Raw genomic sequence first — 72,089 nt, forward strand, 5'->3', positions numbered from 1 at the left:
AACCGTGGTCACTATCCAAATAGATGTTCCTCCCAGGATGACCACGATAATTCAAACAGAAACTGCTTCTCCTTTGCCTATGGCTGCTACTGGAAGAGAGTTGATGACTTTGCCTTTATGACTTAGTTCTTTCACCCTAAAAAGGAAGAAGCAAGAAATCTCACCTGATGCCTTTGACTATCAGCAATTGAAACAGTCTAGATCTAAAGTTGCTAAGAAGGCCAAGACTATCTCTAGAGTAACTGTTGATAGTAACAAGATGAAAGTGGTTGAAATTGTGGAACCTATTGCAGATAAGCCACTTGATGAAATGTCAGTTGCTGATTATAAGGTTACAAGGATAGAGTTGGGCAAACAAATGCATGAGGTCATTAAACATGATGCTCAATTTTCTATTGCTTCATTGGTGCAAAGGTGTGATGAGCTTCTAACAAAGAAAGACAATCTAGAAGAGGAAAACTGACAACTTATGGCAGCCATTCATAAAATCACAAAACCTGCTGCTGAAGAGAGTAACTCCATAGGTTCTTCTAGTTCCCAAGAATCGATTCATGGAGTGGAAAGGGCTTCTCAAAAGGTACAAGCCCTGAATTCCTAGGTTGACCAACTTCATGATCTATGTGCACAGGTAATGAAAGACATTTTCCAGATAATGTCTAAGTTGGAGACCATTGAGGAGAAACTAGATCAGACTTCTAACACTTTCAAAAAGAATCTGGAAAGTGTTGAAAAAAGTTTGACAATCCGGCATACCATGCCCCAACAACAGCTGAGTGTTCTACAAGAGAACACCATCATCTCTTCTAGGGTCATGTACTTGGAATTTGAAGAACTCTGGAAAAAAAGACCCTTGTTCTTAAATCCCTCATTGAGGAGATCAGTGATGCAAGGAGATTTCGGGGTGAAGTTTTCCGAGATATTGTCTCACATTGTGAAAGGGCCTCTTGCAACATAGTAAGTCAGGATGGAGAGCTGATTCTAGAAGAAGAAGTTCTTGCTGATTTACAGATGAGGATTCATAATGAATGGAGGATAAAAACAATTCTCGATAGCTTCAATTCAAGCATTGATGAAACACCAAGCCTTTCTACATGAAATCCAATCTATCTTGGATAAAAACAATTATGTGATCCTCCGCTGTCACGACACTATTGTGAAGACTATAGTTGTTGCCAAGAACACCCATGAACCAAATCCCGATGAACTACAAGCGAGCATCTAGAAATTTCAAGGATTTGTGTCTTCACAAAATGCAACTTAAGTGTTTTTCAACACTTAGTTGAATTTTCCCTCTTTTGTAATCCTTAGTTGTAATTTAGTTTTGACAAGTTACATGTAAAAGTATTTTTTGTAAAAAGAAAGTTACACATTACTTGCACTTTTGTAATTACATGTAAGGCAACTACAAGTTGTGTCAGATTAGGACTGTAGTTGGAATAACTCTTAGTTAGTTAATGAAGTCTCAGTTAGTTATTGAATGGGTCTTGGTGGTTGAGAGAATCTCTCAAGTTAGTTAGGATCCTCCCACCTTTTTCTCAAGGCTCCTCTTCTATAAATACTTGAGGGGTCTATTGTAATATTTATCTTTTGGAAAGCAAGCAAAAACTCTGCCAAATTTACAGCAAGAAGTCTTTGAGCTTATGTATGTGAATTGAAGGTTTTGAAGAATAATAAAGAAGGATTACTTAAGTTATGAGTCTTTGAGCTACATGTTTGAGTTTGAATCTTTTTATTTCTTCCATGCAAAGTGTTTCTAAAGGTGCTTAGTCCAATCCGATTTGAAGTCTTTGAGCTACAAGTAGAGAAGATTAATTAAAATAGGAAACTCTCTTGAAGGAGTAGCAAGTCTTTGAGCTTGCGTCTATTCTTGAGGAAAAATTACTGTTTGACAAGAAATAGCAGCAAGTCTTTGAGCTTGCATTAGTTCTTGTCTTTGTGTTGAAAGAATAGATTATTCCAGTCTTTGAGTTGTTATCTTTTATTCGTTGTAAAATTTAGTATAGCAAAGGGTAGATAGGACTTCCAATAGTCAAGTCTTTGAGCTTGATATTGTTGTCCTGTCCCGAAGGAAGTGACGAAAGTCTTTGCGCTTTCAGGAAACTTCACTTCCTTTCTCTTATTTCACTTGAAAGTGGTTATTGCTATTCGTATTCAATCGCTATCCTTTTTTGTGAAGAGAAAAGGATATTGTCTTTCTTGAAAAAAGAAGAAAGATTGATGTCCCTTCCTATTTTATTTTCCAAGTTGTAGTTAGATAGAGGGAGCCTTCCCTTAATTAGGAGAGTTTTTACTCGTGTGCTGTGGTTGAAACCACAATTTTGTATATTTCCCCAAGTGTACAAAATTTTCAACCAACATGTATATATACACACATATATATATACATACACACACACACACACACACATATATACACACATACATACATACATACATACATACATACATACATATATGTATGTATGTATGTATGTATATGTATATATATATGTATGCACATATGTATGTATGCATGTATATGTATATATATGTACGTATGTATGTATGTATGTATGTATATGTATATATATACATATACATACATACATACATACATACATACATACATACATATATGTATGTATGTATGTGTGTGTGTGTATGTGTGTGTATGTGTGTATGTATGTATGTGTGTGTACACACTCAAACACACACACACACACACACACACATATATATATTTATGTATGTATGTATGTATATATATGTGTATATGTGTGCATGTGTGTGTGTGTGTGCGCGCATACATACATACATATGTTGTGCATAGAAGTTTGGTGTTATGCAAGATTGAAGGTACTAGACATCGACTCCACCTAGCTTCACAGGTCTGAGCATATATCTATTCTCAATGGCAAGTTGAAAACGAAGACTGATATGATGTCCTATCACATTCTAGGCCTAGTCGATACCTTGTTATTTTTACTATTTTGGTTAAGTTGTCATGTGATGTTTATTTAATTATAATGTGGGTTGATTTTTATTATGATAATTAATTAATTAATTAATAGTGTCATGAGTTTTAATGTGTAAATAAAAAATAATATTTATTGTGAGTTTAATATTATTGAATGAACTATTTTAGTAAAGCTTTTATATTTAGTCGAGATTTTAATTGATTATTTTTAATTAGAGTTTTATAATTAAAATTGCTAATTAATTATTTGTTATTTCTTGATTGTCAAGAAAGAGTTATTTGTTTTTTTGAGTATTTGTAATTGGTGATTTATTAATTGTTTTTGTAAGAATTATTTATGATTTATTTTTTATTGTTTAATATTTATTATTTATTATTTATTGTTTATTAGTTATTGTTTATTATTATTGGGTATTACTGTGCAAGTGGTTATTTTATTATTTATTTATTCTTTTTAAGTGATTTTTTTTTTTATGGTTTATCATTTATTAATTTATTATCTTATGAATTATTGTTTTATGGAGATTTTAGTTTGAGAATTAATTTAATATTCTTTATTTGTTTATTTTCGCTTATTTTTTTTGGATAAGTGGGAGTTGGATTTAGTGATTGATATTTTAATTATTTTCACTTTTGTTTTCAAAGTGGAACTCAAGTGAGCTTTATGCTTCGCATTGATTTTCTAATTGAGATTGTGCATGAAGGATTTTATTTTTAGGATTTTTGCTTTATGTTTTATTTAGGGCTTTTCGAAGAATTTTTAAAGGGAGTTTTTTGCATTATTATGATGGTGTGTGAAATTTTGGGAGAAGTTTTACATGGTTACCTTGAAGAATTTTTAATGAACTTTGGGAGGAGAATTGCTTTTGGTTTTTGAAGTGATTTTCTGTGCAATTGTTTGTTGTGGATTTCGCATTGGGAGTTTTCTTTGATCATTGTGGATTTCACTGGTGGTTTCTTGGATTGTGGCTGCATCTTCAATTCTTCTCTCAATTTTTAGACTTTTCTTCTAAATTCTAGGTTGGAGGTCTATATTGCTAGGGATCTCAATAGAGGTTGTTTGTAAACAAGTGATAACCTTAATTAATTAATCTAAATGGGTTGGGTAGAAGGTTTATACATTAATAAGATAATGAAATGATTTTGGAATCCCACTCATGGCCTAGAGTGCTAGTACAGGGTCAAGATGAGATTGGGAAGGCCTTGGAGAGGCAAACCAAACTCCCTTGATTCTCTCAAAGGTTGAGACGGTTTTGCATGTGTGCCACCTACCAAGAGATTCCTTGTAAGGATGCTTGGAGATCTAGATGACAACATGTGATGACACTTTCACCTACTTGTGTCTGTGGTCTTAGCCTTTGTTTCATGGAAGTCTCTAGCATTTGTCTTTGTTGTTATTTGAGCCTATGTCTTGTGTGAATAGTCTTTGTCTTATATTTGAGTCTTTTTTGATGATCGATAATCTTTGGTATATGTTATTTGGTTGCTCTCTTGTTATACTTTATTCTATTGTTGAGCCTATGTTTTAGGTTGATAGTCTTTGTTTATGATATTTTGTTGCGAGTCTTTGGGAGATAGCTATCAGTCTAGGCTTAGTGTGTGTGGGATCTTATATCATTCTCTAGGCATGGGGGGTGGTTCCTTTTGGTTCCACATGGTTAGGTGGTTGATGCCTTTCTTCCATTGAGATATTTTCTTGGCGTTGAATGTTCATGAGCGTGATGGATACTTCTACTATTCTTCTGTTCTCATACTATGGATTCTTGGAGCAATTGTATGTCATGGTTTCCTATTTACAGTAGATGATGTATATTTATAACAGAGTATCTATACATAATGTAATGTAATGGTAATTAGGAAAAGTGGAGATTAGTATTGATAGTTTAGGATTATTTGATGAACTGATATTAAATGGACTCCTTGTGTCAGAGACATTTAATGGAATTTATATGATTACTTTTCTATGTTGTTTATTTAGAAAAAGTAATAGTGTTAGTAGAAGAGAAATCAGTCATTGATCATTGCTAGTTGATGTATATTACCTTAATGATGTTGTGGATAAGTAATTATGTTATGATACCCTAGGGAAGAATGCAGTGATTAATTTAATGAAGTTAAGGATGTATATATGTTTAACTGTTTATATAATTATTCCATCGTGTACTTTAGTTTTTCATATGTTCATGTTTAGTTTGTGTATGAAATTTATAATGAGTAATGAGTTAATGAAGTATAATTAGTAGTTGTTATCTTAAAAAAAAAATCTCTATTTTCCTAGATTATGTGTTAGATTCTCTAGGGTTTGGTGTCGGGCATTACAATATGTCTACACATGTTTCATCATATTTCAGAGTTTCTAGAATTAATGATTATCATACATAAAATTTGAAGTGAGAAAAGGGTCACTGTGCTAGTTAATTAACTAGGTTGTTTCGGTTCGATGCAATAGAGGCTTGTAGCATGTGCTCACCAAAGGTAGCATGTGGCTGACTGTTGGGACTAGATAGGGCTACTTTGGAAACTGCGTGGTGTGTTCTATCTTTTGGAGTAGCATGTGGGCTATTGGAACTAGCCTATTATACATTTGGACACATTTGTGTGGCCAACTTGTAGATATTAATTTTTATGTTTTAGGTCAACACATGAATGTAATTGTAAATATAATTCATATATATAGTGTTGTAGGATCTATTCTAGGTTGTAGTTGTTGTTGGAATGTTATGTAATTAGGGCTTCAATGCGAATATTAGAATGAATGTTGCTCATTAGGATTTGTTGTAATATGAGTTTCATTCCAATCACTGTGTGCCATTACCAGATCATATGCAATGTCAGAGTGTTTGAAAGTTGATTAGATCTACACAAGCTAGATTGTCAATTTTGAAGGTCTACAAATCATATCTTTGTAATCTGGTAGGATTGGTGCTTGATCTATTGAGTTGGTTCTTAGACATTTATGTTGGGGATTGGTGTCTCCAGTGGGTTGGTGCTTGCAAACACAATAGGAGATTGACGTCTTTGGTATTTTGTGCATACTTCATATTGTAAGCAATTCATTATTTTTTGTGAGGCTAGATTTGGGCAACAACTATTCTAACTTTGGTTTTTCCCATCTTGTGTTTCCATGTATATTTGGTGTTCATTGTGTAGTTGTGTGCTCTTTTGTGTTGCTTAATTGTTGCATCATTAAGAGAATTTGTTAAAGCTACTTTGATATTTTGAGGTTCATGTTTGGAGAAGTTATTAATGAGAATTAGTGTTTGATTTTGTTGAAATTAGGAGATACTGATTCATCCCCCCTCTTAGTATATTGTGTTCCCTTCATATAATTCCTTTCAAACGCCATTTTAAGGATACCTCCAAGAACACTCTTTTGAGTTTAGTTAATCCCAAAGTGAAGGAGAGGATATCCACTCTTAGGAGTCGACTTTTATTTATGCATGCTTTATTGATGAGACATTGTACCATCTTTTTAATGAGAAATCCTTAGCCTTGAAGATAGTTTAATACTCTAAGATTTTGAAATTGTAATTTTGGGACTCAAAAATTACAATGGTGCATATGGAGAACAATTTTATTCACATCGTGGTTCACAGGCTATAGACAAGTGTATAACAAATTGTGACATTGTATCAATATGAAAGAGGTATTGACATTTAACGCTTTAGAATGTTATAGTTTTGTGGTTTTATAAGAAGCTTCTGCCATGTCCAGAATAGGTGAAAGATTCAAAATATCAAAATCATTCAATGCTACCTTCTTAGAAGGCTAATAGCATTGTACTATATTTTTCCATCACATTTGATAAGGGGATCACATATTCTAAGATTTACTGATTTCAGTCAAAGCTATTTATAGGTCACACTAATTTTAGCTTGATGATTCGTTGAGGAATTGATTATTGTTAAATCATTTATCTTTATATATTTTTTCATACAAGAGGTGTGGATTTTAAGTAATAGTTTGTATTTGTAATCTAATTGATAATTAAATGGTTTAGTTTTAGTTTTGACGAATATAATTTTATAACAAAACTTGTATTTCCTAGAGTAGAAATGTATTTAGTTTTCAATTTATTCATGTAATGACTTTGTAATTATAAGTAAGTGGCATTTGCCTTAGCTTGGCAATGCCAATTTTAATGCTTATTTGTTGAAAGTAAAATTGAATTATTCTATCTCATGTAAATTTATAAGTCAAACAATACAATGATTATCGAGGACTTTGTACTCAATTCCCATGTTAACTTATAATATTTTATTTGTTTGTACAAATGATTGCCGTATCCTATAATCACTTCAAGAAGAATTGAAAGAGATTTAATCACACCACTAATATAAATGTTAGTTTATGCTTTATTGCAAATAGTGGTAAATGAAGCATCTAATATATAGAAACAACTTCCTTTTAGTATTGTAACATTTTAACGTTATCCACCTTCTTTGAGTAGAAAATAGTTCATTAGTTCTATTAATAATAAGCCTCGTTTTAAGGCCACACTAGAAGCTTTTTTACTTCATGCACACATGACATGTTCCATGTAACATATCAATATTATGGAAGTATTTCTCTTGAAATATAGAGTTTCAAACATCTATTATAGATTCAAATTAATATCAAGGGTCTTTGAGTGGCCCCCAATGTCTACAAGATAAATTTGATGATGTCTTTATGATGAGATATACCTAATACAAAGTTGCTAATGCAAAGAATAATTTTAATAATCATGCATTGAATTATTTTATTTGTTCAAATAGCTAGAAACTTGACCAATTGAACGTGTACATCCACAGGAATAAGATATTTTATTTTGCTTGAATTATTTGTGGCTAAATAAGAAATGTTGATGGAAGAAGACCCTAATGTGATACAAGTATGCCATATATTTTGAGGAGGATGAAATCACACAAATGTGTTTTGAGAATACTTACAAACAAGAAGAATTCAAATCACTAGAAAAGATGATGAAACAAATGGCTTTTTTTTTCTTCATTTGGAGTGTTGTTCAACTTGCATTAAATGTTATAAATAGAGGTCAAAACACTCAAATTGCTCAACCAATACCTAATGAATAAATAGAAAATTTTATGATAAAAATTGACTTTTTTCCTCAACATCTAGATTTGTTGTCTAAAGTCCTAGATCATTCTTTATATGATAAAGGTTGTTGCTTCAAGTTTTGTGAATTCTTGCTTACAGTTATATTATTTTGTTCATATGATATCACTTTTGATGTGGATAGTAGGTTATACTAATAGTTTCAGAGATGATCATATATGCATGATGACTCTACGATGATGCGACATGATGTTATATTATGATGTCTTGATTATATTGTGAGGATATATTGTTTAGATGATATATGAGGATGTTGCTAACCATGACTTTTGCATGACCCCAATTGTGGAAGATTAATTATGCTTTCAATTATAATGAATTATATGTATATGTATGCAGAGGTGTTTGTATGTTTTGGTGGATGTAGGTACAGGGCATTGAATCCACCTTGCTCCATAGGTATAAGTGTGCCGATATCCTCGACGATGGTTACAAAAGATAGCACAATGGCCAAATATGTTACTTAGCCATAACCATCATTCCTAATTTAGATGATTATCCCTAATTCATATGGTTATACCTTTGATTACCATTATGGTAATGTTTGGTAACCTTTATGTGTCATTGTGAATGACTAGTAAAGATTGTATGTACATAGTCAATTAATTGTTAATTATCACTATCATAATGCATTTTAATGATATATTATGGCTATAATGGTGATTTAATAGTTATATTTGAATGATACCTTATATGTATTTGATTTAATGAGATTTACATGATTTTACCTTTGGGGTCTTTTGGGAGTTTAATTGGTTTTATAATTTAAATTTGAATTTAATATTTTTATATTGCCACTCTAAAAAGTTGAATATAATTTGTAATTACAATTTTATTTTCAACACAGTTTATATTTCCTACACTTTGCTCTAAAACCCTACATGGCCATTTTGGATTGTTGAGATTGGAGGATTGGTTGAGTAGAATGTTGTGGGTAGGAGCTCAAAAGATTTGTGTGGGTGAAATCCCTATGCTATCCAAATTTTGTGGCTTCTTTCGATGTGGTTGGTCTTCATCTTAATTTTAAAGAATTATTTCATTTGAAGGTATGGATTTGAATTCCTCGTTTGTTTCTTTATTTGAATGTTTAAATCTTGTTTGGATAGTCCATGGGATGATTTAGAATACTCCCATTATTTCAAATTGATCCTTTATTGAGTTATATGTTTTTATTGTTTACATTTGAAAAACTATGATTGATATGGGGAAACTACTCAATTTTTTATGGATGGATGAAATGTGAGTTTTACAAAAAATTTGGAGTGTTGTGTAGTCATAGGTTAATGGGTTTTCCCAAATTTTTGTTTTATAATGTTTAAAAATTTAAGTTGTTTTGAGGTCCATCAATGGTGGATGGCCTCCATGACTAGTGTAGATGTATAAAAATGACCATATTCCTAAATGAATATTTTATATTCATTTCTCTATTTGATTAAATCCAATTTAATTAAATTATCCACATTCTTCTATTTAATTAAGTAAATTACTCAATTTATTTAAATTAAATTCACTATACCCATTTAATGAATAAATCATTTTATTCAATTAAACCCCCCCTATCCACTTTTAATTAAATTCACATTTAATTAAATAGTTATCCTAAATTGAATAAATCTAATTTATTTAATTTCCCCAAATTGCAACCAAATTGAATTAAATTACTTTATTTCAATTAAATCCTATTATCCCTCCATCCACTTGCAAAATCCCAAACCCCTTTCTAATCCCTTCTAGAATCTTCTAATCACTTCTAATTAACCTAACCCTTCCTCTAAACTTTGTCACATCCCTAAGCAAAGGGAAGTCACTTCTCAAAACCTCAAAGTCTTTGATAACCATTAAAGGCTTTCAACCTTCAACCACTTAATTCCTCAAAGTCTTTGATAACCATTGAAGGCTTCCAACCTTCAACCACTTAATCCCCCAAAGTCTCCAATAACCATTAATGGTTAACTCAAACCCTCCTACATGGTTAAAGAATTTGTTTTGACTCAACCTTCACCCAACCCAAGGGTCTCATCAGGCCTTTAATGCTTTGACCATGATTATCTCTTAATCATTTGCACAAAGGTTTATCCTTGGATTAACTCTTAATCCATTAGGTAAGCCTAATTTAGACTTGACCCTTACCCTCTAGATAACCATGAGGTCTTCTCAGGCATTTAATGTCTCCAACCCCTTCTCTCAACCCAACCCTATGTTGACACTTGTCACCATTTCATTGGTGTCAATTGCAAACATGGATCCCCAACTTTCAAACTCAACCCTTGATCAACTCTTTCAATCCTGACCATCCATTGCCCTATTCTTGCTATAAATAGAGCTCTCATTCCTCCATTTTCAACAATCATCCTTCAAATTTGTAGCATCACACTTATTCTCAAATACATTCAATGTTTCATATCATTTTTATGCTCATCATTTTAGCCTCTTTTAAATTAGGAATTAGTCTAAATATGCATGTTTAGAATACTTTCTTTATCATTTAGCTCAATCATAGACTAAATATATCATGTTATGATAGTATTTATACTAACCTTGTCATCTTATAACCTAGTTCATTGCATTTCTAAGATCATGCATAGCTTAGGATGCATTTCATTTTAAAATCTATCAAAGCATCCCTCGTTCTTGCATTTGCCATCCCTGAACCATTTTGCTCAGTGATCTGAGAGCAAAAACATTGGTTTGAGGGACATTGTGAGATAGAGAACCATGGGACCAACCTTGGGAAGCTGAGTAATACTATGTTACTCCATAGTTTGCACCAAGAAGTCCTGTGTGTGTGTGTGGACAAGTCTTTTGAAACATTTTTCACATATTAAGTTTTATCAACCCACTTTTCCCGCATACAACTAGTTTTTAGCCAAACTGGGCATTTGATAAAAGTGATAATTTGATGTTGAAAATGTGATATTATATATGTAATTTTTGAATTGGGATCGATTTGGATCCAATTTCATGCCATTGAGGCCATTTAAGCATTGGAGAATATATGTTTTGAAATGCATTGTTTATGGATTGTTCCTCATTCATGGAAATGCGATGACCTTGGGTGTCCATATTTAGAGTCAATAAGGGGTGTGGCTCTCAATGGGCACTAGGGACCAAAGTGGCCACTAAGGTAACTCATTAGAGAGCTGAGTTAATAAGTGAATATATATAACTAAAAAACAATGGGGTAAACAAGCTAATAAGTTAATTCTCGATGCACATTTGGTCTTAGGTTTTTAATATATGTAAGATCTCATTTGTGAGATGAGATATGGTATGGTATTGTAACATGGTATGTGCGAATATTGAAGATCATATGAGTAGACCATAGAGAAGGTTCAAGGAAGGTTTTTATCAGAGCTTAACCGATACTGAATCCAACATTGGAGATGCTATTTTGAGCAGTACATTATTCTAGGATTTAACCATCCTACTGTAGTCATTGCGACTCCCATTTGAGTAGTGTTCTCTAGGCAGTTGGCCTTTCTGTATGTGCAGACCCCATTGCCAAACACATATTATCTGCAGTAGTATCATCTAATTGTGGGTAAGGTTTCCCACCGTGGTTTTTCCCCTTACAGGGTTTCCACATCAAAATCTTTGTGTTATGTGTTGTGGATGTTGTTTCTCTTTCTTTTTTATGCATTAAGTTTCACCAGTATTGATATTAACTGCTAATTTGTTAACCGAGATTAAGCTTGGTTTACCGGTATTAAGTATCAAGTTTTATTAAGTTATAATTGGGTTGACATTCATTGACAACTAATTCACCCTCCCCCTCTCAGTTGCCCCTCCAGTTCCTAACAATTGGTATCAGAGCCAAGTCCTCTTTTTGTAGAAGCCTAACAGCTTGAGGAGATCCTATGACAACTAACATTTTCAGGAAGGACAATCCTAAACTTGATGGAACTAACTATGGTATATGGAAGATCAAAATGGAGACACATCTGAATTGCATTGGAAGAGACATATGGGAAGTTACAAAGAATGGCTATGTTGGTCCTACTCCGAATCAACCTAATCCACCAACATTGGGTAAAGATCAAGAAAATTATTACAAAGCAAGAGAAGCACTTTTGAGCACATTATCAGATCAGCAAATCATGGGATTATCAGACCGATCTACTACTAAAGCTATTTGGGATAAATTGGAGACATTGAATGAAGGAGATACCACTATCAAAATTGCAAAACTGGAATGTTACTGGGTCAGGTATGAAAATTTGAAAATGGAAGAAGATGAAAGAATTTCTGCTTTTATGGAAAGAGTTAATGAAATTGTTTTAGGAATACAATGTTGTGGAGGATCCTTAAGTGAAGATGAAATTGTTTCTAAAATTTTAAGAGATTTGCCACCAGCATACAAAATGAAAGTAACTGCTATTAATGAGTTGAGAACAATGCCTAATACATTAGTATCTAGAGATACCTTGGTTGGAAAACTTTCAGCATTTGAGCTTGAGGAATTTCGTCCTATTGCTACAATTAAGACAAATTTAGCATTTAGAGCATCATCATCATCATCTGATAAATCTGATTGGAAAGCACTTTATGAAAAAGAATTTGAAGATATCAGGAGGGAATGTGAAGAACTAGAAGAACTTGAAGCACTATTTGCAAGGAAAATGCCTAAAGGTCTAGTTGGAAGTAAGTATGAAGGTAAAGCACCGTTTAAATGTTTTAATTGCAATAAAGTTGGTCATATAGCATATAGATGTCTTGACAAACATGCAAGATTGAGAGAGGAAGTTAAAAGAACATATAAGCCTAACCCTGAATATCAGAGATACATATTTAAGAAGAACATAGATAAATCTTGTTACTATGCTGATGAAGGAGTTATAGATGATTCTGATGAAGAATCGACAAATAATGGATGGGATTTTGTTGCAATAAAATAAGATCAACCGACACCTACTGTCCCACCAGTAGAGCAGGCCCTGGCAGCTAAAATTGAAGAAAAATATGAATGCATCATTGATAGTGGATGTTCACATCATATGACTAGTGATAAAAGTAAATTCTCATCTTTTCAGGAATATAATGGAGGTCTAGTAAGATTTGGAAATGATAAAGCTTGTTTAATCAAAGGAAAAGGCACTATATCTTTGAATGGTAAGCACAATAGTGACAATGTTTATTATGTTGAAGGTTTGAAGCATAATCTTTTGAGTGTTGGTCAATTAGTTGAAAAGGGATTTCAGTTACAATTCAAGAATGGTAAATGCAAAATCATGAACATAATTGGATTGGAGATTGCAACTAGTAATCAGACTAAAGGTAATATCTTTCATTTGAATATCAATGATAAGACAAGTTTGATTGCACATATTGATGAAAGTTGGTTATGGCATAAGAGATTTTGTCATGTGAATTTTGATTGCATTGTAAAGATCAGTTCAACTAAGGCAGTAAGGAATTTACCTAAGATTGTGAAACCTCATATTCCGGTATGTAAGGAATGTCAAATGGGAAAGCAAGTTAGAACAACCTTTAAGAGTATTTATGAGAAATCCAATAATATTCTTAATTTAATTCATACTGACTTGTGTGGTCCGACAAGAACAAGAAGTCTACACGGAGATAGATACTTTATGCTAATTATTGATAATTATTCTAGAATGTGTTGGGTTAATTTTCTCAGGGAGAAATCAGAAGCTTTTGGAAAATTCAAGTTGTTGTTCTCAAATTTTGATTCCCCTTAAAATCCCTTATAATAAAACAATAAACTCTGTCTACAAAAGAGAAATCAAGGAGAAGGAAACTTCAGAGCAACATATGACAAGGTTTGATGAACCTTCTACACTTCGAACTTATCCAAAGTTCAGGTGGGTATACCTTATGTGAATTGACTTCACACTTTTAAAAGATAGATCCACAGTAAACCAGTCTGAAAACCAATGAATCATATCACCTCAAAACTAACTGAAACAAAGAAAGAAATCTTATGCTCATGTTCAGTATCGACCTACAAGATATGTAAAAGTTAACCACAATAGATACCAGTGTCTTATCCAAGCCACAAAGTCATCTAAGTTCAAACAATAATCTCACAATTAAACATCTCCATTCATCCCATCACTTCGGCTTCTATAAAACCCCACATATGCCTGACATACATAAGAATTTACCCTCATCACAACTAGATAGCATTCATCAAATTCAAAGTCTCCCACAAGGAATTTACAGATAGAAATGATTCTTGCATATTTAATTCCCCTCTTGAAGAGAAAAGCTAAGAAACACATCTATTTAAGATTGCCTTACAATCCATATTCAAATGAATAACCCTAGATTACTCAAATTGAAAACAACAAATATTTGCAAGCACACTTGAAGACAACATGGATTCTAGGCTTAAAGTTGATGGTTTGTGTATTGATATTAATTCAGAAAATATTATAAAACACTTGAATGTTCTCTATAAGACTTAGAAAAAAGCTTAGATAAATTTCTGTAGCATTTCTTTACAATTTTTTGCGATCATTTTTTAGAAGTCCTGGTATCCATTTATAATAGCATGGATGCATACAAGCTTCAGACCTTTCAAAAGAAAGTTTGTTACAAATAAGAGTCTTTTCCAAGAAGTGGTTACAAGTCCTTTTCAACATCTGCAGCTTCCTCTGCTTGTTGTTCTATTGTAACCTCTTCTAACTACTCTACATCCATCACCGTGTACTTTTTTGTCCACTCCTGGTATACATCGTCAGCAGGCCATGAGAAGTTAATCACTTTTCCCTTCGTCTTGGATAATCTTTTCCAAGAGTTCCTCATTTTGTTGACCTCTGAATTTAGAAAACCATAGTGTGATTTGATTTTCTCTATCTCCTCAATTGTTTTGACAAATAGGGAAGTATCATCTGTATTAATGATTCCTTTTATTCTTAATGATAGGTTGGCTTCTAATTCATTAAGCCATATTTGTTTGTCCTTCAATTGAGTTGGACTGGCAAAACCCCTTGGGAGTAATTCAAATACTTGATCAATGTACTCTTTCTTGTACAAGTTGATCTTTCTATCTGCATTATCTACTCCTTCTGCTAACTTTGCTAGATCCTTTGTTATGTCACAAGTGGATTTGATATTGGGGTCAGCCCTTGCCTCATCATAAGATACACAAATAAGTTCTAGATCCTTCTCTCTGGGTTTCCACTTGTCAAAAATAGGCATTAGAACAACCTTGTCTCCATTGAGCTCATTCTACATGTCCAAAATTTTTCTCATGTTGTTGTACATTAATGAGGACCCTATGGTGTCAGCAAAATTCAAAATTGTAGCCCTCACTCTCTCTTCATATTTCTTTGCAAATAGGTCTTGGGCCTGTTTTAGCTTATCCAACTCATGGGGAGTGATCTCAACCAATTGGGAACTAGAAGGTGCTGGAGATGGTGGGAATTCAATGATGGGGCTAGTAGGTGGAGGCCGTGCAGGAGAAGAAGCGATCATCAATTTTGAGGACTCACCTTGATGGTACTATCCTGCCAACTGGCTTTTCAACTTGGCAATGATGCTATCTTTACCCATTACCTCCTCCTTGGCATTGTTGTAGGCTTTTAAAACTGTCTCCAACTTAGCTTGGAGATCTGCCTTTTCCTTTGCTTCTTTCTCTGCCATTGCGACACTGAACTTTGCAGTCTCTAGGACTGTGCTAGCAGCCTCCACCACCCTAGTGCTTTGTACTCTTTTCACTATCATACCTCCAAGGTAGCTTGACCCTAGGGTGTCCTTTTTCTTTCTATTTTCATCTCTTTTCAGAGACCACATGACCAGGGTAGCGTTATCCTTGCTGAAGGTGACTCCTTCCATAGGCTTGGTCTCCTTCCTTACTGCCTCTAAAACCAAGGCATTTGCTATATCCCATTCAGGGAGAATGAGTACACCAGCCTTTGCTACCATGTCTCTTCCTTTCTCAGGAGTGATGGTCTTGAACTCGGTGACTATTTATTTCTTTATTTCTTCCTCCACCACAACTGGATCCTTGTGGGGCTGCTCACTCTTCCTTTTCTCACATCTAGCATTAAACTGATCAATATTCTGCTTCCACACAAATTGCATGAAAGCTCCTGATGTGACAAAGTTGCTATTAGCCAATAAATCCTCACTGGCTTATTTAATATCAGGATCCAACTCCTGGCCTTTGAACTCATTGGTGGTTATGTTCATCTCAGCATTAAGGGACTCTTCTGACATTCCCTCTTCTACTTCATCATAGGTGTAAGCTATCTCCCCAAGACTGCCTAATTGTAACAGTTGCTCAGCTGCTACCTGTTCATCTCCTATATGAATAGGGGATTAAGATGGGGAATACAAGGGCTCATCAGATTGTACTTCCTTTCCCACCCTTTACTTCTTTGGGGAGTCCTAAATGTCAATGACATATTGTATTTTCCTATTCCCTCTTGAAGTAGAAGGCTCCCTTGTTGTTGGCACTAGCACACTGTATTGGGACTTTTTATGTAGCGCATAATCACCTAGAGGGATTGCTTTGGTAGATGTAGACCTAGTTAAAACTAATATTGCCTTCTCAGGGTTATTTTTAATCACTACCTCCCTCTTCTCTTTCAATGTCTGCATTACATCTTCAAAACAAAGAATTAAGAATTTTGCCTTTTCTTCAAAGGGGTGGAAACTGGACAAAGGGTCATAGCTGATGTCAAATAGGTACACAAAATTAGGGCCTTCATGTAGGCCACCCACTTTTCTTTCCTTAGCTCTTGCTCATCCAAATAGAACTCATTCCTGATGAGGTCTTTAGAGAATTGGAATTGCTGAGGTCTACCTCTGCATACTTCCCTCTTTCTAAACATGTCGTTGAAGAAATCTTCAGGGTCGGCACACCTTGATACTGCAGTTGATAAATGGTAGGGTTGAAGGAAATATTCAAAGCACTTCCAACCCCCTTTAGTTATTACAAATCGATGTGCTATAGTTATTGTAGGGAAAATGGTCCCTTTACCTCTACCTGTTAGCTCTGCCTCTTGCACACTTCCAATCTGTCTGAGGAATTCTACAATTCCTATTTTTAGTGGGACCTAACATGGCAACAAAAATGGAGTGCCTCTGAAACCATACACTCTAAAAACTGTGGAAATGGGGTATAAGTACAAATCACCCCAATTGTGGACAATTTTGATATCTTCAGCAAACTCCTTTGGCCTAAGGAACTCCAAAAGAGCTTTAGGGACTCTTGGATTCTCTGAGCATAAAAGAGTCCTGATCTTAGATGCAAAACACTTATCAAACCTCAAGTAGCTAGCATCTTCTCTGTCCCATGACAACACTGTGCTCCATAACTGAACTGGCATCTTCTCTTCATCCTTTTCTTTCACTAGATCCATTCCATTTGCAAAGTAATCACCACCCTTGAATAGAAACAAATGCATGAGGAGGGAGTACCATCCAAAACGCCTATCCAATTTTCCATTCTTTATCCCTATCAAGCCTTCATGGATGGCATCAATAATATAGGGGGCATAATCAAATGTCACTGCCAGAGAAGGATTTAAAATTTGAGCAATCATTAACATGTAATGAGTTGGCATGTTTGCTTCAGCATCCTCTCCAAAAATCTGGCAGAGTGACTAGTATAATCCCATAGCTCTAAGAGTGAACACATTTAAGGAGAAAGGCTCCATGGTATTAGGTCCTACAACAGTTAATCCACCTATTTTAACAAAGAATTCTTTAAGAGGCCCATTCCTAAGATGATTCCTCTGTGCATTGTAAACCTAAGTCAATGATTTAAAATTGATGGGTTCCAAGTAATTGGACACTTCACTGAGCCCAAATACATTTTTGAACTCCTCATCATTTATTTCAATGAGGGTTTTTCCATTTATGTCCCTAACACTCTTTGTAATGGGGTCATAGTTGTGTACAATCTGAGTTAGGAGATCCACATCCATGAACACTCCAGGGACCACCAATTTGCCTATATCCAACTACCAAATACTGTTCATTGGGGCTGGGGAGTGTCTCATACTGAATCCGACCTTGAATAAACCCAACCCAGACAACTTTGTCTGCGGGTCTCTCAGCCAATTACCTTTGTCGTACAATCCTTCTCCTATTCTTAGGCGAGGAGCTTTTGGCACCATCTCTTTAACCTTAGCTGCCAAGTTAGTCGACATGGTTAACTATTCCAGGAAATCATCACAGATTGCCCTCTCATGGTAATAGAATTTCCTTGAGAACTCCCTTTTAGGTGCCATCTCAATAATACTATGCAGGTAACTTAATTACTAACCACAACAATTCTATAATAGAGAAAAACCCCTATTCAAACAAACTGTCAAGTAATTGTTAAGCAAAAATACAAGAAAACCTGTTCTTGGCTTGAAGAAATATGCTCTGCACCCGCCATTTTGCAAAAGCTCTTCAAAATGATGCCTACATTCAATTGATGTGAGACCATATATGGTAATCGAGCTCTTAACTATGACATTGATATCTCATGCTTTGGCTGTCCCTTCAAAATTGAATTCATAGAAGAATTCAAAATTTTGGCTCCAATGGGTCATAAAATGTGTGTGTATTTTCTTTCTCTCTTTCGCCATTTCGCAGAGAATAACACCCTTGCATGTTCATCTAGTGAAGTCACGTCAACTGCTAGATCAAATAAAACTTGCACTACCTTTACCCTTTTACCTTTCCTCATCCGACAACGGGCTAGAAATCCTTTTGCTATTTCACAGACGGTAGCCAACATGCACTTTAACCTAGCGAAGCCACGCTAGCCATCCGATCGGATGGAACTTGATCAGTCTTTATCTCCACTTGACCTCGCTAAATTAGTGCCAGGCCCTACCTCCTTTTCGCCACTTTGTAGGCTTTAACCCTCGAACACTTTTCTTTCACGAAGTCGTGCGAACCATTAGATCGATCTCAAATCACCTAGTCTTTAACTCTAACCAAGACTGTCAACCTCACTAATTAACCGTGCTTCATCTTGACATCTAGTGGTTTTTGCCATTTCGCAGAGGTTAAGCCACGGGAATCTTTGGGGTACAAAACAACAAAAACCATTGGATCAACCTCGAGATGGATACCTTTTAATAACCTTCGAACCTTTTAAGTGGGCCCTTTATTTAGAAATCACTTACCCTACTTGTTCTCCGATTAATAAATGCTACATGGTAGTCGTCCATTAGCTCAGGAAGCTCCTTCGGGTTCAGTTCTGAGTTAGCCACGTGTCTTACTTCACTATTTCCACATAATTGTTGATTACGGCTAGGCGGGCCCTCAACTACCCTTAAGAACCACGCAACATTTGACACATCACTATCAAACCCTACAAAATGCACTAGCTATCATGCCTTCGTGTGATTTCTACCCGTCTTTTGCCATTTCATGAACATTAATCTTCATTCAGCTTGCGGCCACGAAACCATGAGAACTGTTGGATCAAAACAGAGTTGATCAGCTTTTAACTTCGTGCCTTTCTTGTCCTTCAGGCCCACCAGCCTTTTCGCCATTTTGTAGGCTTTAATTCACTAGCATCTTACCTTCGTGAATCCACGCGAGCCATCAGATCTCAAGAACCTGCTCATTGTTTATTCCTTTTATGACAACCTTGCTCGGGCCTACTGTGAACCGCCAATTGAGCACCTTGTCACTGATCTGTCATCACAAGCTGGACCTATCATCTTCACTGCCACCTTTAGTGGGACCCACCACCTTTTCACTACTTTGCGATTAATAAACCATGAGCATCTCTCGGCCATGAATCAACGCAGGCTGTTGATCTCTTTCAAACCTGATCGCCTTTTAGCCTAGGGAGAAGTCCTCACCGCTGGGTCCCGCCAAACCTTTTCGATACTTCGCGATAGGTAACTTGCATGCTTATTTCAACTACAAATCAATGCGAGCCGTTGGATTCAAAACAAGATGGAGTCTCATTAAGCTGGCTGCCAGTGCACCCAATCAAGCCCGCTTATGCCTTTCACTATTTCGCAGAGGCTAACACACTAGCAACTCCACCCAATGAAACAACAAAAGTCGTAGATTTATCTGAGAGTTGCGCGATACTTACGGGGCCCAACAAAGATTAGGAAAAGGCATATGAGATAGGCATAAAATTTTAGAAGTATTTAACGACCGCCTAGGCAAATAACAATGGGGCGACACTTGTACGACTAAGGGACCCATCACTTAAGTGAATAAAGTAATGCAGAATTAGAAACCAAAGGGTTTTTATCAGACATTAAAGCGATTAAAAACTAAACCCTAAACCCCTTTGGACTTGAAACAGTTTTGAAGCAACAAGGGCATACTTGACTCAAAAACTTCATAAACTTAGCCAATTATGGGAAAAGAATACTCATTTTTTAAATAGTGATAACACAAGTTATACAAGGAAATGGTAGAGAATGAAACCGATAAGAAAATCAAATGTTTGAGATCTGATCAAGGAGAAGAATTTACATCTAAGGAATTTAATACATTCTGTGAAGTGAATGGAATCAAAAGACAACTATCAGCACCCCAGACACCTCAACAAAATAGAATTGTGGAAAGGAAGAACATAACTATTTTGGAAGCAGCTAGAAGCATGATATTGGAAGCAAATCTACCTCATGTGTACCAGAGAGAAGTAGAGAATACAACGGTTTACACTTTCAACAGAGTTCACATCAAAGGTGAAACTGGTAAGACCCGTTATGAACTATGGTTTGGTAATACTCCTACTCTTAAATACTTCAGAATATTTGGAAGCAAATTCTATATTAGGAGAGATGAGTATGTTGGTAAATTTGATCCTAGAAGTGATGAAGGAATATTTCTTGGTTATTCATCTAAGAGAAATGCATATAGATGTTTTAATAAAAGATTACAGAAGATCATTGAAACTACTAATGTGAAGATAGATGAACACTTTAGAGGAAATTCAAGGTCTATAGATTCTGAACCAACAGTTGAGATGATCATAAATGAACCAATACAAAATGCACCGGTATAGAATGTGGATCCAGTCACACCAACATCATTAGAGAATTCCACAGTGACTGAAGAATAGCAGCATTTGAATAAACCTAGGTATATAAGACTGAATCACTCAGAAAATAAGATAATTGGGAATAAGTATCAAGGTGTTATGCCTAGAGGAAGACTGGAAAATGAAGAGGTATGCTTAATTTCTCAATTTGAACTAGCATCTGTCATTGAAGCATGTCAAGATGAACATTGGATAAAAGCAATGGAAGACGAATTAGAACAAATTGAAAAGAACAATACATGGACATTAGTTCCCCGGCCTAAAGACAAAAATGCAATTGGAACTAAATGGGTATTCAAAAATAAACTTAATGAAGACGGTAAGGTAATTAGGAACAAAGCAATATTAGTGTGTAAAGGATATTCATAGAAAGAGGGAATTGATTATAATGAAACCTTTGCACTGGTAGCTAGAATTGAGGCAGTTAGATTATTTCTTACATTTCAGCTCACAAGAACTTTAAAGTATATCAGATGGATGTAAAATGTGCATTTCTAAATGGTGATCTTGAAGAGGAATTTTTGAACAACCTAATGGATTTTCATTGACAAATGTTAAAGATATGGTTTGCAGATTAAGGAAATCTATGTATGGATCGAAGCAAGCTCTGAGAGCTTGGTATGCTAGATTGGACAAATATATTTTAAAGCTTGGTTACACTAAAGGTAATGCTAACAACAACTTATATTTCAAAGTGACTAATGATTACATCTTGGTTATTGAATTTTTTGTTGTTGATATCAATTTTGGAGGAGAAGATGGATTGTGTAAAGACTTTGCTAACAAGATTCAAGAAGAATTTGAAATGTCTATGATTGGGGAGATAAAATTCTTCTTAGGATTGCAGATTTCACAAACTGATAGAGGTATATTCATATGTCAAACAAAATAATTGAAGGAACTACTGAAGAAATTTGGTATGGAAAACTCCAAACCGGTAAGTACTCCTATGACTACAACTGATAAATTGACATTGAAGGATGATTCAGCTCCTATTAATCTGACAAGATACAAATATATGATTGGAGGTTTACTATATTTGACACAAACAAGACCTAATATAATGAATGCAGTATGTATTGTTTCAAGATTTTAGAGTAATCCTAAATAAAATCATGAATCAGTAGTAAAAAGGATTTTCCAGTATCTATAAGGCACAACAAATCTTGGTTTATGGTATTCTAAAGATAAATTTTTTGATTTATGTGCATACACCAATGTAAATTGGGCAGGAGATGTAGATGACATAAAGAGTACCACTGGCGGAGCATTCTTTCTTGGTAGCAGATTGATTTCATGGATAAGCAAGAAGAAGAGTTGTACATCATTATCAACAACAAAATCAGAATATGTTGCAGCAGCAACTAATTGTACTCAAGTATTATGGATTAAGCAAATTTTGAAGGACATAAAGGTAAAATGAAAAGAACCTATAATCATTTATTGTGATAACTCAGCAGCAATTGATATATCAAAGAATCTTGTATTTCACTCTAAGACTAAACATGTTTCTATCAAATATAATTTTCCGAAAGAGAATGTTGAAGCAAAATAAGTAAGATTGGTTTATGTGAATACTAAAGAGCAGATTGCAGATATCTTTACTAAGTCTTTGCCTAAGGAACCTTTGAATATCTCAAAGAGAATATTTAGGTAATACCCCCATCGATAGAGACTTAGACAATTAAATATTGGCATCAAACTGACGGAAACTAGTAGAGAAATCTTTTTTCCGGCTTTAATGGAGTAGAGCTACTTCTTAGGGAGAGTAGTTGGTTGTATGTTCTGGTATTTTTTAATTGCTTTGGAATTTGATGTCAAAGGGGGAGAGAGAGCTATGGAAAAACATTCTTGGGAGAGAGATCTATGAGACATTATTCATTGGGGGAAAGATATATACTCTTTGTATTTTGATTTTGATTTCTGGTATTGACCTAGTCTGGAGATTGTTGGTTTTTGTTTTTTTTGGCATTCTATTTTGGCACTTAGATGTTTTTCCATCTAGTGTTGCCATCAATGCCAAAGGGGGAGATTGTTGGTATTATGGATGTGTTGCATTAGTTTTGTCATTGATGTCAACACTTATCCTTATGGAGATCTACATTGTTGATCTGGCACTATGGTTATATTGGTTTACTGTTGAACTGACACATTGTGTTCACCGGCAAGATCAATGACTTATGCACAGTCACCAATATATTGTTCACTGGTAGGTTATATGGTTCACCGACACTGATGATGACTTGTTATCATCTAGAGATCACTTGATTATGTCAAAGACATGGTTTGGATACTTTGTTTTGGTGTTTTGGTTATTGGTATAATCGGGTTGACATATTTACTGTTACCGACAAATTGGTCTAGGTTATGGACCGGTATGCGTTATCTATTCTAGATCAGCACGACACGTTATGGAGATTTTTTATTGATTGGATATTGTTGTAAATATCTTGAGCTGACATGATGCATCACATCAATATTGATTTAATTGTAATATTCTTAGTGAGCTGACCTACACATTTGGTCTTAGGTTTTGTATATATGTAAGATCTCATTTATGAGATGAGATATGGTATGGTATCGTAACATGGAATGTGCGAATATTGAAGATCATATGAGCAGACCATAGAGAAGGTTCAAGGAAGGTTTTTATCAGAGCTTAACTGGTACTGAATCCAGCATTGGAGATGCTATTTTGAGCAGTACATTATTCTAGGATTTAACCATCCTACTGTAGTCATTGCGACTCCCATTTGACCAGTGTGCTCTAGGCGGTTGGCCTTTTTGCATGTACAGATCCCATTTGTTTACACATACTATCTGCAGTAGTATCATCTGATTGTGGGTAAGTTTTCCCACCATGGTTTTTCCCCTTATAGGGTTTCCACATCAAAATCTATGTGTTATGTGTTGTGGATGTTGTTTCTCTTTCTGTTTTATGCATTAAGTTTCATCGGTATTGATATTAACTGCTAATTTGTTAACCAACATTAAGCTTGGGTTATCGGTATTAGGTATCAAGTTTTATTAAGTTATAATTGGGTTGAAATTCATTGACAACTGATTCAACCCCCCTCTGGTTCCTAACAATTGTGTGCCTTGAGTTCTTGTAAGGGCTAAGGGTGTACTAGCAGGGCCTCACAATAGATTGATTTGGCATGATCGAGTTTCCTTGTCTTCACCAAAGGACTAATCAATTTTGCATGAGCTATTCCTTCAAATTATACAATGACACTGCCTCTTCTTAGTCTCTAATATCCAACCTCATCTAGACTTGAGTAGTGTACTTATGGCAGATTCATAAATTGGTATCATTCCTATCCTTGATACTGCATTGCATCCTTGTATGCTTGATTTGTCATGTATGCTTAGTGTATGGTGTGAGTGTAAGCCATTGTTAGGAAAAATACTACACCTTACACTCCCCAATAAAATGGGGAAGTAGAAAGAATGAACCATATATTAATGAAAAGAGCTAGGAGCATATTAAGTAGTGCTGAGATTGATAAATATTTTTAGGTAGATGTTGTTGGTGTCACTTGTTAGTTAGTTAATATATCTCCTTGTAAAGCTCTTTTTGATAAAAACACCTTATGAGATGTGGTTGGGTAAAAAACTTTTAGTTTTACATTTACGGGTCTTTGGTTGTGAGGCTTTTGTTCATGTGCTTCAAGAGAAGTGATCTAGATTGGATCCAAAAGCTTAGAAATAAATGTTAGTAGGATATGGTGAGAATGTAAAAGGTTATAAGATTTAGAATCCTCTGACTCATAAAATGATCTTTTCTAGAGATGTCATTTTTAGGGAACTTAGAGTTGACTCAGGTGAAGAACAAAACAAAGGAAAAGTAAAAAACAATGCATTTTGAAACTAAGAAAGAATATGCACTTGTGAAAGGACATACAGATGGATAAGAAGAAGATAAAGAAGGAGATAATTCAAGTGAAAGTTTTGAAGATTCATTTGTGGTAGAACTTGAAAATAATGAAGAAGAACATGGGGAAGAACCTCTTTCTCCACCTTTAATAAGGTCCACAAGACAACATAATCCAGTTGACAAGTATAACCCACAAGATTTTCATTGTAAGTTTAGTTTATTAAATATTGACAATGGACCTAGATATTACAAGGAATCACTCTCTTCCAAGGAAAGTGAGTCTTGGATGCGTGCCATGTAGGAGGAGATGATAACTTTGGATGATTGTAACACCTGACATCTTGTTATTTTTTCTCAAGAAAGAAATCCCATTGGATGCAAGTTGGTATTTAAGAAGAAATTTGGAGCAGACAGTTGGTTAGAGAGGTACAAGGCTAGACTAGTGGCCAAGGGCTACACCTAGAGAGAGGGAGTTGATTTCGATCAAATATTCTCTCCTATTGCTAAGATAACTTCTATTAGATTCCTATTATCTATTGTTGTTGCTTATGATTTTGAGATAGATAAAATATATGTTAAAAATACTTTATTGCTTTAGAATCTTGAAGAAGAGATTTATATGCCACAACCTAATTGTTTTGTTGAGAATGGAAAAGAAGACTTGATTTGCAAGTTAAAATGGTCATTATATGGTTTGAAACAATCACCTAGGATGTGGTACCAAAAATTTGATGCTTTTTCATTAAATTTGAGTCATGTTAGAAGCAAAGAGGATCACTATGTTTATATTACAGTTATTGATAATTAGTTATTAATTATTATCTTGTATGTTGATGACACGTTCTTTATTGGTAACACCAAGGCAATAATTAGAGAGCTCAAAACTTATCTTTCTTGTACATTTGATATGAAGGATTTGGTGGCTCCTCGATATATTCTTGGGATGGAAATCAATAGTGATTGGGTTGATAGAAATATTTGGTTTAGTCAGAGCAAGTATTCTGACACTATTTTGTAGAGATTTAAAACACAAGGCTGTAAACTAGTAAGTATTCTATTTCTAGTTGGTACTAAGTTGAGTTTAGACATGTATCCTAATTTAGATGATGATATTAGAAAGATGTCTAATGTTCTGATTAATAAGAAAAATAGGTTTTCAAGACCTGAAACCTTTAACATAGGAGATTAAGAAATATCATCATAGAGTATCCAGACCATAAAAAACTGCTTACAAAATGACTGGCAATAAAGCCAGTAAACAGAAAGGACAACAAAAACTAGGAAAACACTGCACAGTTAAAGAGTCTTCAGGAGGTCCTCCACCTTAATCACCAACTGGTCATAGGTGGTCGCAACAACTTTGAGTTCATCCAGGTCCTTATTAGGCTTCTTCTCCTTCTTTTTACCTCTGGTTCTTGTTCTGGGTCCTTGAACATCTCCTGTACCTTCAGTGTTAGGGTCAATTTCTAGGGTGTCCTTCTCCTCATCCAATTTGCTGGTGAGAGTTTTGGTATTACCAGTAGAGACCTTCAGAATGTTTAAGCTTTTCTTTGTGATACTTTTGAGACATTCCTTAATTTTGGTGACTTTATTGACAGTTCCCAACATAGTTTGATCCATAGCATTAGCCTTCTCTTTCCTCTCCAACAGGTCTTTCTCGATTTGCTTGAATCTGGGGTTGAAGGAGTCTCTTATATTTTTAGCTTTAGCAACAGTATTTGTCAAATCCTCCATATAATCTGCCATAGTCTTCCCTTCACCAGTGTTGATAGTTTCCAGAATCTGGATCCTGTGGCTGAGCTTCTTGTTGTCATCCACAACTTTCTTTTAACTGGTGATTAACCATTCCATGGTGTCCATAAAACCTTTCAAACCCTTAGGAGGAGGGTTTGAGGGGGGATCAATCTTACCAAAGTTGTCATGTTCCTTATTTGGGGTGTCACCAACAGTTTAGCCCTATGAACTTCTCCAGTGGTCACCTCCTCCAAGTTCTGGTCAACTTCTGAAATCTTTTTCTTTTTTTGTTCCTCCAGCTCCTTCACATTCTCACCCTTTCTCTTTTGTTTATTTCTGGTCTGAGTATGTACTTTAGTTTTCTTTTTCAGAGAACCCTGGGGTTTCTCCTTCTCTGAATATTCAAAGACCTCCTTCTCCGAGGAGGAGCTTATCTGGAGAATTTTGCCTTTAGATTTCTTGCCCTTTGAGGAGGAAGGCCTAGTTTTCAAATGTTTCCTCTTCTTACCTACTTGAACTTCTGAGTCATCCATACTCTCCTCAGACTCACTCATTGGATCACTGTCAGAACCCTCATCCAAAGAAAAAATAGAGTCTGATCCATCCCCCTCAGACTCAAAAATAGAGGGTTGCAGGCAAGCTATTTGGTTAGACTTGAGGTGGTCATAAATAAGAACCATTAAGCCTTGATGCACGGAAGTGTCACCTGTAGGGTTCTCTTTATAGGCCTTAATGGTGGCATTCATAGAACATAACAAAAAATATGGAATGTTAACCTTCTCGTCATGCCTAAAATGATTCATCAAAACAAAATGGTAGTCGTATACTTTAGTGAATCTGCCATCCAAAGTAATATAGTGCATTATAACAAAAAGAACCTCCCTCCATGCTTTAACAAAAGCCCTAGGGGGATAGTAAGTTTTACTTAGCTTCACCATGCATTTTTTCTCCTTTTTAGTTTCAGGATATCTTTCAATGGCCTTCTTTCTCACTTTTCTGTCTCTGTAGTAGTTGCTTCCTTCCCTTCGGAGACCCGTGGCCTGGGCAATAAGGTCTTCATCTATGACAACAGACTGGTCTCCCATCTTCAAAGTGCCCTTTCTCCAGTTTTTACAAAAGAAATTAGTGATTGTGGCATCCCGTCCATGGAGCCTCTCCATAAATTTTGAAAACCTGCCCTTCTGCAGAATGTTCCAGACCGCCTTCTTTTGCTTCCACTCCTTACAACTTCTAGGTTCGTAGCGGCGCCTATTTCCTCCCATATTTTCTCTATTCAAAGCTAAATGTTGAAACTTGTAGAGAGCTTTAGATAGAGAGTTTCTTGAAGCTACCAAATTTACCTAGAAAGTGTGGGAAGTGATTGATTGAGTGTTATAATAAATGGTGCTAACAATATTATAATTGCTCGAAGCACTCCTTTTAATCCGTTTCATTATTGTTTTGTACATTAATGATCTTTGGGGTGCTATTGTATCGGTCCTTAAAGATGTCTAATGTTCCTTATGCTTGTGTCATTGGTAATTAATGTATGTAATGGTTTGTACTAGACCGGATATCACCCAAGTAGTGGGAGTTCTAAGTAGGTTTATGTATATCCTAGGTATATAGCATTGGACTTTTTTTAAAAGGGTACCAAGATAATTTCAAGGTACTTCTGATTATAATTAATTTTATCATGGTATTGATAATGTGGATAAGTCATCAGACATACAAGGTTTTGTTGATGCAGATTGGGTAGGTGACTTGGATAGTCGAACATCCACTAGTGCCTATGTTACTTTGTTTGGAGATGCAATGAGTTGGATGAGTAAAAGACAACCTACTGTTGCATTGTCCACCACTGAAGTAGTGTATGTGACTTCTACACATGCCTTCATGGATGCAACTTGGTTACAAAGACTTGGAAATCATATTTGTTTTATTTGTAGGACAATGAGGATTGGATGTGACTGTTAGGGTGCCATATGTTTGGCCAAAAAGCCTATGTATCATGCTTGTACTAAACTTGTTTATGTTTAGTGTCACTTTGTGTGAGAGATGGTTGAGAGTGAAGGTGACTTGATTGAAAATTTTGACTATGGGAACTTGGTCTTGGCAAGATTGTAGTGCCAAACGTGTTTGTTGATGTAGACTTCATGAAGATCCTTGTGCAGAGATATAATGTGGAAAGAAAATCAATAATAATTGCAACTTGACAAGAGATGATTAGCAAGATTGTCATTGCAGATTGCTTTGGTTTGAGGAGAGAAAAATTGGCAAATCTTGACTTGAAAGAAATGGAAGAGAATTACAAGGTCCATGAAAAACTATATAGATCTAAGTCAATTCCAAAGTTTAGATGGAAGGGTTTGGATAGGAGGTCAATTCTGATTTCACAATTTGAAGAGGAGCCTTTCTTTGTTGACAAACTTGAAGATTACTTTGTGAAGACATACCACAGTCTGCACCATGTGCTAGGTGAAGATGTGAAAGACATGATGTCTATTGATATGATGTGTGTAGCTACACAGATTTAAGATATGATGAAGAAGAATGAGTTTTACTTTTCATAGTATCTAGAGGTGAAGATACATGAGAGCTTTGTTAAAGCCAAAACAAACTTTGGAAAATTTGATTTCAGGTGGTACTCTCTCATTTTCCATATGATTTTATGGAGTGGAAAGAAGTTGTGGGATAGTGGTCTACAACTCAAGATGTAAAATTGACCAAGTAAGAGACTTGCCAATCCACATTAAGTTATTTGCATTGGATAATATTTTTGGGCTGACTAATTAACATGATTTACTATTTATCTACATTTTTCATTTGATGCCAAATTTAGAGGATGTGTTGGTGTGTGTGATTAATTGGAATTGACTTAGTAAGACATATTGTGATGTATATGGGTCCTCTTTATCTCATGGAGTCCACAACATTTGGTGCAATTTCTCATGGTGGCTAACTTTGTGCAATTTATGTTTATTCAATTTATGGTCAACCTAGTTGAGAGTTTTGGTAAACAGGGCGATATAAATAGATGTCCATATGTGTGAATTATGTGCATTGATTGAGTATGATGTAGAAGTATATGTGTGTAAGGAAAAGTGTGAATACCAGTTTGTGGTGTGTTTATGATTAGGAGATCTTACTCAGTTCAATTCATCTTTTTTTGGTGTCTCCTCGAAGACAATGAGTCCTTTTGACAACTTGTGTCGATTTGTATCTTGCCTTGGAAACATGTACATCAATACTGAAAGTCCATTGTATCTTTCCCTAAGGTTGTGCACCTTAGCTTGCAAGTCCAAACCAAGAGTACTGAATTTCCTTGGCCTTGTTTCTAAGACATTGTATTCAATTATTCATATTGTGAGTTTGATCCTTATTGTGGTTTTTCCTATATTAGGTTTTTCTTATAAAAATTTAGTGTTCATGTGTTTCGTGTTTATTGTTTCATATTTCATTGTGCTTGGTTGATTAAAGATAATTAATAAGTGTTTATGATTGAATAAGATTTAAGGATTTGCTCAACGCTGATTTACCACCCCTCAGTCTTGTGGTATGTTCAAAAATTGGTTTTAGAGCTAGGTTGCTATAAGAAAAGTTTAATTTATTTGGAAAGGTCTAGGATGGTGTAGGGAGTAGTTTTAATAATATTTTTTAGTTCTAGGAGGTTGATATTTTTTATGATGTTAATGAAAGATCATAGTTAGATGAATAATACTTTTTTTGAAAATAGTTCAACTCTAGAGACACTCATTAGGTTGGAAACATATATGTAGGAAACAATTATTTTCTTATATTAGAGATATATACCCAAAAGGTTATAAGATATTAGGTTGAAAGCATGGAGAATGATACATAAGAATATAATGATGAATTCACAATGAACACAACACTTTTCTTATGTTGTTGTGGTAGTTGAGATTATTTAAATATGGAGGCCCTCTTCCACCCTTATCTTGTAATATCCCCTCTCTAAATCCATGCTCTATAATGGAGAAGGGGCATTGCCCCTTAATTCTATGTAGCTTAGGAAGGAGTCAGTACAAAGAATTTTTGGAATAGTGCATTTTGAGTCCTCGAGTCTCATTTTGGGTTCTCACAACCCACTTATGGACTTTTAACCACTAAGTGGTTCTCACAACCACTTAGACAATTGATGAAGTTTTTAAAAAAATTCTTCAACAACTTGTGTCGAGATTTTTGATTTTGTCACAACCATGTCTAGATACAACAAGGTTTTGAAAACCTTGTTGGGCTTTGACTATTTTTTCTACCTTGACAAATTCTTTAAAACCTAATTATATTTTGAGACTAATTATGATATTTTAACATATTTTTTAACATCTAAATCCTAATCAAAACTTAAGAACTTTTTATTTGAACTTCACAATAACGATTACTCTGAAGGAAAATGTACTATCCCTTCCCATATTTGTTAATGAAATAATAGTTTGGAACACAAACACCAATATTTACCAAATAACTTAAATGCATTCCTCATTAAACTATATCAAACAATCATAATTATTCTCAAACAACACAAATAAATTACACAAATGATTCAAACTCCAATAGTAACTTATATTGATTATGGTTTGATCTCTACAACAAATGAATTGTTATGAAAATTATTACAACAAGTGACATTAACAAACAATAGTCACATTGGCTTATTGAAATTTCCTACAAATATTTGAAGCTCCAATACACTCCCTAAGTTAGAATGTCATAAATAACCAAAGGGTTTTAATCCTTTGATTCCAATAATCAATGGGGTTTTGTCCACTTATCATAGTCTCTTATGGGGTTTTGACCACAAAATATAGTTTGAACACATAGTGCCCTTAAAATATGATGACATAACTTGATACGTACAATTAAAATTTTGTCCTAGTTTTATAAGCTTCCCACACAAAAGATCAATCTAGATGGTCTAGACACAAATTTTTGCTAAGCCCCAAAATTTAATTCTACACACTACATCATAGAACATCTTTATAGGCCTTGCAAATTTTTCCATTGGAGGGCATAATTTTTCCTTCCTTCCAACTTGGCATGTGTTGGGATGCAACTCTAAACCCTAACCCTTATAGGTCATTAGCATGTGTTGAGCTACAACCTCGACCCCTTAACATTGGTGGCTCCTTGGAATGTGTCAAGCAATATCTTTGAACCTTGATACCCAATAGATTCACAACATGTGTCAAGAAGAAGTCTTGACCATTGATGTTTGAGGTCTTCCATTCCTTGGAATGAGTCAAGTGGTAATCCCAACCCTTAATCTCCAATGTATCCTTAAGCAAGAATCTTTCATGTGATTTTCAAAAAATGAGACATGACAAATACTCTCTCCCCAAAATTGCTTGTCATCAAGAAATACAAATTGGGATGCTTAAGTATCTCTATGCTATTGAGCTGAATCATGATGTAATATTCATAGAGCCCTTATAATGTACCCATTATGTCATAACCCTCTTTTTGGACCTTGATATGACTTTCTATTATTATTATTATTACTACTACTACTACTACTACTACTACTACTACTACTACTACTACTACTACTACTACTACTACTACTGCTACTACTACTACTACTACTACTACTACTACTACTTTTATTAATATTAATATTAATTTTATGAGCAATGTTAGTTGGAGATAAAAATTGAATAAGGATGTAATTAGTTTAAAAAGAAGAATTAAATAATGGAGACACACTCCTGAGGTCATAATTTACTTGGAAATTATTTATTTCCTCAATATTCTAATTGAGCACATGGTGTAGGAGAAATATGAAGATTCTAGAAACGAATTTCAAATTTGAATTTTGCATGGTCAAATGTAACCCCCACTATGACAACAATCATTTTGTATGAAATTAATTTAGAAGTTAGGTATTTTCTCAATATGTTAATTTAGCACATGTTGTAGGAGGAAATGAGAAGGTTGTAGAAGAGAATCTCAGATTCAAATTTTTGCATGTAACCCCCACTATGATTCATTTTTGCATGGAATTAATTTTGGAAAAGAATCTCTAAACCAATTAATTTCCTTGGTAGTGGGAAAATGACTCTATTCTATATATTGAACACTAGATTTTTGAAAAAGGGGATTTCATTGTTTTGTGATAATATTATCCTTGAATTTCTTATGAAAATTAGTTTCAAATTCATGTTAGTTGTAGGAGGAATTTTGTAGAAATATTGCAGGATTTTTGCTTCGAGGTTTTGGGAAGATCTTCACCAAGCTACAAAGCAAAGCTCAAAGGAAGATAGTTGGGCAACAAGAGTCGATTCAACAACAACAAATTCACTCATTCAACATATCCAGGTTCCCTCCTTTCTTACTGCATGATTTCTTTTCAAATAAGAGTGGGAATTCATATTAGCATGCATGTCACTTTTTGATTTTATTTTTTTAATTTCAAAAGGGAGGGATATTTCTTTTATATGCATGTTGTATAGATTTATTATATATGCATGTTGTATAGATTTCTTTTATATGCATGTTGTATAGATTTATTTTATATGCATGTTGTATTGTTTTCTTTTATATGCATGTTGTATAGATTCCTTTAAATACACGTTGTATAGATTTCTTTTATATGCATGTTGTATAGATTCCTTTAAATACATGTTGTATAGATTTATTTTATATTTATGTTGTATAGATTTCTTTTATATGCTTAAATTTGTTAATAATTTACTAGATTTCATTTCAAAATATACATACAAATGAGAATACTAGTCAAATTCATTTCTTTTAGAAAACCCTCCTCTTTTGTTAACCACTTTCTTTTCTAATTCTTTAAGAAAAAAAGAAAAAATGTATAAATATATGTAATGATACCAATTTTAATAATTTTTTTAGGGAAATAGAAAGGAAAACAAATATATAAGCATTTAAATATACTCAACCAATTTGTTTAAGTAATATTTAATTTATAATTTTTTTTTTTAAAGGCAAATAAAAAATATATATATATATATATATATATATATATATGTTGGCATTATGGATGAATTGATTATGTGTTGCATTGATGTTTTGTCATTGATGTCAACACTAGCTGTTATGATTGGTTACCGACAGATAGGTTTTGGTTACCGATAGAATATCTAGTGTTATCGGTAGAAGAGACTATCTGTTGGACACTTTCGACATGTTTGGATCAGTGAAGTATGTTTGATTCCATATGTTATATGCTCCATGAGCATGTTTTGGTCAGTTGGTATTGGCTTGGCAATCGAATGCTATCATACACTCTGGTAAACCCTTACCGACACTGGTTTAAGGCTTTACCGATAGAGCTTTCATTGAGGAATCATGAAAGGAAGCATAATTGGTTTTGGTGTAGCTTCTTCACAGATTTCAGGATGCTAAAGATGTTCTTTGATCGTGCTTCAACTGCTTGAAGACATTGCCTTGGCGTGGTGGACTTAGAATAGGTCCGGTACCTATCTAGGTTATGGACTAGTATCATGATAATGTGTACTCTACACATTACCGAGATGTTTCGAGAGGATTTATGGATTTTCTATTGTTGTTTTGGTCTTAAGTCGACATGGAATATCATTGTAATAAGGAATTATGTACTGATCTCTTTTAGGTGGCCGACCTAATTGGTTTAGGCCTTAGGGTTTGTATAAATAAGAGGTAGAAAATATTTGTAGTGTATCATGGTTATTGAAAAGGTCATGGTTAAGGAATGTAATGTGTGAATATTGTAATATCATTCAGGCAGAGGATTTGGTCAATCATTGGTGATCAAATTGCATTCAGAAGAGGATTTAGTCCTCTGACATTGAGCTTAACCGAGACTGTAATCAGGCATGGTAGATGTTGTCTCTGGTAGTTCAATCTATTGGATTGTTATCCATTTATATTGAGATGGTTGTATCCTCTTTGTAGTTAGTGAGACTCTTTTGTAATGAGCAGTACGCTCTAAGCAGTGTGCCTTCTTGCAAGTGTAGGCCCCTCATTGTAACTTATACTTTCTGTAGAAGTATCATCTGACTGTGGGTAGCCTTTCCACCATGGTTTTTTCCTTTCCAGGTTTTCCACGTACAAATCATGGTGTTATGTGGTATGGTTGCTTTGCATATGATTCTGGTTAACTGTTAAATTGTATTGTTTACTAGAATTTGTTCCCACCAACATCTATATGTGCTTTACCAGTACTTGAATTGTTTAAGGTTGTATTGTGGATTAAAAGTTATAATCTGTTAACAACTGATTCATCCCCCCCTCTTAGTTGTGCAGTGATCGTAGGGGACTAGAGGGTTTGCACCCTCGCTCCTACAAACCTGTAGGTGTAGGCCTGCTGAGGTGTGGGGCCCGTGGATCTTCCCCCCCCACTTTTAATATATATATATCTTTAAAAAAATTAATGTTATTCTAAATTTATATTTTTAATTAAAGTTTATTTAAAGTGTATTTTATTTAAAGTTTATTGAAAATTAATTTTATTTGTTGGCAATTAATTTGTTTTTGGTTAGATATTAATTATATTGCTGACAATTTTTTATATTTTTTAATTATTAGCCTACATTGTTAAAGGAATAATCATTTTCATTAACAAATTGATTAATGCATTCAAATTAAAAGATCTTGATAAGGGAGATGCAATAGCTTGATTTGTTTAAAATAGTGATTGGTTTAAATTAGTGATTTCCTTAGTGATTAGAGAAGAATAATTAGAATTTATAAAAAATAATTTATTTATATTTTGGGGTTTATTAATTAAAAATTGTTTTATTAAAATTTAAAAATATAGTTTATATTTAAAGAAATAATTTCTATTTAGGCTTTTTCAAAATAGTTAAATGATTTATATTTCAAGTTGTTTATGTTAGACAGTTCAGATAACCAGAAGACAACTGAGAGGGGGGGAGGGGGTGAATCAGTTGTCACAGATTACAGGAACATTCAACAATTAAAACTTTAATACCAGAACCCAAAACAATAATACCAAAATAACAGTTAATCCAATTAAGCATAAACAGTGATCACTGGATAAAAGCCATCCACACAACACCGAGAATTGTACGTGGAAAAATTGATAAAGGGAAAAACCACGATGGGAAGCCTGCCCACAGTCAGATAATACTTCTGCAGTAAGTATGTGAATTACAATGAAGGGGCCTGGACTTGCAGGAAGGCCAGCAACCTAGAGAACACTACTCATCACAAAAGGAGCCTCATTGACTACATATAAATCTAGACTACAATACAAAGAAGTGTTGAACTGCAAAAGATAGCATCTCCTATGCCAGAGTATAGTTACGATTAAGATCAATACCGGAGGACTAAATCCTCTTACATAAACCCAATTCAATCTCCAATGATCAACCAACTCCTCTGCCTAAATGATATTACATTATTCGCACATTACATTCCTTGACCATGACCTTTTACATTAACCATGATGATCTACAATGAGATCTTACATCTATATATACAAACCCTTGACCATAAACAATGAGGTCAGCCACCAGACAATAAACTAATTAAATAATTAAAAACCATGTCGGCCTTAGACCAAACAAGTAATATCAACACATAAGACATCTCGAAAATACATTGATAGGTCCTATCCACACGTTACATTAAAGTCGGTCCATAACCTAGATCAACCAAGACCAAGTATAGGTCCACATGCTTCAAAAATAATCTCCAACTGCCAAGTCTCGAACATCATCACCAACAACATCCTGAAACTCCATCAGAAGCTGCACCAACACCACTTATGTAATTCATCAAAGATCTCCATCAAAAGCTCTACTGGTGAAACCCTCGCTGGAACCATAAACCAATCTTCTAAGCAAGCAGGATAGCATCCAATCACCAGATCAAAACCAACTAACCAAATATGAGTATTAGTATCATGAACAAGCCAATTCCATCACCAGACTATATCGAAGCCTGCTAGATCATATCGGATCCAAGTTAACCAGAACCACTTAACCTACTGAGACCAGAAGGGTGCCAATAAAGCATACAAACAACTAGTGTTGACATCAATGAAAAAATATCAATGCAACACATAATCAATTCCACCAAATGTCCAACAATCTCCCCCTCTGGCATTGATGACAACACTACATGTGAAAAAAATATAAGTACCAAGAAATGCCAAACAAGTCTCCCCTTATGGAAGACAACCAACAATCACCTACATATAGCTCTAAATATCAATATCTCTCCCCCTTTGACTTTTAATTTTTCATATCAATATCACTCCCCCTTTCTTTTTCTTTTTCACTTTCTTTATCTTTTTCACATCACTATCTCTCCCCCTTTGACATCAATGCCAAAAATCTAATAGAAATATCAAAGTCTCTGAATCTCAAAGCTAACTACTCCCCCTGAGCAGTAGCATCCCACATCAGTGCCTAAATGAATAGTATATCAGATAATGTATGTCAGACTGATGCAAAACCACATCAATCAAGTCTCTATTGGAGTAATAGAAACCCCCAATTTGTCTCTCAGGTACTCAAATGATTCCTTGGATAAAGGTTTAGTAAAAATATTTGTAATCTATTCTTTAGTGCTCACATAAACTAGTATAACTTCATTTGCTTCCACCTTCTCCTTCAAAAAGTTATACTTGATAGATATGTGCTTTGTCTTAGAATATCTATCATAGTATCTATCACAGTATAACTTTTTGATCTTCAGAATGATTCAATCTCACATACCTATGAGTCTTCTGACTCTCTGTTCCTCTTCCCTATTTTTCAGTTACTGTAGAATTCTCTAATGTTATCAAAGTAACTGGTTCAACTCTCTATTCCGATAAAGGTGCTACCAGTTCAGATATAATATTTTCCACTGCCGGTTCCTTCTCATAAACTCTGATTTGACTTTTGTTCAGCTCATCTACTTTGATATTAGCACTCTCCACAACTCTCTGCAATCTATTGTTATAACATCTATATGATTTTCTTTCATTAGAATATCCAAGAAATATGCCTTCATCACATCTAGGATCAAATTTCCCAATAGTATCATCTCTCCTGATATAACATTTACTACCAAAAATTCTGAAATACTTAATTGTAGGTGTATTGCCAAACCATAATTCATAAGGTGTCTTATTGGTTTATCCTTTGATATGTACTCTGTTGAATGTATAAACCGCTATACTCACTGCTTCTCTCCAGTATATATAAGGTAAATTAGCTTCCATGACCATTGTTCTAGCAACATCCAAGATAGTTCTATTTTTCCTCTCCACAAATCCATTCTGCTGAGGTGTCTGGGGAGCAGAAAATTGTCTTTTTATACCATGTTTATCAAAAAAGTTATTAAACTCACCGTATGTGAATTCTCCACCATGATATGATCTCAAACATTTAATCTTCAATCATGTCTTAGTTTCCATTTTAGCCTTAAAGATTTTAAACTTTTCAAATGCTTTAGATTTTTCTCTAAAAAAAGTAACCCACATCATTCTAGAATAATCATCAATGATTATCATGAAATATCTATCACCATGAAATTTTTTAATTCTATTAGGGCCACACAAATTAGTATGAAGAAGATCAAGAACATCATTTGATTTATCTTGTATACTCCTAAAAGAGGTTTTGACTTGTTTACCCATTTGACATTCTTTACATATTGGATTATAGGGCTTCATAATATTAGGTATATCCCTAACAACCTTAGTTGACCTGATCTTCACAATGCAATCAAAATTCACATGACACAACCTTTTATGCCATAGCTAACTCTCATCAATCTGTGTAATCAAACATGTCTTCTCACCGGAGTTCAAATGAAATATATTACCTTTTGTCTGCATACCGGTTGCAATCTCCAAGCCAAATCTATTAATGATTTTGGATTTTCCATCCTTGAACTGTAATTGAAATCCCTTATCTACCAATTGTCCTACACTCAAAAGATTATTCTTCAAATCTTAAACATAATAAACATTGTCTGTATTGTTCTTACCATCCAATGATATAGTTTCTTTTCCTTTGATCATACATGCCTTGTCATCTCCAAATCTAACTAGTCCACCATCAAATTCTTGTAAAGACAAAAACTTCCCTTTATCTCCAATCATATGATGTGAACAACCACTGTCAATTACCCATTCATCCTTGTCTTCAATTTTAGCAGCAAGTGCCTTCTCTTCAGGTACATTCTCTTCCAGTGCCAGATCATCTTCCTTGATAGCCAGGAATACCCATTCCTTCCCATTGTCGGATCCACTAGTAGAGTATTCTATCGGTTCATCATCTGAATCAGTAATGCCTTCCTTATCTGCTATGTAGCATGATTTGTCTTTGTTTTACTTGAATCTATATTTGTTCTGATATCCAGGGTTAGGCTTAAATGATCTTTTAACTCTTTCTTCAAATCTTGAATTTCTTTCAGGACATCTAGATGCAAAATGACCAATCTTATTGCATGCAAAACATTTATAAGGTGCTTTTCCTTCATACTTACTTCCTATCGGTCCTTTTGGTACTCTTCTAGAAAATAGTGCTTCAAGTTGTTCAAACTCATCATCTTCTCTCTTCATATCTTCTAATTCTTTTGCATATAAAGCTTTCTAGTCTTGCTTACCGGTTGCAAATGTAGATGCATGAAAAATAGGTTCAGTCTTCACAGCTCTAGAAGGTTCAAATTCCTCAAGCTCAAAAGCAGATAGTTGACAGATGTATTGGCCATTGTTCTCAACTTATTAATAGCAGTAGCCTTCATTTTATAAGCTGGTGGTAGGGCTCTCAAGACTTTAGAAACAATTTTATCTTCGTTCAAAGTTCCACCACAACATTGAATTCCCATAACAGTCTCATTTACCCTTTCCATGAATGTAGTAATCTTTCCATCTTCTTCCATCTTTAGGTTTTAATGTCTCACCCAGTAACCATCAAGTTTAGTGCTCTTCACTATAGGGTCACCTTCATTAAGAGTCTCCAATTTATCCCATATAGCCTTTCCAGATGATTTGTTTGTTAATCCCATTATTTGCTGATCAAAAAGTGCACACAAGAGGGCTTCTCTTGCTCTACAATCATTCTCAAGATCCTAATCCAAGTTTACCAAAGGAGGATTGCTAGATCCTAGATTATAGGGTGTGACACCATTCTGTGTGATCTCCCAAATCTCCTTGCCAAGACATCTCAGATGAGTTTCCATCTGAATCTTCCATACTGTGTAATTTGTTCCATTAAGCGTTGGAATATCCCTTCGACAGATAGCTCCAGAAGAATTGGATGAACTTGAACTGTTAGTCACCATAGGATCTTTCTCAAGTGGTTAAGCTTTCTACAGAGAGGACCAAAGCTCTGATACCAATTGTTAGATAGTTCAAATAATTGGAAGACAACTGAGAGGGGGGGGGGGGTGAATTAGTTGTCACAGATTACAAGAACATTCAACTATTAAAACTTTAATATCAGAATAGCAGTTAATTCAATTAAGCATAAAAAGTAATCACAAAATAAAAGCCATCTAATGAACACCAAGAATTGTTCGTGGAAAACCTGGTAAAGGGAAAAACCACAGTGGGAAGCCTACCCATAGTCAGATAATACTTCTGCAGTTCAGAATTACAATGAAGGGGCCTACACTTTCAGGAAGGCCAACAACCTAGAGCACTCTTCTCATCACAAAAGGAGCCTCACTAACTACATATAAATCTAGACTACAATCCAGAGAAGTGTTGAACTACAAAAGATAGCATCTCCTATGCCAGAGTACAGTTCTGGTTAAGCTCAATATCAGAGGACTAAATCCTCTTACATAAACCCAATTCGATCTCCAATGATCGACCAACTCCTTTTCCTGAATGATATTACATTATTTTCACATTACATTCCTTGACCATGACCTTTTACATTAACCATGATGATCTACAATGAGATCTTATATCTATATGTACAAACCCTCAACCATAAACAATCAGGTCGACCACCAGACAATAAACCAATTACATAATTACAAACCATGTCAGCCTTAGACCAAACAAGTAATATCAACACATAAGACATCCCAAAAATACATCAATAGGTCCTATCAACACGTTACATTAAATCCGGTCCATAACCTAGATCAACTAGGACCAAGTATAGGTCCACACACTTCAACAATGATCTCCAAAAACCAATTCTCAAACATGATCACCAACAACATCCTGAAACTCCATCAGAAGCTGCACCAACACCACGTATGCAATTCATCAAAGATCTCCATCAAAAGCTCTACCGGTAAAACCCTCGCCGAAACCAGAAACCAATCTTCTAAGCAAGCAGGATAGCATCCAATCATCAAACCAAAACCAACTGACCAAATATGAGTATTAGTATCATTAACAAGCCAATTCCATCACTAGACTATATCAGAGCCTACCGGATCATACCGGATCCAAGTTAACCAGAAACCACTTAACCTACCAAGACCAAAAGGGTGTCGGTAAAGCATCCAAATAGCTAGTGTTGACATCAACGATAAAATATTAATGCAACACATAATCAATTCCACCAAATGGCCAATAGTTTATGTAATTAAAATCTACATTTATAAATAAATTTTAACAGTTGAAATTAATTACATTATTGAAATTTATTTATATTTTCAGGTTATTAAAATTTAATAAAAAGGCGATTTATTCTTAGTGAATAATAACTTTTTTTATTTAAATATGAATCAAACTCATGTTAATGGCCCTCTTATTGGAGTCTTAATATGGTAATTTGGACTTTCCCTTCAAAAAATTATCTTGTTTATAAAAATGTTATCATCTCTTAATGATGGGAAAAGAGACTTTTTGGGCTTTAAATGAATAAACATTGCAAGAGATAAATGGTCAACTAACACATAAGAAAGTCAAATGGATAATCAAACATTTAGGGATCAATCATCTTGAATTTATCTTGGAATGTTAACATCATAATTAAACTCTATTATAAAATAAATTAGTGGGGAAAGGTATTGCATCCATGATGCACCTTTGGAAGCTTTTGCAAGTAAAAAATAAATGAAAATTATTCCAAGTATTGGTTCCTTTTCATCTAGTATCACTAGTTAAGCTCAAATAAATTCTAGTAGTAAGACATTCAATACTTTTCAAATATATAAGTTCTTTATTTATTGTATAAGTTCTTTATTTATTGTATATCCAAATACCCTTTTTATATACTTCAATTAGTGCAAAGTAATTAAGAATAAAAGGTTTTGCCTCCTAAGTAGATGCGGTTGGATACATAGTTACCCTTTTATGTATTTTTGGTGATATGAACCAATGATTAGTTAAATATTCTTCAATTCAAAAGTTGAATATTTGATTGTTTTATTTTTTTATTTTTTCAAGATATATAGTAGTCAATTCTATTAATAGTTAAAAACATTTACCTTCTAGCTATAGAGAAACATAAGACTAGTAAAAGAGAGAAGTTACATTTAAAATGCAAGTTAATTAACATAGATAAATTTATCTAACATCCAAATTTTAGAGGCAAATTTCATAGTTGAATATTCATGCAATCTAAAGGGTAATCTATTTGTATTAATTAGGATGTAAAGAAATTTTATTTTATTTTTTGTAAATGGAATGAGACAAAGGCTGAAATCTTTTACGCAAGGTTATTGAACTTGACTTACCTTGAATTTAGTGCTTATCTTTTGTTTGTAAATGTTTAATGAAACTTAGTTGAAGATGAAATAAAATTAGAGTCCGTTATTCTAGATTATTGGATCCGTCTCCTTATCAAGAAAATGAGTTTTCAAGAAATCTACTCCATGATCACTTAGAGAATTTCACTGAAAGTAAATTTTAGGAACAAGCATTGGCTCACTTCTAAGAATTTGGAAATTGATAAAGTTATTATTTGTAGAAAAATCCAAGAAAAAAGTTAACATTGCTTCAAGTGGAAGGAATAGTTAGTTAGCTCTTTATAATCTTGCAAAGGTTTAGGCATTAGTTCAAAAGCATCTAGAAGAAGATTGATTATAATCATTTAGGAGCTTTATTTATATTGGTTAATTAACAAGTAATCTACACTCTCTTCTAATCTTAATTTCAAACTTTGGTAAGTAATGTGATTATCAATCTTGTTGTTAAATAGTTCTTCCCTTCAAACAAGTAAGTATTAAATTCATTTCCAAAAGTCTTGTTATTTAATAATTTATTCCATTTTATTTCTTTCAAGAAAATTAGTATCTTTCAAGTATTATGATTCAAATTCAAAGTAAGGTTATCATATGTAGAATATAATTAAAGATATATAATTTATGTTACTTCAAACAAAAGAATTAGTTGAGCTTATAGTTTTTCCCTTAAAACAAGTGGGTGTTAAATTCATTTTCAAAGTCCTTCTATTTAATCATTTAATTTTCTTTCAAGCAATTTAGTACCTTTCAAGTGTTAGGATTCATACATAAAGTGTAATGGCTTTGTTCCAAAACAATTATATCTCACAAGTAATTCAAATCATTTTCATAAGTTATCTTTATAAGTATCATAATTTCCAAGAAATTAGTACTTTCATGTATTTAGTTCAAGTTTTAATTATTATTAGTTTTTCCTTTAAAAAAAAACTTTTCCTAAGTGTATGATTTGTTTATGTTATTTTCAATTACATAAAATTTATACCTTAGTTTTTAATTTCAAGCATAATTCCTTGTATATAATAATTTATTTTTTCATAATTGTATTGGTATATTGCTTCATATAAGATTCATGAATTCAAAGTTAAATTCCTAGTTAGACAACTAAACAATAGGAGTTGAAACCAAAAACTAGTAGCATTCGGTATCTATGGTGCCTCTAGGTCACGCTTACGGGTAATACCATTGTGTTTAACTACTGCACTTAATGCCTAATAAAGCTGCAACAATGATGTCTGTCGCATCATCCCGTCAGGGAGAAATAAGGGTCATTTGGAAGTTAAAATCCAAGGGGTGGGTAATCCCCCTTGGATAGATGCTCTAAAAAGATAATTTTAAAAAAATGAATTTTACATCCGTTTAGTTAAACCTTAGAAAACCCCATTAGGGTTTGGTTGCATGTGATGTTTGGAATTTATTTATCTTGATGATTTCGATGGATGATAATGGGTCAAGGGTGATACATATGATAGGAAATAGGACTTAGATGTTTTAGGCCACAAGCAGAGGGCCACCTTGAACCTTTTTTCTATAAAGCTACCATCGTGGCTAGCAACCATAGAGAAACTGTCTAGGACATTAACCCTAGAAAGGGTTGTGTACCCACCAAATAGTTTAGATTAAACCATAGTTAGAAACCAGAACAACATACTTTATGCCTTGATCACATGCTGAAATGGGTATGTAGGCAGTTTAGGGATGGAGTTGCCCCTTGTACTTAGGCATTCAGGGATGGGGATTAGGATTTGGTTAAGGGTGAGTTGAACATGGTTTCAAAGATCCTTTATTTCCTCAAACTAAGGGTATAGATAATGCTAATTGGAAGGTTAAAATTAATTCAATGCATACTCAGAAGGAATCCCGTATGGATTCACTTGACTTCCTGAGGATTTAGGCTAAATTTTGAGGTGGAACTCAAGCTTGTTTAAATAATTTTTTTTATATATTCCTAAACACAGTGACCTCGGTGCATTCCTAGTAGGGGAGTGTAGTGTTTAGAGAGTGAATCAGGACCTGTATGGTCCCGATGAGTCTAAAGTCTCTAGCCAAAGCATATCCTATTCTTATGAATATATGCCTACCCTGTTTGGGTAGATGCCTATCCTGGATTGGATAGATGGAACTCCTTGTCCCATATGGATAGATGCCTAACCTATATGGCTAGATTCCTAACCCATATGGTTAGATGCCTAGTCCCATATGGATAGATGCCTAACCCATATGGTTAGATGCCCATCCCGATTGGATGGATGCCTATCCCATTTGGATAGATGTACCTGAGTATGAATTGAATCAAACACAATTAGGAATAAGTAAGAACAAGTAATCAATATAAAAAAAAATTAGTTGAGAATTTTAGATTAAGTTAAGTGGGTTATTACACATTAGATTATGCATCTTTTTTCCAATGAGTCCTATGCAAACTTGAATGTTCAAGTGTCTCCATGTCAATATCATGAATCCAACTATAATTCTCATGTAATATAGATCTTGTACCTTTCCATCTTTGAGATGGATCAAGTAGTGAAGACAACCAACTATCCATATGTTGGTGACCCATAGACTCCCATAAGACCAAGATCTTCTCTATGCATTTCCACCATATTTTAGTTGTGCTAGTTTATTCATTTTCCGCTAATTTTTTATTGTGACACTCTGCATTTTTTACCATTTTTTTGTGCCACTCTGATCTCCAAATGAGTATGATTGATAAATCCCTTGAGTTCCAGAGGATCCTATAATTATACTATAGGTTGGAACCCTTATGAATTCTATCATTCAACTTTCTTACAAGATAAAATAATTTTTTAGCAACCAAAATTTATCCCAAACCTTATCCAAAACAACAATATATTAGTTGAAGAAATTATGTTTTGCACCTCCAATAGTTGGACCCTTTCACAAATAGCATGGTTCATGAAAGTTTTTCCAAAAAATTGCAATGCAACAACTATATGCATCTGATTAAAAATAGTCTAAGAGCAAAAATCCTAAAAATTAGTAGTATTAAAATGGTACAATAGATACAACACTAAAAATATCTTACACAAATTAGAAACATATATGGTGGGAGAAACCATATAATGCTTTAAAATAATTCAATCAAAACATCAAACTAGAGATAACTAATTCTATGATTAAATACACCTATATGAATTCCTTTCCTTTGAACTTTATTTCTACACTATACCTTTCAAAGTAATTTGACCAATGTATGCCAAATATAACATTCTCATCTTTCAAATTGGTTTTATAAGGTTTACTTTAAAATCCAAAGATCTTGATTGCTATGCCCCACATTGCTAGTTTACCATTGCTCAAATAAGGTACGATTAGTAGTAGTATTATACCATGGTTGTGACATTGTACTTGTTTTCTCTAAATTAGAAATATAATTGGTAGGAATTAACTTGTTCTAGCTACACACTCCTAAACATTGATAATGGGTGATAAACTCTTCCACCATGTGGCTAGAATTTTTTTTGGGTTGCAAGGAAGTGCATGCAATGCTAAAAAATGGGCTAAATGGATATAACATTAGGAATCACACTTAAAGTGTCCTTTCACTCATGTTTATTGCAACCAACACTCCTTGTCATCATTTCAATTTGGTTTTTATTGACAAGAAAGCTTCATCTTACAATTATTTCATTTGGCGGCCACCATAGGTCTAGAAGATTATGTTGACATGCTATTGTGCCCACTTGTTCTTATTATATAATGAATGATCCCAAATATCTAGCTGAACTTTATGACTATAACTTGCAGCTAGAAATAAATCATCACGATTCACTCAACACCTCATCCAAATCAGTGATAGGTGGTTAAAGTGATTGCCTCCTATAACAAAACCTTCTCACTAAAATTATGGAAAACCTATGCAAATGTCAATCATGTGATTATTGTAGGGGTGGTAAATAACCATACTCACATTAATAACTCTCCATTAGAAACTACCAAATGTAAATTTCTCTTCACCATAAAACCACTTGTGTGAATGCCAATGAAGTAGTGAGGTAGTTTTGAACAATGATGATGTAACAATATTAGGACTAGAAAGAAAGTCCATCATTCTCTTAGAAATGCTTCCATTATGATATAATAAAATCATCTTATCATAATTCAATTGCCTCATACTTTGTTGGATATAGGTCATCTCATATTGATCGTGTTGTGCTACCATATCAGGCAACAAAGACATTCATAAAATATTTTAATTAAACATCATGCCTCCTCAACTCATGATGCCCTCAAAAAACATGTCATGCTGAAATGTAGAATCCAAGACATTATATTTTGCATGATGCATGTACATGTTTCTCTTCTTTTGAGGGCCATATCTAATTTCTTTCTAAAAAGTTAGTTTTGAATGTCTTTGAGGTTAGTCCAAATGAATTTGTTGAATTACTTCCTTCTACCCAAATTAAAGTAATTACCCAACATCCCTTTGTAAATTCATCTCTTTCAAAGTCCATACATTCTCTCCCATAGTCTCCCTCATGGTAGATTGAAATTCTCTATGCAACTCTTTGTTTTCAATTTTGAGGACCTCCTTGAATTGGGATTCCCCATTTTTATCACCCATAGGTGTCTCTTTTTTATTTTTCCTTCACAAGGAATTGATTTTCCTATCACTTCGTTATCCTAAACCTACAACACAAAAAACTCACAAGATAGAAGGAAAGGTTCTCTAATACCACAATAATATCACTTCCTATTGTAATAGTGAAAAATTATTAGGGTTTCCACAATTAGATATATGAAATTTTTTACTTAGGGACCATTACATTAAAAACGGGGTAAACCCAATAGATCTAGACACAAATTAGCAAAGATAGGGCTAAGAATCCTTATTAGGTTTACTGGATTTGAATTGATTGCCCTCTTTTAAGTTGAATTGTAAAATGCTAAAATTAGGGTAAATGTGTTGGAATTGAAGTAAAAACACATGAACAGTGAGCTACAGTAGTCGGATCGAGCCACAAAACTGGATATGAAGAATGTAAGTGTATTTGCATTTTTTCCCAGAAGGAGCTTTTGAAATGTCAAGACCAGTTTGCCCATCGCACCAATCCTCCACACTTTTCTCCATCCAAAGGGGAATCTATATGTCACTGTAAGTAAAGCCAATTCTAAAGATCATAACTTTGTACCTATTCCTATGCACAATAGAGAAGAGAAATAGGTTAGGAATAGGGGTTTTCCATAGGTCGACGCCCGATTTTGGAATTACCCATGAAATAAAAATGAAATGTAATTGAATTGCAGTAATATAAATATTCTCCTTTTTAGGGAGATGTTGAATAACGATTGAAAGACTAATGATAGACCATTTAATGGAGTTTGGTTTATCTCCACAAGGAATTAGGGTTTCATGAAGTCTTCATAAACATATAACATGAATGCCAAATCCAATGCTTGAATCTTTACCTTACTTTTGCTCCAATGCTTAAAAGAAGATTAATTTCTTACTCACTTGAATTTTAATGAATTCTTGATTGCTTGATGGAATTCCTAGATTTGAATTGTATATCAAAATGAGAGGGGTAGACCTCCTTTTATACTTGCCTATCGACAACTTAATTTTTTTACATGAGCCAACATGGGATCTAGGTCCCCACTAAAATGATATGACCATTAAGGGGCCCAAAAATAGGTCTTGATTGGGAGGACCAAGGAGTTGGGTGCTCTGGTCCCTAAGAACCAAGGAACCAAAACCCTGTTCCTGACCAATAAAGAAACAAGAAACAAGGGGGAAATAAATTGCAAGGTGAAAAAATGAAGAATTTGCATGGTGTGAGTAAAATCAAGGCTCCAATCAGGCCTCGGGACATAAATGCCAAGGTGGGGGCCTAAATGAAGATAAAATTGTAAAGAAGTACAATTTAGGACACTATATTTATCCCTCACTTTAGCGGGAGTATAAAACTAAGCATAATCACAATAAAGTACAAAGGTTCACATTAAAAACTTATAAGATAAGACACAATAATCCCCCAACGCACTTTAGGATCTTACTACTTCAACATCAAGATAAAAGGGATATCATAAGAAAGAGAGAATCATGACTACCATCCTAGTAAGGCTTTCTTACTATGAGTCATGGAAAGAAAAATACCAAAATTACAAAGAAAAAGACTAATTTTGTAAAGTAACTTGAGTATCGAGATATACAAAAGAGTGAAGCATTGAGCAGAGTGTATGCCCCCACGTTAAAGCAATTGCGTACACCTCATCAGGAGAAATGGATTTAAGGTATCATGCATAAGAAAAAATCATGTTACCACAATTAAATTCCCTCAAAAAGGACACATCAAAGTATAATGATCACAAAACAGAACACACATAAGGGTTCTACTTAACTCAAGGGTCAATATGCTCTTCTAATAGATAATATATATAATGAAGTATATTTGTATTGAATTGTCTTTATCCCCCAAAGAAAGTAGAACCATAATGGAAGAAGAGAACATGTGTATTTTGAGTCAACATGGGAGAGACCAAAAGAGATCTCAATGCTTTGAATAATCCTCAAGTAGACAACACTAGGGACAAACAATAGAAGAATTGAGAAAAAAATAAAAAAATATTATGAACAAGCAAGAGAAGAGAGAATCTATGGCATGAATGAAGCTAATCAATAAAATCATTTGTCTCCCAATCTTTCTCAACATTGTTTTAGGAAGGTGGACAAGATGCAAGAGGAGAAAATTCAAGCACAATAGATGGAATTACCACAAGCTCCAAACAAGGACCTTGCTCTAATGATGGATCACTTTGTTTGTTACTAGGAACTAGGATTAATGCTTGCAAAAATTATTTAGATAAATTATTTCAACATCAACATATTCATATTCACCATTTTAATCATTAACATTAGCATTGTTAGAATGAACATCATTTTCATCTATCTCTTCATCAAGATTAATAAAAATAGGATCTTTAATAGGAATAGAACATGAACCATAGTTTTGCTTAATTATTTTTAATCTCGGTAATTTAGGTTGAACTTCCTCCCTAGGGTTAGGTGAAGGATGGACAAATGGGATCATGTCAACATTTGGTGGCTTCAAGGAGGAAATGGGTTGAGAAGCAAGTTCACGAGCCTTAACATGACATCTCCGTCAACACTCTCTTATGTTGGGAAAATAGGTGTTGTACACCTTGCATAATAATGTTGTAATTGTAATATTTATTTATTATGTGGTTTCCCATGGAAATATAATGTACTATTTATTTATTTGATGTTGCACATGGACATGTAACATGTAGAGATTCCTTGGGAATATTCTCGGGATGACTTGATGAGTTGTTTTGTAACATTGGTATTATTATAAGTATTTATTTAATATTGGGAAAAAATATTTAAAGAAAGAAAACTTAGTACCCAATATTAAATGTAGGGTCAAGGGGTAGGTAAGAACATGGTTTTGTGTCACATGGTTTTACTTTACCACTATTTGTTTTTGTGTGAGATTTTGTATAAGCAAGCACATGTTTAGTTGTTAAGGTGGGTTGGTGGGTTTGGGCTGTCATTGTATTGAATCCTTTGGAGGATTGCATTTATGAAGAATTGCATGGGATCTGTGGGTTAATTCTTGGACACATGGGAATGTATTGGAGGGCTTGATGATTAAGAGGTATTCATTGTAACTCTATGTTTCTTTATGGCTGATTAATACAATGGAGTATGGATGCTTTTGGAGGCTTGGTTTTCCCTCATGAGGGTTTTCCAAGGGTATATCTTGTGTTATCTTGTGGCTTGTCTATTTTTATCTTTGCATTATGGTGATTCCATAAGCTTGTATGCATTCTTTTCTCTCATGGGTTTTGTAGGAAATGGATTATTTGCATGTGGGTTTAAAGAATTATTTCCTAACATCTTACATAATGGTTTATTTTAGTTTTAGACAAGGGTTGTGAAGGTTTAGGATCAATAGACATAGGATTATCTTCCTTTAAAGAAGGTGGAATAAGAGAAGGTCTAGTAGTTTGAAAAATAGGACATGTTGGATGCTTCCCTTTGTAAGATGTAGGAGGCAGGACAACAACATATTGAGGAGGAATAGAAGGTTTAGAAAGGAGACCGTGTCCATCATGAGGAGGGGGAATAGGTCTAGGATCTCTAGGCTAATCCAAAGATAAGATCATATCATTATTCTACTTTTTATAAGATTGAAAAAGAGCATCAATTCTAGGTTTAAGAGGTTCAAATTGTTTAGACCAAAAGTAATCAAGATTAACATCTCCACGCCTCGCCGTGGGTTGGTACATGCTATGCTTCATTGTTATGATTTTGTCATTATGAGGGATTTTTAAACACTTATGTATAGTAGAAAGGATCACTTTCATGGAAGAGAGCAAAGGATATCCCAAATTCACATGAAATTGATGTGATGTATGAATGATAGAAAAAATGACATCTAAGCACTTAGTACCAACCTCAATGGGAAGAGTAATAGAACCTATAGTAGGGAAATATAAACCATCAAAGATCTTAACAACCACATCAAATTTATCTTATACTACTTGATGCAATTGTTAAGTATAAAGATATTCTTCAATAATGACATTCACTATACATGCTAGATCAATGAGCACCCCTCGTGAGAGTATGTCTTTGATCTTTGCAGTGATATATAGTGGGCCATTAGGTGCTTCAATAGTCTCACTAGGATCAAAAGTAATGTATAGGTCCTTAGGAGGTGTAGGTTTATCAATAATATTCACCATATTATTAGACTCAAGTCCAAGGTCATTGGGAGAAAATGCAAGATGTTCATACTCAACCACATTAGTAGAATGGGAAGGCAAAGGATTATAAGTAAATATTTGGAGGAGCTACGAAATTATTTCCCTTGTCATTCACACAATCTATAGACATGGTATTGTTATCAATAAGGTCTTGAATCCTACCCCTTAAGGAATAACACTTTTCAGTGTCATGACCGGATCAACAATGATATTAGAAAAAATCTTTGAAATCATGATAAGGTGGCAAAGGTTTGGATGTGTCAATTAGTTTAATGGGAGGAAGTTTCAACACATTTGTGTTCAACAATTGTGTCATAATGCTATGAAAATATTCAAAAAGAGGAGTAAATTATTTTCTAAAATATTTGGATAAAGGAGACACACATATTTTTGTAGCTACTACTTGGGTATTGATGTTGTCATTGAAATTGATGAATCCCTTATTCAGTTTCAGTTTCGCAAAAGGTTGTTGAGCACCTTCATTCTTATCAACCAAAGCCATTGAAGGATATTTTTCAAATTGACTCACTTGAAGTTGATAGTTATGAAGCACTATGCACAACTGCGTAAAGGAAGTAAAATTAAAAAAAGAGAATCTTATCCCTAATGTCTTTTTGCAAATTAGAAATAAAAATTCTTTGAACATCTTGATCAGACATAGGATAAGCAATTTGAGAAAACAAATGTTTATATCTACTAATAAAATCAATCACTTTTCCTTTAACACCTTGCTTACAATGAATCAAATCATTCAAAGTAATCTTAGGACTGATATTATTGTGAAATTGTTGAATGAAAGCATTAGCCAATTGTTGAAATGATGTAATAGAATAAGGAGGCAAAGAACATTACCATTGCAATTCTTTATCCCAAAAAGTTCTAGTAAACAATTTAGCCAAAAGTCTTTGATCATGAGCAAAATAACTACACAAAGTTTGAAATGTTTTCACATGAGTCAATGGATCACCTTTTCCATTATAAAGATCCAATTGAGGGACTTCCACATGTTTAGGGGGGAAAACATGAACAATATCATTATATAATTGGATTTCTACATCAAATGTTGGCACATTAAATTTTTATTGGTTCATGGAAGCTATTTTTTGTTGTAAGGATGAGACGGTTTGGGCTAGGATGTTAATGGTTACTTCGGTGGATGGGTTGAAATTAGACATGTTGGATTGGGATGGAGGAGAAATATTATTGCATGAATGAGGAGGTTGAGAATAAGGAGGTGGAACACTATGATAGGTACGTATGGGAGATGTTTAGGTTACAAATGGAAGACTCAAAGAAGTTGGCATGAAATAATTTTGATAATTTATATTGCCCCCTTGGCTAACATGTGTAGGATTAACATTTTGTGTGGAAGTAGCCATGATGTTAGATGTGAAAGTAGGCACACTAGGCATATATGTAGCCATAGGAATAGAATGATTAAATTGAATAGGTACTTGAGTGTTGTAGAGTCAAAAATATCACCCTCATCACCTTTAGTGGAAATTGCGACATGTAGCACCTCCCCCACACTGCTTGGAGGATAGGTTCACCAAATTGTCCTTTTTTGTCCATCGAAGAAGTCCATGTCAGCTTCCTCAGAGGCATTACCAATTCTGTCGACTTGACAGATTCCTGGACGAAGGCATGGCGTAGAGACGTTCGTGCGACACCCTACCATCCTGCCAACCTACCAGCTAGCAGGTGGACATTGGGACATTACAACCTGCGTCAGGAAGGAATCGTAATGCCTCCTTGCATGACCACTAAAATTCAGACTCATCCCTTAGCCAACTATATCCTAGGCTTTGGGATATTTGCAAAGGATCTTTTTTTAGGTTGAAGACTTTCTCTTGAAGATTGAAGCTCTTGAAGACACCACCACCATTGTTGCAACATCATCAAGCTACCAAGTTTACCAAGTTTACCAAGCATGCCAATATTTGCCAAGCACTATTGGAGTAATCTAACTCTATCTTGAATTTCCAATATCTCATTTATTTTCCAATTACTAGACAACACAAAATTTGTTGGCCTTTTGGCACTAAGTTGTCATTAATGTCAACCGGCATGATGGAGATCCACATAAGGGTGAGCATAAAGAATGAAGGTCTACCGGTCTGAAGGGTGGTTGCTTGTTTATGATGAAGAGGTAGAATGCTAAAAGTTGTCTCACACCACTGGAGGTGAAGATGTGAAACTGATACAGGATGCTCTACTAGTTAACAGAAGAAGAAAACTCTACTGGCAAAGGGATATACCGGTATGTGTTTGCCAGACCGACTGTGTGTTGGTGGGCCAAGTCTTGATCAGTTTGATGCCATGTGGAGCAGAGGTGGCAAGTGTGTTGTGGTTGGTTAAGCCTCATCGATAGGATCGATGAAATAGATAATTGCCATTAATGAAGGAGCCACGAATCACGGGATTGCATCTGACTGATTGTGGTCCAAGGAAGAAGGAATGGCAGAGGAAGATTAGGGAGCCATTGGCACCTAAATCAAGGCAAAGGAAATTTGATTCAAGACATTCTCATAAAGGAAACTTCTAGAACACTTTATGTGTCGTCTGACTTCATGATAGAAGATCTGATTTGTGATTGCCACTCTGAGAAAAACATGCATTGGATAATGAAAACCATGTGCGGGTATAGTCTTCAAGGATAGGTGATTGATCCAAGATATAGTGGATTGGATCTCATGAAGATTGTGTCGAAAAGAGAAAACCCTAACCGCTCAGGTTTTGAATTGCATTCTAGCGGGAAAAATGAGTATAAGTAATGAGAGCTCTAGACACAATATGTTGTTGAAGTTGTGAAGACTGAGCATAGAAGAGAAGTGAGAGTGAGCAAGGAGAAAAATTTAGAAGGTTTTTTAAGAAAGTTGCAGTGTGAGTGAACAAGCAAACCCATGAGAGGATTCTACTAGTAGTATCATAGTCTGGCAGTTGAGCCTAACTTGTAAGGTGTGATAGAGCAGGCAACATCCTAGTGTGACACAGTGTGTTGAGAGACTGTGTGCGAAAGGGAGAGAAAGATAACAGAGAGTTATTTGATTCAAGAGTTGCAAAATTCATTTGCAACAAGAAGCCTTAATTATATTCAAATAGTATTTCAATTTACATCGCCAAGTTGAAGCTTGGTGCAGGGGTTGGCGCTCCTTGGGTTGGTGCCCAAAATCTTTATAAATCTATGTTTTACCTATGAGGCTAGATTGGAGCAGTGGTCTTCAGCAGCTTTTCTCACCGAGGTTTTTCCCATATTGGGTTTTCCTCATAAATCTGGTGTTGTGAGTTACTTGTGTGTGTATGGTCTCTTAAGCTTTCTTTCTTGTATTATTGGTTTGATTGTTTAAGTGATTAAGTAAATAACTGATATTCTCAAGTTAGATCACAAGAGGAAAAACTTAAGAACCACTGATTCACCTCCCTCTTAGTGGTACTCTATGCTCAACAACATTGTCTTTGTATTTGCTCTTACATTCTTCTTTATCATCTTCTTCATCATCTTCCTTTCTCATGGCTTTTTGGGTTGTCCATGGAGGTGGAAACACCAAAATGGGGGTTTGACTTAGGCAAGCTCCAAAACACAACCCCCAACATTTTCTCTCTTGCATGTGTGTAGGGACAACTTTGCGAAGAGGAGATTATCTTGCAGGAGGATTCACAACATGGACCAGTTTTGAGATTTCCTTATTCTCTACTATTTTCCTTATTCTATTTCGTAATCCATGTTTTTCATAGTTTTTAATAATTTTTATCTATTTCATAAGTTCTATTAGTGCGTCTAGGACTTTTTGCTTGGACTCTGCTCTCCGTTCATACAGGATGGCAACACGTCACACACTCGTCCCATGGGTAGAGGCTCTGCAGATCCATCTAGAGATGCTTCTCAGGTGGTTGACACTCCTTGTATAAATTTGTTATCCCCTGGCTCATCTTAGCACCAGTTCACAGAGGTAATCAGAAGGATAATTTGTCCTTGAAGATTCGTCATCCTTGAGGTGACAAATTCCCTTCGTTACATTATGGTGAACCCGACGTGAAAGGGGATTCATGTGTGATTGTTTCCTCTAGTATAGCTTAGTTGCTTTATTTATTTTCCTTTTCCAAGTTTAGTATAGTTGTTTTAATTTTCATCACACTCATTTTAAAAACTTAAAAATAAAAAAAAGAGAAAAACACAAAACAAAAGCCAAAAACAACAAACATCTTTTTCCCTTTCACAATTTTATCTTATATCAAAACAAAATAATCCTACATCTTTTTCCAAAGAATTGCATAGGTGGCCCCGTTCTGTGATTTGGTTATCAATCAACTTATGAGATTTACAATCTAGACTATGATAGGAGCCATAGTCAGGGGGTCATCTAGGAGGAGCTTCCCTCTTGATCACTACAGTCCTCCTCTACTCAATGTCATGCCGGGTGAGAAGTCATCCGATCCCAATGAGTTCTTGACCTCTCATAGTTTGAAATCTATTTTGACTAGGGGGCCTTCTCCTTCTAATTCACAACCTAGCTCTCCTAGGAGTTCTACCCTATCTTCCCCTCCTGCTATCAATTACAATTCTGCTATCAATTACGATTCTGCTATCTCTATCGATTTTGAGTAGATCAATTATTTAGAGTAGAATTTGAGATATTTTGAGGGATTCTTGAACTGAGAGAACGTCCTCCCCCTGGCCAGGAATGTTGTCATCACATTGAGAGACATTTTCATATCCAATAGGAGATGCCTAGAAATGCTGAGGGCCCTATCCATGATTGTTAAAAACCACATGCTCCTAGCCGAGGTACCCCCTGTGGACACCTAGTTTGATCTATTCAAGTCCCAGGTCGATGTTAGCATCCTAGGTTTGAGAGCCCGCATGGTGGATTCCACCATCCCAAGTATCAGTGCCTCCTCTATTCATTTAGGTTACACGAGTATGGCTAGTGACTCAACTGCTATTTCTGCTACTGTCCATATTGCAGTTGTCTCTACCAGTACCATGTTAGTCGACATGTTTTCTGGCGTGGGAGTGTTAGACAAATCAGATAACCAGAGGACAACTAAGAGGGGGGGTGGGGGGTGAATCAGTTATCAACAGATTACAAAAATTTAAGCATTCAAAACCTTATTATCAGAATACATAAACTCAATACCGAAATGCATAAACCAAATACCAAAATAACTGATATAGCAATTAAACATAAACATAAATCACATAATAGTTACTATCCACCCAAAACACATGACACCAAGATTTGTACGTGGAAAACTCGGTAAAGGGAAAAACCACGGTGGGAAGCCTACCCACAGTCAAATAATACTTCTATAGTAAGTATGTGATTACAATATGAGGGGCCTGCAAATGCATGAAGGCGAATATCCTAGAGCATACTGCTCATCACAAAAGGAGCCTGACTGACTACAAAATAAATCCAAACTACAATCCAAAAAGAAGAGTTAACTGAAAAGATAGCTTCTCCTATTCCTGAGAATAGTTTCGGTTAAGCTCAGTACTAGAGGTCTGAAACCTCTTACACAAACCCAATTTGATCACCAAAGTCAACCAAACCTTCTGCATATGATTACAACATTATTCACACACAAATCATCCCATAACCTTGACCTATGATCTACAAAGAGATCTTACATCATATATTTACCAACCCGGGACCTAAACAATTAGGTCGGCCACCTAAAAGATAATACAATGAATTCATAACATAAACCCACAATCCAATGGTCAACCAAGTTGGCTTAGGCTGAAAAAAATATAACCTAATCATTAAATCCCACCGGTAATGCATCACGGACATCCTCCAACATGTTACATAAACTGGTCCATAACCTAGATAACATCAGACCCAAAATAGGTTGCCATAAACCAAATCCAACACCACTGATCAATAGGAACATGAACAAGATAACCAATAGCATCTTGAGAACCATCTATAAGTCACACCAATACCACTGATCACATGCATCAAAAGATTTTCAACAAAGCTCTACGAGTAAAACCCTTACTGGTGACCAAAAGGCTTACTAGAACAAATGATAGTATCTGAGTCATCAAATCCTGAACCAAATGATCGTGATACACATCTGAATAGTATGAATGGCAGATCTAAATCAATTCCACAAACCAAAGCATATCAAAACATACTAGATCAATATCATAATCCAACCACTCTACCAGAACCAACCAGAAACCGTTAAACAACTAAAACAATTGGTGTTGCCATCAATGACAAAACATCAATGCAACACATAATCAATTCTTGCAAATTGTCAGCGGGGAGGTGGTGTAGCTCCACTAGCAACTCCTCTGCCTATGAACCTGGTTCTAAATACTATACTGTAGAACATGGGTCAGCTTCACTTGCAACTCACTTTTCTAGCTTCTGCTTCTAACTAATCATCTGCACCTGAATACTATAGGAAGATCCCTTTAGACATAACTATCCTGAATACCATCCTTCCAATGGCCTCCGATTCATTGAAGTTTGTTAGGTTTAGTGGTGATGGTGACCCAAACACTCACATCGATTCATTTATGACCATGTGTAGTGACTATCACAATTTGGACTTTGTTCTCCTTAATTTGTTTGCTCGTTCCCTCAAAGGGACTATGTTGGAGTGGTAAAATTATCTACCTGACCACTCCATCCACACCTTTGACTAGCTTATGGATCTCTTTCTCAAGAGGTTTCAAGCTAACATAGGCAACAAGGTCACTATATCTGACCTTGTTCATTGTAAGCATGAACCAAATGAGAAGATGACGGATTTTATCTCACAATATTAGGTGATCTCAACTAAGATCCCCTTTGCCTTGCCAGATAAAAACTTGTAGCATATGTTCATAGGCAATCTGTAGTTGGCATTGAAGGAGAAGTTGTCCCTAAATCATTATCAGAACTTTCCAGCATGTGCTTTGCCTTGACCGATTATTAGCACACTGTGACATAGTTCAGAGACTCTTCTTTGAACCCTCATCGTGGGTCCTTTCCTGGCACGTCCTCAGATGGGTCTAGGAGGAATAAATCTATGGCTAATGTAGTGGCTAATCCTCTAATAGCTAGCTCTCAATCTTCACAAAACCGAGTCTTCATAAAATTGAATGACTCTTCTTTGAGTATCATGCAAGGGTTGTTACAAGACAACCCGATCACCCTACCCGAGCCTAAACCTTTGTCAGATGGCCGACCCTACCCCCGCTGGTTCGATGGGTCAAAGTATTGTCATTACCATCATGTTCCTAGTCATGAAACTACGAGATATTATTGTCTTAGACACATTGTCCAAGACCACATCGACAATGGGGCTATCAAAGTTGATGCAAGGAAACACAAGTCAAACAAGTCCATGGATAAAACCAATAGTGACTTGTAGATCTATAGAAACCCATTTCCTCCACACTTAATAAATGTGATTTCTACATCTGATCCATCCTTGGAGGGTGGTCCATATGTCAACATGGTAACCGTCACCCCTATCGTCTCCTCCCCTGCCTAGAAGAGGAAGGTATATGACATTCTTATCTCATTCACACTGCTCGATGCCCCATATTGTGGAGAGCCTGCTCCTCTCTATATCCCTTCTCAATTGAATGGTCAAATTGTCACAGGTGTGATGGTTGACCCCTCCAGTAGAGTTGATGTCATTACGAAGGAGACACTCTTCATGAATGGATGGCATAGGCCGGTCTATGATGAGTGCCACACTACCTTGCGGACCCACCATGGATTCTCTATCAGCCCATTGGGTAGCATCACCTTGATAGTCAAGGTAGGTCCCAAGGTACTGTCATCAATTTTTAGTATCATCCTTGAGTCTAATCTCTTCCGGGTTAGACTCAGGATCCCATGGTTGATCGCCATGGAGGCAGTTCCTTCTGTGGTACACAAGTACTTAAAATTTCATCATGAGGGCACAGTTCATGTCGTCCAGGACATTGGCTATCAACCATTGATTTCTCATGGGGACTTATCTTCGGATCACTTCTGGCCTACTCTAATTGGGCCCATTCTTCCCCATGATGGCCTTTTATATTGTGCATATTATAAATACAAGATGGGGGAGTTGGCTTCTACGTTGGCATAACCTACTGTACCTTTGCTGCCTCTTGCATCAACTTCTGCACCTAAGATCCTGGTCTTGGAATGGGTTGTACCATATGTACCTCCATTGTAGAGGGTTGGGGATAAACCCACTCCCACATCGAGACCTCCTCATCTGCCTAGGACCATGCAAACCCAAGTTGTTTCCTCAATCCTGTGACTGCACCTAGTGCAGCCAACAAAAAGGAACCTTCACTGTCGAAGTCCACGACCATATCCCTAGGCCATCTCTCTATGCCAAGGGGAAGTGCTCAGTTCACGTTCCTTCATCTCCACTTGCATCTACATCACAAACCACGTCGGTGCCTCCTATCCATCCACCATCTCCTTGAGCGAAAAGAAGTCGTGCACCCATTGTTGTGAATGTGGTGCCCCTTCAGGATGTCCCTCCTATTTCATCAGTTAGGCCTCTCCTATGGAGCATGATACTCCTGATTCATCTCAGCCTGCAGTTGGTGGTCCCCACCCCCATTAGGACCAGCGTAAATGCCTCCTACGGGCCTAGGCTTGAGCGTGTGATGCTGCCTTACAGTTTGCTGGTGCATCCTCTAGCACTACTATTTCAAAGCCTTTTCCTTTGGTGGCTCTCATTTCTACCTTAGTTTCAGTTTCACTTTTCACTACTCCAGGGGCCTTTGATGACCCTCCCCCTAAGCGGGTGCAGGTCTTCATCACTCCTTCCTCTGAGCCTCCGCTTATCAGTTCTCTTCCGGACAGTCCATCTTTGTCTATGCCTTTAGATATTTTGCACATGCAGGTGGTCTCCATCATAGCTTCTGCTACTCTAGCTATTCTTCCACCCCTTTAGCATAGAAACTTTCCTAGGGTCTTTCAACCCACTACGGTCAATAGGAGGCTTGACACTCCTATCCCGTGTAAATGCAAGTTGGAGAAGGGCCCTATCTCAGAGTTCTGATGTCACTGGCTAGCACATGTTTGTTCTTCATCCCTTCCTTTGCTTGTCTCCAAGTGAGTCACCTGAGTTCGTCACTTCCCCTCTTCTAGAGGTTGATAGTCCTGTTCTTCATCCCTTCCTTTGCTTGTCTCCCGAGTTTGTCACTGCCCCTCTTTCAGAGGCTGATAGTCATGTTCTTATTCCATCTTCTCCAAGTAAGTCACCTACTTCCTCCCCGGAGGCCTACATATTCGGCTCCTTGGAGGACATTCCAACCTCATCTACAATCTTCACTTAATCATTGACCCTCACCTCCTTCGAGATTGAAGATGAAGATGTTGTTGGTACTTTGTCTCTTACCCTCACTATTTATGAGGCACTCGGTGCGGCCCTTGCAATAGTCCCTCTCCGAGCTCGCCCCCCCCCTCTCCCTATGACCTATATTGGGAGGATGAGGCTCTTCTTGAGGATGATGATCTTCTGCAGTACGATCCCCTCCTAAGGGTTGATCGTTAGGACTTCTACTATTCATCTTCATCTACTTGCATGTGCATGTGGTTGTGTTCTCTCATGCTTTCTTTATCTGTTTGTTCCCTTCCATGGGACCCAGGTCACCCCATAGGTACTTGGATATGGGAGGTTGACTATCTTTATCTATTGTTCTTGTAGACACTTAAATTAATTATTTTAATTAATTTAAATCTCCTACATAACTAATTTATTTAATTATGTTAATCCTTATTCTTCTCAATATTAATTAAATTAAATTTAATCTAATTAATGTTGTCACTATAGTCTAATGATTGATTTATTTAATACATCAATTATCTTTTCTTCTTCTAAGGAAATCAAAATTAATTCTTCCTAATTTCCCCCTTTTAATTAATTAATCTCAATTAATTAATTAATCCTTGTGATTCCTACAAATCACATTTTTCTAATCCATCATTAGTGTAATTAATTCTTCTAAAAACTCTCTTAATCCTACTTAGAATTATTCCTCAATGTTTAATTGCCTCCACTCATTCTCTCTCCTAGTCAAATCCTCCTATAAATCCCACTTTCTCTAATCTCACCTAATCCCTCTTCTAATTTCTTCTAATCCCTCTTCTAATGGGTTGCTAGTGCTAATTCCCATGATTAGCCACAAATTCAACCCCTAGCCCTTCTAGGCTAGATCTCCTTGTCCTCTCATCCAACCACTTCCTTAAATGCTCTTTTCCTAGGTGAATGAGATATTTTAAATCTCACATTCCTCTATGTATCCCTTCACCCAAGGAATTTTTAATTCCATTTTATTCCTCAAATCCCCATGCTCCCTTTTTGGAGAATTTTCAAATCTTCCTTCACATCATCCAAGGAATATTTTACTCCTGTTGTCTTTCCTAGGATCATTGGGAAGCCTTCCCAATGAACCTTGAGGAGTGTGGATACAAGAAATGCCTTTATGGCATATCTCTTGGATTCCACACTTGTCATATTAGCCTCTCTTGATCCATGTGTGGGCTCACATACAATATTGTCCCTCCATCTTGGATCAATCCTAGCCCTTCATTTCTCCTCACCTTCTTCTATAAATTGGGAACTCCACCCCTTCATTATTTATCTCCAAGTTTAGTAAGTTCATGTTGTCATTTTGAGTCCAAAAATCCATCCAAGCACCTAGACTATGTGGACATTTGCATGAAGATTGCATTAATGAAATGTTATGTTGTCATTGATGTCAATTAACCGGTAATGATGTTATAATGTTGTTCTGTAACCAGTAGGAAGATCTAGTGAAGGGAACTGTAACTGGTAGGTGAGTTTGTGGAGTGAACTGGTATTGCTAAGTAATGAAGAGTTGAACCGGTAAACCCTACCTGTTGATTTGATAAAGCCTAACCAATTAAGTTTGGTCAATTGGTTATATTAGTTTATGATGTAATGATGAGCGGTAATGATTATGACATGTATGCATATTGTATGAAGAGAGTTTCAAGGTGTTTTTGGCGCATTGAGATAACAATTTTTATCTAGGGAATGAGCAAGTATAATGCATGTAATGCAAAGCTCATGATGAGTTACTGAGTTCGATGAAGTGGTGATCATGGAGCGGTCAAGACTTTCTTGAATGATGTGTAGAGATTGTTATGTAATCCAATGGATCATACTTGAACCGATTTGTTTGTAATCTCTATGAGAGAATTAGGTTTTTGTTGTGTTATCGACCTATTAATTTGTTTATAAGGTCGATGAGTTGTTTTATTTAAAAGTTGGCAAAGTTTCAATTGAGTGTGTGGTTGCCAACCTGAAGATGTATCTGTAGTTTGTGTAAAGGAAGATAGGAGCATGAAAAGGATTTGAACAAGCAAGTGTAGTGCTATTCAAATAGATCAGCAAAACCCTTTTTGTTTTCTAATAGCTACAGTAGTTGAAATCCCCTAACCAGGTAAGCTCTAACAAGCTTAGTGTTATTCAAATCCTCTAACCAGGTGGTCTATTATATTGGATTTCAAATCCTCTACCGAGGTTACTTCTCACAGGGTATTTCTTCTAATAGGGCATTATAATCAATCCCTTAACCGGGTGGTCCCTAACAAGATCTGTTCTTAACAGGACTTTTTGTAAAAGCTTTAATAGGCTTGGCTCCTAATAGGGCAAACTTCAGAAGAGTTCAGATAGTTAACTTGTGAGTCTCATCTCACCGTGGTTTTTCCTATTTGGGTTTTCACGTCAAAAATATTGTTACAAGTGGTGAATATTTTTGTGGTTATGTTTATTATGGTTGAATTGCTTAGCTACTTAATCCAGTTTGATATGTCATGATAACTGGCAACAATCTAAAATGAGTTTTACTTATGTCAGTAAAGTATTTGGATGTATGTGAGTTTCAAGTTGTTTACTATTAATCTATTATAATAGACAACCGATTTATTCTGATAGTGATATTGCATTTATAGTTCAGTGATTTAAAGTTTACTTTGAGAGGTTGTTTCTGAGATTGGTGAAAGTTTATATCAATTTTTCTATCTACTAATTCACCCCCCCTCTCAATAGTTGTCTGGATCCTTATTCTTTGGTCATACCATCAGACTATAGAAAAATTTCTATTTATCCATCACTTATTCATCTACCTTGCATATCCATTCTATTTTCAACCCATCCATTGTTAGACAAAATGTGCCACTAAGAGGGGGGGTGAATTAGTGGTTTACAAACTTTTCTCTTTATCTATCCTATGTGTGTATACCAATTTTCAGAAATAATGGAAAGCAAACTTATTGGTTAAATGGGAGACTACAAATGCAATCACACATGAAAGGGACATCACATAACACTAGCATATACGAGGAAAACCCAAGATGGGAAAAACCTTAGAGAGAAATGCTGCTGGAGTCTACTGCTCCAATCCATCCTCACAATAGAAATCCGATTGCTATTTTTAGGGCACCAATCTAAGGAGCACCAACCCCTAATTAATGGCACCAACCCAAGGAGCACCAACCCCTACACCGAGCTACAACTTAGTGATCTTCAATAAACACAATCAATTATAAAGGTAATAGCCTTGTTGCAAATGAACTTTGTAACTCTTTTGAAAATCTCTTCAGCGGATCCTCTATCCAGTTCAGTGCTAGTTCTCTTATCACCCTCTCACTGCTATAGCCTTATCTCCAGTTGCAACCTTACTGGTTCAACCTCCTCTTCCTCTTTGTTGGATCTTCTCTCTACCGGTTCTTCTCTCTGCCAGTTCTCTCTTCTTTCTGCTACACTGTTTCTCTCCACCGGTACTACACTTTGTCAGTTCTTTGCTTTCCTTCTCTACAATCTTCTGCAACTCTTCTTTGCCAGTTCTGTCACTATCGGTTTACTCCTCTATCAAAATTAATGGCTGACTGCCAGTTACCTCACTGTTTTCAGTTGAACTCTTAAACCCTGCTCTCTCTCACATCCAGTTTCTTCTTCTTTAGAAATTGACTGAAATCACTTCTTCAGTAGTAACACCCTCTCATTTAGCGGTAGCCTTAATCAATTTTGACTTGCATATTTATGAACTATTTTTCCTGCTAGAAACCAATTCAAACTTTAGGCGGTTAGGGTTTCTTCATTGACCTCAAGGAAAACCAAATCCAATCCAATCTCATCAGATATGATCTCCTTGATTGATGAACTGTAACTCATCAATCAATCTTTCCATTGTTGTGCCTTCTAGAACATGCCTTGCAAATTGAGCGATCTACATTTAACCTGTCAGCGGATTTCATGGTTGATCACCAAGAATGGTTTCACAGTATCATTCACCTACCTTGATCTGCTCAAACAGTGTTTTGGTTCTCTGTTATCCATTTCACCTTGAGCCTCAAACCTCTGCTACACATCCCATGAATCATGCAGTTGACATAAATGTTGACCTATCGCCAACTACCTCACCGACACATCATATTCATCGACCTTTGCATGCATGCCACTTCACCTCTAGGTGGCCCCATTGTCAGCATCCACCTTTTCTAGGTTGGTTATGTTGGTTTGGATGGGATCACCAACCAACTCTATTACTCGGTTCTTCTATCAACTCACTAACCTTGCCGGTTATACCCTAACCGGTTCGCCATCACCTTGCACTTGGCTTCTCTTCTGGTGGAGAACCTTTGCTGGTTGCCAAACATATCAATCCACCATATACTCATCTTTATCAGGAAAGAGCACATCACTTAGCCTCTTTTCTCTATTACTGGTTCTCATACTTACTAGTAGGAACCCTTGATGACTCCATACCATCATCCTTCAACTGCTTCCATCTGAGGCATCTGCATACCAGTTTCTCTCTCTCTATTTGCAGCTTCTCAGCCTTACCTTCTTCATCATCAGCCCAGACCATATCTCAATCAGTTTGTCAATGTGACAAACCCATCACTTCTTTACTCTTTTTTCTCTATCCTGGTAGCACATCATGTCATCACATGCTGATCCTGTGCATATCCCTAATCTCATGCACTTAATGCAACCTAGTGTTTCACCTGTTCATCTAGTGTGAGCCTTCAATTACCTGCCTTCTACTCATCTCTCTTATCTCAGTGGACTATGATGCATTTCATGCATAATAGGAGATAAGCTCCACTTATCGGTGGGAGTGGATCCTTGTCATCTATATTCTTCAATGTACCAATGTGGCTTCCCTATTTGAGAAACATATCTTCAAACAAGAACATGTGATCTAGTTTGGGGCACATTCACTATCAGTCATCTCTTCAAGTGTTGACTGCAACTTTATCCAGTGGGAGTCCTTTTGTTTGACATCCACACAACATACTGGTGACCTATACATCCTTCTCCTCCAATGTTGATGTGATTTAGATAACATGTCCCCTCTTCATCACAATCAACCAACCAACATCTTGCTCTCTTGTAGATGTCATCACTTACTGGTCTCCTATCCATATCTTCAACACAAGTCAACCACTAACTTGTGTACCGGTGATTCCAATGATCATTGTACTCAATGACATTCTCTCCCTTATTGGTGATCTACAATACAAGGTGACATCAAAGACATCGCATCTGATATGCATCAATGACAATGCTTCTCATACATCTCTTGTACTGCTAGTCATCCTATACCGGTTGACATCAATGACAACACAATGCCAACATCCATCTCATAATCCTTTTAATCATTTTGTGCATATTTAGAGATCCACCACATTCAATCAAGGAGAACATCCAATTAGGTTGGAGAAGGGGTGCTACTTCTACCTCATCCCGCTCAATCCAAGGAAGAAGGTTAAAAAAATGAAGGTATAACTTAGTCATTTGATTAATTGTATATTTTGTTGTTCTTTGACTATGTTATTTCCTTACACCATTTTTACCTTGCTTCATTTTGGTACGCCTGGTGGGACTCGAAGTCCTTAGTCTTCCTTACATCATGTCCTAGTCATACCCAAATCATGTACAAGTTGTCATCCTAGTCATGTCCTATTTTTGTCTTATTCATATCCTAGTCTTCCTAATTCCCCCCTTTTAATTAATTAATCTCAATTAATTAATTAATCCTTATGATTCCTACAAATCGCCTTTTTCTAATCCATCATTAGTCTAATTAATTCTTCTAGAAACTATCTTAATCCTACTTAGCATTATTCCTCAATTTTTAATTTCCTCCACTCATTCTCTCTCCTAGTCAAATCCTCCTACAAATCCCTAGTACATTTGGAGCGGTTTTCTGACAAGCATTTCCAATGAGCTATGAGATTTCTTTTATTTTTTTGGATTGATTTGTTTTTTTTTCAAAAATTACCTCGCGTTCATCGAAATTCGAACAAAAAACCGACGAACATTTCCGACCGGCTATGGGATTTCTTTTACTTTGTTGGATTAATTTTTTTTTTTAAAAGTATACTCCGTGCTCATCAGAATTCGGACATGTTGAAATTTCATGTCGGCATCTCAACGAATATGGATTTTACCTATTGATTGGCATATGTTGGTCCATGATTTTCACAGCCTCTTGATTTCTTCTTACTCATTGGGATAACATAAGCCAATGACCTCTCTTCCTGCTGATTAGTGTGAGTTATCTCGCTAGTCTCATCGGGTATCAGGATAGCTTAAAATGTGTTCAGGTGATGGACATAACTTCCCCAATTTATTTTCCCTCGGCGTAGCTCCTCTTGATACATTATGTCTCCTTAGCATAAGCTTTGACCCTTTATTTCCATAACCTTTGCTGATGCATTTTACTTTTTCCAGTATCCAGCGAGATAAGTCTTATCGATAGCATCATCGACTATCAACAATAAAAGGTTTCTCCATTTTCACTAGTGTGTGTTCTACCGATGGACTTCGTTGGTGTACTCTATCTTGATCACATGCTTCTACTTGTGTGTTACCATTGAGTTGACTTTTGTTGATAGTGCAAATTTTATATTTCATGTTGGAATTCCGACGAACATGTGGTATTTTTTAAAAAAAAAAGTAATTACTCACCATCATTATAAATGGGCTCAAGTTGCAAATATTGGGAGGAAGCGGACACAATTGATGTAGATAGATGCTCGACAACAACTGTATAAGAGGTTGGTCCTTTCGTTCTTGTCATCAATATATTTTTGCAAGTTCCTTTTCTTTCCTTGCATTCTCTTGTTCACTTTGTTTAATGGTATCGACTTTGGAAAAATATGGATCCTCAACCTCCTTAACCTCTCCATTCTGTGGTTTCCAGTTATAAAGACAAGTCGCTAGACATACCAATCTCCCCAATTATGATTTACTATGTTTTTGTCATCAAAATATTTAGGTCTTAAAGATCTTTAATATCATTTGAGATTGATCCATCACAAGGAAATACAAACATCCGATAAATTGGATTTACTATCCATTCCTCAAATTTGATATAATTTGATCTTGTGTAACGAGAATCCCAAATAGGAGTCCATAATTGAATAGGTTTCTCCTCCCCTTGGCTATTTTTGATTTTAAGCCTCAATTCCTCAGGCCACATACCCCTAAAATGTCCATAGAATAAGATTAAATGCATCAATAATGAGTAGAAACTTAAAATTATGGCAATTATTAGGGCACGATTGCTGCAGATAGATGCTTGACAACAACTATACAAGATGTTGGTCCTTTCATTCTTGTCATCAAGATTTTTTTGCAAGTTCCTTTGCTTTCCTTGCATTCTCTTGTTCAATTTGTTTAATGGTATCTGCTTCGGTAAAATATGGATCCTCAACCTCCTTAACCTCTCCATTCTATGACTACCAGTTATAAAGACAAGTCACTTCGTAGATTCTAGATGGGTCAACAATTCTCTGTGACTATAAATCCTTCTAGCCCTTAAAATAGCCCTTTGTATGGAAGCAAATTTTCTAGGTCCAAGGCTAGTTACAAATTGCAGAGGAGAAAACATCCATTCATGTGATGCTGCTAGGTTTATGTCAACACCAACTTGGTTGGTTACTGTAACCATTACTTGTTTGATAGCTTCATACTTGTCATCTGGACTAAGGAAATGTTCCAATGAATAAAGATTCAATGATAATATCTCTTTGCTAGGACCACATAATGTTGCAACCATGGCCAATGGATTCAGAAGATACCGACCAAGAGCCACAACATGCCTCACAGTCCCATAAATTTTTCCCTACACATTGAATTCATCATCATAAAACACAAGGTGAAATGAGTCCTAATGGATATTGGCTCTATCATGCAGAATTGTTTTGAGTTGGAGGCTTTAAATATAAATAATTTATCTCATTTTATTTGTTAGTTATGTATTTTGTTATGGGTTAATAGAAATCTAGGTATTGTATAGAACTTTAAAAGTAAGTAGAATTTAATCAAACACTATATTTCATTTGATGTTATCAATAATTTCGACTAGTTTTCTTCATAATGTGTATCTTGTATAGTTTATCTTAATATTGTCTTTCTTGTATCCTATAGCAGTTTTGGAATAATTATCATAACTTTCATTTGAACCATTAGATCTTTCTATAAATTGGAGGATAAGTTTGTAACAATGATATCAAGAGACTAACTAGACAGATTGGATTCATTAAAAGGTAAGGGCAACCTTTGTCATGTTTGTCTTCCTCAAAGTATGGTTGGTGTCTATTAAGTTGTTGTCTTGTAAGGGTGTTTTGAAGATTGAGAAGAGACTTTTGATGGGTATTAATCCCATTGTTGTCAAGTATGTCTGCTTGGAATTGAATTTTTCCAAGGTTTATGTGCATTAGAGGGCAAATGATTCCTGAGATTGTCACTTCAATTAAATAATTACTGAAAACTTTGAATTGATTGCTTGTAAATGAATGCTTTAAATAAAAGGTTACTTTATTATAAGTAAGATTTCTTAATTGAGATTACTCTGAAAACACCCGATTCCTCAAATTTGATAATTTGATCTTGTGCAATGAGAATCCCAAACAGAAGTCCATAATTGAATAGGCTACTCCTCCCCTTGCATGATTTTGATGTTAAGCCTCAATTCCTTGGGCCAAACACCCCTAAAACATCCATAGAATAAGATTAAATGCCTCAATAATGAGTAAAACTTAAAATTAGGACAATTATTATCCCTGAGGTTCAAAAAACCCTCATGCAATCTCTCCACCAAATATGATGCATAATCAAACAGCCCAAGTTCATACATTTGAATGTCTGCAGCTAAAACTTGTCGGTTCCCAAAACCACAGATTGGAAATAAAAGAGGTTTGCCACTTCTCTTAATGAATTCTCAATCAGCCCTAGCCAACAAACGAGAATGTTCACTTGATCAAATTTCCCTGTGCTTAAGGCTTCACTAAACCAAGGTGGGTGAACCTTTACTTCAAATCCAAATCTGATGATAAGAAGCTTTTCTATAAAGAATTTTAAGACTCAATGATCTCTCAAGATGGCAAATGGCTCTCGAGAACAATCAGATTATAATTTTTACTTATTGAAAAATTTGAATTGCTTACTTGTAAATGGATGCCTTATATAAAAGGTTATTTTGTGTTTAAATTATAAGTATGATTTTTTAATTGAGATTTCTCTTAAAAATACCTAATTAAATTATCTTAAAATCAATAGCAGACCAGTGCCTTTACCCCTTACTGATTTTTTATCAATTCAATTGAAAAATTCTATGTATAACCCTAGAGACAGTCTTAATAAACTTGCTCTTTAAAACAAGACCATCACTTCAAAGGCATCTACATGAATTATAATTCAAATGTAATGTTGCAGTTAGCCTTACTGAATTTAACTTTTCTCTAAAAGAGCAATAAGACAATGTGAAGTTTGACAACCAATCCTTCAAACCGATATTCAAACTAAAACCTAAGTCAATCTATAATAACATGAGATAGCACATTGAAGCAATCTAACTGAATAGATTTATCATAGGGAACTAATCAAATAATTAAAAAGATAGATACCATCAGAGATGGAGAACATGTGATCTTTATATTGAAATAAGCATAAGATAATCAACTGGCTTCAGTACAATGTAATGTCATTCGCTAGTTTTGGCATTTCCAGAAAACAAACTTCAAAAGGACTTGCATAAAATACACCTTGAACAGAATGATCATGAATGTCTTCTCATCAAAGGACCCCCTATAAATAGATGAGGATTCAATTCCAAAATGAAAGGGCATACCCTTTCATTTGGAATTAAACTAACTAAGACTTAAACTCCTAACTAAAAACTAATTGACTAAAACTAACTTAACTACTATACATATTACATAAAAGGATTGAAGATAACAATTTGAAATATTTGAAAATGATTTCAATCCCCAAGTATCTCGCCACATTTCTAAATATGCTCCAAGTACTTTTGTAATTTGTAGGTGTCTGCATCATGGATCAGGTCCCTGGTAACGATCTCCCATGTGATGAATTGTTCCATCTGTGTAATTGTTTCCTTCAAATCAATTCCATCTGATCAAGCAACATTAAGGGCAACACTTCAAGTAGATTTTGGCATTCTGAAATCCACTTGTCTTTATCCTTGATTTCTCCCCTCTTATCAGTTAGCACTGGGATACCATGCTGGACTATATCTTTACATTCATCATATTCGGTTTGTAACTCTGCATCAAATTTGTCATGTTTTGCAAGAAGCCTTTTGATCTTCTCAATTTCTTTAGCATCTGTCCCTTCCAAAGTCTTGTCATGTAGTCTGATTCCCAATATATTATTTATCCTATAATGTGATAATATTGTCCATATTCTTTTGAATAACAACCCAGAACTCTTCCAAATATCCTTTCAAATTTTCAAATCTTTTATTCAATAGAAAAGAGGTAGTATCAACTCTTACATTTTGCATTTATTTAAGAATTCTCTGATTTTCTTGTTGCAACTCTTCACATTTCTTTTTTCATTTCGAATTATTAGGGGAAAGTATCATTGGCACATATTGTCCACTTCTTCTTATGGTTTCTTCATAAAAACCTTTGTATTGATATCTTTCCCTTACTGTTCTAATTATTTGTGCTTTTTTAAACTTTGAAATGTTGACTTCAATGTCTACTAAAATAATGGGATCAATTTCCCCAACTTTCAATTTCATCATATGGCCAAATGCTTTATCCACATCAATAATTTAAGGCATTTTATTCAAAGGGCACAATGCCCATAGTAGTAAGGCTTCCTCATCTTGGTCAAACTTGGATCCAATAAACACATCATTTACTCCTTGAATGTCCAATTTGAAATCCTTTTTGTCAGTGTAATAGGCTGTCAAAAATAAAAGATGCACTTAAATCCCATCCTAGAAACAAAATTACTCCAACTTCTGCAAGTAATTGCCTCCCTTTTTGGGGAGTCATTGTAACCAACTCTTCTTCTATATCCTCCTTTAACCTTTTCAACAACTCTATCTCATTTTCAAGTGTTATATGTGGGATAGATTCCCTCAACCTTTTGCCTTTGAAATTATAGACAAAAAATTTAAATTCTTTAGATTTCACAAATACATCATCTTCTACAAAAGCAGAATGTTCTTCTAACATTGAATCTGCATGAATCTCCATCATAGTCACATTTTGCTCATTTTCATTTGGTTCTTATTCTTGTTCCTTTGCCCAATATGTAGAAATAACTTCATGGCCATCAGGTTCACTTTTTGACATCTCTTCTTTTGTCTCCATTTCCATCAACCTTTGTTTCTTTTCTTCTAGCTCTCTATTCAAATTATCAATTACCTCTTGTGCTTCTGCATCTTCCATATTTCTGAAGATGTCTTCTACTTCCAAACTCAAGTGAAAATAATCTCCTAGATTTTGTCTTTTCTTATAGGAGTGGATGTACCCCTCCGGATCATAGTTTTTACTTGCAATATGTTCAAACAAATTATACTCCTCCATTAACTTTCTGTCAATTATTTCATATGCTTTTGTAGAAACAATAATGAAATCTCCAAAACTAAGAGTTTCAGGCAAGAAAGTCTTCTTATGTTGATCTCCAAAGTGTTTAGCATTTGAGACACTTAATTGTCTTACAATCTCCAAATATGCTATTCTACTAGAAACACATTTTGGTAACATGCATGGGCTTCCTTCAAATCC

This window comes from Cryptomeria japonica, chromosome 5, assembly GCF_030272615.1.
Source record: "Cryptomeria japonica chromosome 5, Sugi_1.0, whole genome shotgun sequence".
In the NCBI taxonomy this organism is placed as follows: domain Eukaryota; kingdom Viridiplantae; phylum Streptophyta; class Pinopsida; order Cupressales; family Cupressaceae; genus Cryptomeria; species Cryptomeria japonica.